The sequence below is a fragment of the Capsicum annuum genome, chromosome 12 (assembly GCF_002878395.1).
Source record: "Capsicum annuum cultivar UCD-10X-F1 chromosome 12, UCD10Xv1.1, whole genome shotgun sequence".
Taxonomy (NCBI): domain Eukaryota; kingdom Viridiplantae; phylum Streptophyta; class Magnoliopsida; order Solanales; family Solanaceae; genus Capsicum; species Capsicum annuum.
In genome coordinates this window covers 32,868,545-32,922,948 of record NC_061122.1, presented here as the reverse complement: position 1 = coordinate 32,922,948, position 54,404 = coordinate 32,868,545, and the positions used below count along the sequence as shown (strand labels likewise).

At 32.8% G+C, this 54,404-nt stretch overlaps 2 protein-coding genes and 1 long non-coding RNA gene across 9 annotated transcripts; 2 read left to right on the top strand and 1 right to left on the bottom strand.

Annotated features, from left to right (window-relative positions):
• The first annotated feature begins 497 nt into the window (after nucleotides 1–497).
• On the top strand, nucleotides 498–1,296 carry LOC107851666 (cell wall / vacuolar inhibitor of fructosidase 2). Its single transcript, XM_016696744.2, has one exon. It carries the CDS (start codon nucleotides 565–567, stop codon nucleotides 1,150–1,152), a length of 588 nt encoding a protein of 195 aa, XP_016552230.1. The 5' UTR covers nucleotides 498–564; the 3' UTR covers nucleotides 1,153–1,296.
• A 1,151-nt stretch (nucleotides 1,297–2,447) lies between these two features.
• On the top strand, nucleotides 2,448–3,144 carry LOC124889509. Its single transcript, XR_007048560.1, has 2 exons — nucleotides 2,448–2,517; nucleotides 2,634–3,144. It is a non-coding gene; the product is annotated as an uncharacterized LOC124889509 (long non-coding RNA).
• Nucleotides 3,145–28,774: 25,630 nt separating this feature from the next.
• LOC124889507 (actin-related protein 2-like) lies at nucleotides 28,775–33,650 on the bottom strand. Of its 7 annotated transcripts, XR_007048556.1 has the most exons (5): nucleotides 33,446–33,644; nucleotides 32,253–32,356; nucleotides 31,689–31,882; nucleotides 30,849–30,959; nucleotides 28,775–28,948 (listed from the first exon to the last, which is right to left on the bottom strand). XR_007048556.1 is itself a non-coding variant. In XM_047401437.1 (4 exons), exons 2-4 carry the CDS (start codon nucleotides 32,312–32,314, stop codon nucleotides 28,865–28,867), a joined length of 279 nt encoding a protein of 92 aa, XP_047257393.1. In that variant the 5' UTR covers nucleotides 32,315–32,356; nucleotides 33,446–33,650; the 3' UTR covers nucleotides 28,775–28,864. The 7 variants fall into 7 exon arrangements, 2 of the variants coding, with proteins under 2 accessions (XP_047257393.1, XP_047257394.1); XR_007048558.1 differs by having other exon boundaries at nucleotides 30,849–31,882; nucleotides 33,446–33,646; XR_007048555.1 differs by lacking the exon at nucleotides 31,689–31,882 and having other exon boundaries at nucleotides 32,170–32,356; nucleotides 33,446–33,640.
• Nucleotides 33,651–54,404: the final 20,754 nt, after the last annotated feature.

Here is a 54,404-nt window from a genome sequence, read left to right as displayed (position 1 = left end):
TTTTAGATTCACTCGTCACTTTACTAGTAATTTTTAAGTCAAAACAATTTATAAGTATTTTTATAGTATTTGGATAAATCAAAAAAGTGCTATTAAGCAAACATATGTTTAAGCAAAAATGATTTATTTTTAAAAATCTAAAAATAACAAAAATAAGCTAAAATATTTGTGCAACTACAAAATGTACAATATATATAGTAGCTACTTTAAGCTGAAAATGCATATAAGCCCCGAAATTTAATTAAATATAAAAACACAAAAAATATATATTTAATTATTTAATCTAAATATTTGCTGCAACTGTTAATAATTTTAAAAATTATCTAAATCATGAAATTTTGCCTAAATGTTTTCTACGTCACATAATTATTGCTTCAAGAAATCTTTATTCTCCTTTAGAAAATTTATAAAAGTAACTTCCCAAAAAGTGCATTCCTAGTTTATTTATTCCCCACTTAGAAATTCTCCTTAGTATAAAAGAGAAAGCAACCCTCTTTTCATACAACCATATTCTTCCTCTACTAGACCAAGAAATCTAACATCAAATTCCTTTAGAAAAAGAAAATGAAAACAAATCATCAAGAAATGTCCTCTAATTTCCACTTCTTATTGATTTTTGTTTTCTTGATTTCACTGCAACCAACAATTTCAACATCATCATCATCATCAATTGATCTCATCCAAAAAACATGTAAGAACACAAAATACTATGATCTTTGTATGTCCTCTCTCAAATCAGATTCCACAAGTCTCAAAGCAGACACAAAGGGGCTAGCAACTATCATGGTCAAAATTGGAATGGTCAATGCCACAGCCACAAACAAATACTTAAGTTCTTCAAAATTAGTATTTAACACTAGTAATTACTCAAATGATGATGTGGTATTAATGAAGAAACTCCTTAACGATTGTGCTGATAAGTATGCATTAGCTACTAATGCACTTCAAGATTCACTTCAAGATTTGAATAATGAAGTTTATGACTATGCTTACATGCATGTTATGGCTGCTGCTGATTACCCTAATGTCTGTCATAATGGGTTTAAGAGGAATCCAAGATTGAATTATCCACCTCAACTTGCTATTAGGGAAGATGGATTTAAGCATATTTGTGATGTTGTTTTAGGTATTCTTGATGCTCTTGGTTGGTGAGAAAAAATTGTTTAATTTCTTGCTTTTTATCATGTGATAAGATTAAACCTTTTCTATTATTATGTCTTTTGGAGTTTTGGTTGGTCTTTGTAGCTCTGTGTAAATTTAAAGAAATGAGGATTTGTATGTTGCCCTTGTTTAGTACTTTATCAATTTTTATTTAGAGTTTACCTTCTATAATTCCCTTTACTTTTTAGGTTTGAGGTAAATTATTCATACATATATTTAATAAATTTTTAAAACACAAATTCAAGATTTGAGTCAAAATTATCACCCAGCTCGCCAAACATACAACTTGAACGGTGGCTCCGTCCTTACTTCTCTATCTCGATAGTGTAAAAGCGCTTTTAAAACAATGACAATTACAAATAATTGTTTATAAAAAGTAAATTAGTAATAACTCATAAAACAAAATTCATTCTTTGCTATTAATATATTGAATTAAATTATATTAGCTATGTTTAAATTTCTTCGGTTTTACGTAATCGATGTATATAAATTATTTTTTTCCTAAGAAGGGCAATCAGTAGTCAATCATGATGATAGAATTCGTTCTTTTGACAATTCAATTTAATTTGGTCAAACCCATCGACAGCCCCTCAAACTTCTTCCTAAAATTCACTTAAATCTCTAACCTAAGGCATGTACCTATTAAACTCCTAAACCCCCCAATTTGGTTTCAATTAGGCATTTTTTGCCCAATCAGCTAAAAGCTCAAAGTATGTGTTGCACACATGCGCTGATGTGGCAAAAAGGGCTAATTGAAAGTTGCCACGTGGCATTGTGGGTTCGATAATTATTAAAAATTAATTATATAATTATTTACAAAATAAAAATAAAAAACTGATTATTAAAAAGAAATTATAAAATTAAAAAAAATATATTAAAAAATAATTATAAAAAAGATTTTAAAATATAAAAATAAAAAAACTGAGTATCGAAAAAAATTATAAAATTTTTAAAAAATAAAAAATTTCATTGAATATCCAAATTATTAAAAAATAATTATAAAATTATTTTAAAAATAAAAAAATAATTATTAAAAATAAATTATAAAATTTTAAACAAATAAAAATAAAGAATTATAAGTTATGATTCCAATTAAATAATGACACATGGGTCCAAAAATTATTTTAACTATATTTTAAAATTATAAAAAAAAAACTTAACTTACCCTTCCCACCATCCCACCCCCCACCCCTATCGTCTTCCTCCCCTCCACCCCCCCCCCCCCGTCTTCCTCCCCCCCCCCCAGTAAAAACTGGTTTCCCCCCGCCTCCCCCCCCCCCCCCCCCGCCCCCACCGCTTTCATTCTCTTTTCTAGCAAGAAGATAAACTCCCCCTCCCCTTCCATTCTTTTCTCTAGTAAGAAGATGCACTTTTTAAAAAAAAAATAAAAAATTGATCCATATTAGAGAAGGAAAATTGGAAATTGATGAATTAAAGAAGGAAAATTGATTTGCGTTTTCGCTGATTTGTAGTAGGATCAAGAAGACGGAGATGAAGAAGATAAGAAGACGACGATGACTTTATGGAGTGGAAGAAGAAAAGAAGACGAGGATGACTTTAAGGAATAATCAAAGAGAACAAGAAAGAAGAAGAGGATGATGATTCATATGCTGATAGAAATAGATCAGTCAGATCATCAACCAATCCTGATTCCGATTCAGACTGATGAGTAAGTAATTAGTCATATTGGTTTCTCTCCAATCAAACGAGTATATTGACATTTTCCTTGTGCTGAATCTTCCACATCTTGGGATACCTTTCTCTATTATCTAATACAAAGTCTTTTTATTGTAGAGATGATAATTGGTAAAGAGTGAATGTTGTGGCAGAAATAGTATTATATGCTGTAATAGTAGTTTTAAAAAAAAAAAAAGACTTTATGGAGTGAAACCAAGAAACGTATAGGACTCAACATTAATTGAATGAAGGATTCTTATTTCAATACAGAGTAAATGTAATTGTGGTCAATCTTGACATGCCAAATTATTGCATCACACCTGAATTGAAGTTCCATTATATCATATCACAAAACAACAGTGCACTTTTAGCTGCAGAGAGGGAGAGGGTTGTGAAAAAGACAATGAAAGGGGAGGGGGTAAAGAAGACGATAGGGGCGGGGTGGGTGTGAAGAAGACAACCAAGGGAGGGGGGGGGGGGTTCTTTTAAAAATAAAATAAAATAAACAAGTTATAATAATTAAAATTAATAAAATAATTTAAATATAAGTTTTTAATTAAAAAAATATTATTCATTCTATGATTAATAAAAATTTGGGCCCTCAGTGCCACTTGGCACATTTTCATTAGTTAATTATTAAAAAAAAACGTGTCTCACGTGCCTCTAGTGAGTGGACAACACGCGAAGAGCCACGTAGACAAAAAGGTCTGATTGGATCAAATTCGAGGGGTTTAGGAATCTGATAGGTACAGGCCTTAGTTAAGGGGTCTAAGTAAATTTTTATAACAAGTTTGAGGGGCTATTGATGGGTTTGACCTTTTAATTTCTTTCTTTTAACAAATCTAATATAATTTGACTATTAAGTTGGAAAAGGGAAGCAAGTGAGGAGATTTTTCCACTTCTGTTTTCCTCATAATTCCTTCTTATTTCAGTTTCCTTCGACTCTATAGCATGGGAAACTAATCTTGTTTCCTCTCGGTTCAGTTTATTTCGTTTTATTAATAATAGCTAGTTTAACCGCATGTACTTCGTATGCGTAATTTTTGATTAATTTAAAATTAAATTATTTTGTCTATTGTGAATTTTTTTCTATATTTAAAATCCTTCTTATTTTTAAAGTCATATCTTTATAAAATCTTTGATTACATTTTTGTTACGTATATAAAACTTATAAAAATTTGGTACTTGTTAATTTTTTTTAAAACAAACGTTTTTATATTTATCTCTAGATTTTGCAAATTTTTTTTAAAATCAAATTTTGTTGATTTAGAATTTTTAAACTAATGAAAAAAGTATTAGTTGTCACTAATTATGATGACTTCTAATAAGGAAAGGTTTTATCATAAATGTATTTAATTAATTTTTAATTCTTAAATTATAGAAAAATAGTGAAAAAAATGATTTTGTGTAAAGCAAAACTTTTAATGAATAGCATAAAGTTCAAACAACATTTTAAGGCCCTTCACACTATTAATATAGTATAAATATAGATATATTCAATATAATTTTATAAGTGGAGTTTAAAGAGAATAATGTGTATGCAATTTTACTTATATCTTATGAAGGGTTAATCCATTTTATTAAAATAATTATTTTCTAAATTTAATAAATAATTTAATTGAATTTTTTCTTTTATCCTACAAATAATTCCCATCTCCCATAGAATATCTGCCTCTAATTGAATTATGGCTATTGCTTTGTCATTCTTTCTTCTCCATCACTTTAATATATGTTAATAAATTTATATATATATATATATATATATATATATATATACACACACTAAAGGAGCATGACCCGTGTCAGCACGGGCCCAACATTAAGATATTTTAATTAGGCCAAACCCATTAATCGACCCTTAAACTTATCCCAAAAATTCACTTAGACCCCTCAACTAAGATATGTACCTATCAGACACCTCAACTGCTTAAATTGATACCTATCAGGCACAAAATGTTGATTTGGCGAGGAGAGTGGAAAAAATAATATTTTACTTTTTTTTAATTGAAAAACTTATACTTTATTATTTTATTAATATAATTTTTAATTATTATAATTTTAAAATAAAAAAGAAAAAGAAAAAGAACAAACCCCCCCTCCCCCTCCGTTCATCGTCTTCACAGTCCCCTCCCCCCCCCCCCCCCCATCCTCGCGAGCGTCATCATCTTCACTGCACCCTACCCCCACCCCAGTTCATCATCTTTAATTCCCCACCCCGTCATCGTCGTCTTCAGACACACACCTCGTTGTCTTCTTCGTAACAAAGAAAAGCAAGATCTAACAATATTTCCAACTAATCCCATCTCCGGAATATCAAGAAACATAGAATTGAGGAAACAACAACATTGCCAATCACACCAGCAATGACACGCGATGGTAACAACAAATTCTTCCTACTATCCGCAGATAGATTATTAACAAAATTTTGTGTCGAATATCTCAAATAACATCCCGCGATTAAAGCTCTAGCATCTCTGCTTGGAAAACACCCTTTGATATCCCTACTCTCTTTGTCCAAACACTCTCTGCAACCTTTAATACTCAAAGTTTTCCAACACTGTGCCAATCCATAAACTCCATTCAAATGCATCGATGCATAACCACCGTTCACCACCGCTGTCCCCGTCAATTTGTCAATCAAATTTCTAGCTGATCCATCAATAATCATCTAATTGATTGATTGTTTGTTGGAATTGGATTAAAATTTATCATCTCCATCTACTTCTCCATTGAAGGTGTCATCTCCATCATCTGACTCCATTGAAGAACAACAATTTTTTCTTCTTTAACCATATGAGGAAAGTAAACAAAATACCAATATTGGTTTAGCATTGTTTAAAACCAACATGAAAATATTTAATCCACATGAAAAATGTTGAATGGAATGACTTTCCACGTCAGCTGTGTTTGATATCACGCGGATGAGATTTGATGAGGCATGACAAAAAAAGGCCTAAATGGATCAAATTTCGGATAGGTTAAGTATCTAATAGGTACAGACTTTAGATGAGGGATCTAAGTGAATTTTCGGTACAAGTTTGAGGGTCTATCGATGGGTTTGACCTTTTAATTATGTATATAAGTTAAATTAATGTCAATTTGAATTATGAATTATAAAATATGAATACACAAAATTAACATATTAACTACTTGATGATATTTTTCAACGATCCAAGTCTCACAGGATAATTATATATATTTTATTTATATAAATGATAAAATTTGATGCATTTTAAGTTTTAAATCTTTAATCATATGACAAAGGGTTATCTAGTCATGCATATTACATCACATGTGGCTTGCAATTAATAATTCAAAATTACATTTTACTCCCCTACTAAGTTGATGTAAACATTTTTTTACTTTAATTTTCTCATTCTCTTTTATTTGTCAACTTGTTCTTTGAAGTTAAATCATATTAATACTTTGGATTAAAATTTTAAGTATTTCAACAATTATATAAAAAGAAAATTATATTTTACCTTTTTTCATATTAATTTAAGTTATTTAACTTTAAGAACACGATAAAGTATATTTATGTAGATGTTTTATTGAACTATGCTTTTATATATGTTTCTTCCATTGAAATATATGAGTCGTTTTGTTAGGGTGTATAATTTCGAATAGAATTTATTAGTAATGTCTGCATTAATAATGCTTGTATTAGTAATATTGATATTATTTAACATTATTTCTTATACATTGCTTGGTGTAATGTATTGAAACTTGCCTTCTCAATTTTGATAGATTTAAACAATTTTTTTTAAAAATGAATTGCACATGTATTCTAAGATTCATCCGAGATTTAGTATGGGCTCAATATATGTTATTTTTTTGTCTTAATTTATGTGATCCAAATAAAATTTAGATAATCAATTATATATTTAATATGTTTTCAGATATTTTAAGTTGTTAACTATTGTAATTTATAATATTTTTATGTAATTTTTAAATAATATACGTTACGCTCCTTGTCCAAATTTTTATGGCATTAATAGTCAATTATATTTTAAAATTAACTGGAGTTTTAAATTATTTTAATTTATAATATTTTTCTTCTATTCAATTTACGTAACACTAATTTAATTTTGAGAGTCAATTAAATATTTTATATCTTTTAAATTTTTTAAGTTGTTAATTATTGTGATTTATAGTATTTTTTACATATTTTTGAAACATATAACAGATTAAATTATTTTTAAATATTTTAAGTTGTTAACTATTGTAATTTATAATACTTTTTATATAATTTTCAAATAATATATGTTACTCTTCTTGTCCAAATTTTTGTGTCCAGATTTTGTAGAAAATCTTGATAGTGAGCAACTAGTAAGGGAGTATGAGTAAAAAATTTCTAAAATATACTATTTAAATTTCTAAAATATTTTTCTTGGAGAGGGTAAATGAGTAAAATTTATTAAATCGTGCGAAACATGCACTATTAGAAAAAACAGAAAACCTAACCATATTTGGTCGAATTTTCTGAATTTTCAACCACAAAATCGATCAAAATGTATGATTGGTAAAGTGGTAGCTTTTTAAAAACCGACCACGTGTGGCCGTTTTTTTTTTAAAATATATATATATTTTTAAAATTCATTATTATTTTATTAAAATAGAAAAAATAATTTTAAAAATAGAAAAAATCAAAATAAATCGACCACAAGTCGTCTGTTTTAGTTTAAAATTAATTACTTAATTTTAATAAAACTAACCACAAGTGATCGGTTTTATTTTAAAATTAATTAATTAATTTTATTAAAAACCACCACTTGTGGTCGATTTTCTTTTAAAATTAATTAATTTTATTAAAATCGACCACTTGTGGTCGGTTTTTTGTAAATTTTTCAGAAAACCGACCACATGTGATCGATTTTTCTGATTTTTTTTTAAACATAAAAAGCAACAAGCTGAACAAATGAAACAACAACATACAATACTACAACAACAACAACAAACCAAGTGTATTCCCACACAACTAACATACAACTCTAAAAACATAAAAAAATGTAAAAACTAAAAGTCATCTCGAAATCCAAACTACAACACATACAAAAGTAAAAAAAACTACCACTCATCATCATCGTCTTCGTCTTCGTCTTCTGCATCCTCAGCCGCACACGCAAGATCTGATTCCTCATCTGTGCTGATATCATTCAGTGGGCTAGACCTTTTGCAGCCCGAACTGCATCATCAGGACATGGAGGAATAATCCCTGCAGATTGAATAAAATAGCTGAACTACTCCTACAGCATCCTGATTTTTGATGATATTTCCTCCTCTTTCTTCTACGCCCTCTCTCTCTCTTTGCAGCAAGCTCCTCAGTGAGTTTAGAAACCGTATTTTTTAGTGATTCAACGGTTTCTCTATCAACTGATGAGGTATAGGATGTAGGGCCGAAGGAAGACCTAACATTATCGCCAAAATAATTTCTGTGGTATCTGTAGTAATGACCTCTAACTGCAGGACCCACAGTTTGTTCACAAAACTTCTCCTCTACATGTTCGGGTATTGGGAATCACTCTGACTTTCAAAAAGTTGAGTACTACGAAACCCACTAAGGAGTTGCATATATTTGTCCTATATTCAAAGTAAAGTTAAAATTAATAGTAAAAAAAATATTAAAGTACTTATACTTGAATAATATCAATTTTGAGAAAAAGATCCATAAATTCAAAATTTGATTATTACATGGGCAACTTTTGCATGAGGCTCAACCCAGACATCTTCATCAGTCGAGTTCTTTTTCTTATTCACATGTGTCTCCTCGAATAGCTCATCGAAGGGTATCTTCCTACTCTTTTCTTTTTCCTACATACGAAAAAATTATTAATCTTTAAATAATTAAAAATATAAATAGAAACAAATAATTAAAACTGTAAAAGTTACATACCATTTTTTCCTCCACAACAATAATACTAACTGCACCCGCAGTATGTAGAGAGCCACCCTTGGATGATGCCCGAGCTTTCTTTCCTTTGTCTCTCAACAATTGGTATTCTTCGTTATTCCAATAGCAAATATACTGTTATCAATTGGGTTCGAGTATAAACCCTGACGTACCATGTTGGTTCTGGCATAATCCAACAAACCGTTAAATCTGGATCTAGTTTTTTTGTAAAAATTCCTACTTATAGCACATTTATTCGCATCATTTCACCAGTAATATTTTTACAACAACAAAAAAAATATAATATTCAATCTTTTGTTCTAAAAATGTGTTAAGTAGTCGATAAGTTAAATCCTTACCTGAAATTCTTTAAACATTTTTTCTCTGTCATTTTTTGGAACCTTTTGCCAACTAGTCCAGTAGCCGTTGAAGTGCCGACAAATGCGTTTACTCATAATTTTTCCAACTCCAGCATCCGGCTTAAACCTACAACATAAGATCAAACAGTAATTTCATAGAGCATAATAATATCGTAATGAAAAATGAATAATGTTATTATATTTAGAAATCTTACCATGTTCTATATGAAATAAGATAACGCCTTCCATAATCATCTCTGTCTCCGATCCGCGAAACAAGTGCTGGTGGATGCACTGGCGTGGGCGGATCTGAAACACTGGATGGAATGCCTCTAAGATAAAGATCCGACAACCCAATAGATCCAGCAGAATCACTGTACGAATGTGGGTGACTGCTACAGGAGGGTACTGACGATGGTAGATGCCCGAATATGCCAGTGGTCATCCGATAGTACTGTGATGGCGGTGCCACGGTGATAAGAACAGAATGAGTCGGTGTAGACCTATGAAGTGGCCCTATATGCGTAGGAGCAGAAACCGAATGCTGAGATGACCTAGAATATAACGGTCGTGCTGGCATGTCAACAAATCGATCCTCAGATATATGAATACCTCTCGATCGTCTATAAGGCGGAGGTTTTTTTTTTGTAGGATCAACTATTTCCTTACCTTTGTCACCTCTGCCTGACATCTAAATTATGTAAAGTTAACAAGTAGTTAGTTCTTGCAAAATGAATATATAAGAAAACATTCCAAGTAACTAATTTCAAGTTACTAATTCACATTTCAAATCACTCCAACAACATGAGATAGACAAGAATATTTTTATTACTATATAAATTATGAAAAAGTGAAAACAACAATCTTACACAGTATATTACATATCAATCTTAAATAAGAAATATTAAGGTAAATATATAGTACAAAGCATAAAGACATCAATACATAATAAATACAACATACACAAACTAATCCTCCCCTCCTGAAGATTCTCCACTAAACCATTCACCCTCTTCGGAAGTTTCCTCATCTCCTGCCTACTTAGCCTCTTCTTCTGCAATATTAACTTCTTCAAATATATTTTTGAGGTGATTCAAATTATCCACTAAGTCAATGTTCACTAGTTGGTGATCAATCTACATTTCATTTTTGATACTCAGTCTCCAGCACATTCTCAACTTTCACCCGTCCTATAGGTTTTGTTTTGATTACAGCCCACCAATCAGACTTATCACTGCACAACGGATAAGAAACATAATACACTTATTTAGCATTTTGCGCTATAACAAATGGATTGTAAATAGGATACGACCTATTGTGCTTCACTTCAATGATGTTATGCTCCTTATGTACTCTTATGGCTCTTGTGCTTGGAACAAACCACTTACATTGAAAGAGGATAATTTTTTTATTGAAAAACCAACATACTCTAGTTCTAAGATCTCGTATATGATGCCAAAGTAATCAACATCATTATCACCCTTAACCCAAACACCACTATTATTTATTTTCCTTGTTCTGGAGTGTTCTTCGGTGGAAAATTTAAATCCATTTACTATGTAATGGGACATTGTATAAGATTCAACTGGTCCCAAAGAAATATCTCTCAAGAACTGATCGTATGCAGCTACATTTGGTGACTGGTGTACTTAAAAATATTATACATATATATGTGTGTGTGTGTTAGTTGAGAAATGTGTACAACAACAACAACATACCCAGTGTATTCCCACCTAGTGGGGTCTGGGGAGGGTAGAGTGTACGCATACCATACCACTACCTCAAGAGAAGTAGAAAGGCTATTTCCGATAGACCCTCGGCTTAGGACCAATAACAGTATAACAAATACAAAAAGTAAGCGCATATAAACTAGTATGGTACACAAAACAAACTAACCGTATAACAAACACAAAAGATAAGTGCATAATAAACTAGTAAGGGATGCAAAAAAGCTAACACCACTAGCCCCAAACTACAACCACAACACTACAAACCAGAAACTCCAGGCCCAAAGGAGCACTCCCCTATTACTACCTCCGCGCTCCCAGCCCTAATCCTCCATCCTAATCCGCGTCCTCCACACCTTTCTATCAAGGTTCATGTCCTTTATAAGCTGTAATTGCTCCATATCATGTCTAATCACCTCCCTTCAATATTGCTTCGGTCCACCTCTAGCTCGCCTAAAACCATCCCTAGCCAGAGTCTTACCTCTGCACTGGAGCATCAGGGCCCTTCCTCATCACATGCTCAAACCAACGTAGCGTCACTTCTCGCAACTTATCCTCCATCGAGGCAACTCCCACCTTCTCCCGAATAATCTCATTCCTCACCCTATCTTTTCTGGTATGTCTATACATCCATCGCAACAATAGTTAAGGAATATGTAAATGTTTAAAATTTGTAAAAATATTAGTACTCCGAATCTCATAGGTAAATCATGCTGTAAAGGATGCATACACTTGATTTTCGTAGAATTGAGTCTTAAATGAACTGAAGATCCAACATGCGGAACACAATTAGTTTCCTTAATAGAATGAGTAATAAATAAGATATGTTAAATTTTTAATCTCTTTACTTTAGAGAGGGCTCAACTTTCGGGCAATTCAGCAAGACATATAAAGTTTTTGATTTGCACTCCGTAGGACTGAGCCGGTGAAATATGATTTTTTTAGCCTTACAACTAGATTGATTGAAACTTGATATCGGTTGCAATGCGGATCATTCTCATCGTCTTGATGATGATTTGGTCTGTTTCTTGAAAATGCAACTTCATCACGAAAGTAGTATGAGCAAAATTGAGGCATTTTTCTTGCAAGATATGCCTTAACTATAGAGCCTTCCACCCTTTGTTTATTTTTGGGACCCCTTTTCAATTTTCCAGTTGCCCTGCACAATCTTAAGATTAGATGTTTACTATATTAAAAAAAAGATATGTATGAATTTATATATGTTGCAATTGCTTACCGTTCGAATGGATACATCCACCTAGTTTAAACCGGACCTCCTAGCCGAGCTTCGTGCACAAGGTGAATGGAAAGATGTTCCATCACATCAAAGAACACTGGCAGAAAAATCTTCTCCAACTTGTTGGTGATAACAACAATATTACTTACCATTCGCGCCTGATTTTCTTCTTTTAATGTTGTGGCACATAAGTCTTTAAAGAACAAACTAATCTCTGCTATTGGTTTCCATATGCTTTCAGGTAAACCAATAAAAGAAATTAGAAGTAATTATTCCATGAAAACATGAAAATCATGAATTTTTATTACATGCAAGATTCCTTGTGTCATATTAACCCTCTTTCCCAAATTTGAGGCATATCCATCGGGCATCTTCAAAGTTTGGACCCACTCACATATTTGATGCTTTTGGTCCAACTTGAATGTAAAACTAGCCTTGGGCTTAAGAACATTGCCATTAGGAACCTCTTGTACGTGTAATTCTCTGCGCTTGCAATATTCTGGTAAGTCAAGTCTGGCCTTAGGATTATTCTTTGTCTTGCCGGTGACATCCATAACTGTGTTGAACAAGTTGTCAAAATAGTTCTTCTCAGTATGTATAATATCAACATTATCTCCAAGTAAATTATCTGGCCAATATTCTAACTCCTAAAATATACTTTGCTTAGTTCAGTTATGCGAAACGCCATATCCATCAAGCCTATACAATGGTTTCTCGTTGACTTTAGGCAAATCCTGAACTATCTCCCAGATGTCATGACCAGATAACCTTGGAGGTGGACCATCATGTTCCCTTCTATTCCTTCTAAATGTATTCTTGAGTCTCCTAAATTCATGATCAGGTGGCAAGAAACAACAATGACAATCAAACCATAAATTTTTCCTGTCATGTCTCAATGTGTGAGATTTTATTTTTTCCATGCAGTATGGACAAACCAACTTTCCAGCTATCATCCACCCAGACAACATTCCATAAGAAGAAAAATCATTAACAGTCTACATTAGATATACACGCAGATTGAAATTTTGTTTAAGTGAGATGTCCCAAGTTTCAACCCCCTCATGCCATAAAATTTAAAGTTCATTGTCAAAGGTTACAAGTAGACATATATTTTGCTTTTTGAATCACGCGGGCCACAAACAACATAATTCAGAAATATGTAGGGACTAGTCATCAACATTTCATGAGAAATATTATACGGGGTGATAAATACAGGCCAACATGAATATGGTGCAGCACCAACTGAAAAAGATGAGAAGTCATCCGCACATAATCTCAAGTGAATATTTCGTGACTCAGCTGCAAAATCTGAATAAATTGTATCAAAATTCTTGCAAGCCTCTCCATCAGATAGAAGACACATAACACCAGTGGGCCTTCTATTTTTACTATGCCATCTCATATGAGGAGCGGAGCTATTTGAAGCATACAACCTCTTCAACCTTGGTATTAGAGGTAAATAATGCATCGCCCTAATAGCAATTTTATTTTCACTACAACCACGCTTAAATTGAGGGTGCTGACAAAACTTACAAAACTCTAGGTTAGCATCTTTCTCAAAGTATAACATGAAACCATTTTCATAATAATCAATTCTAACCGATGAGAAACCTAACTTTGACACCAATATTTTTGCCTTATAGAAAGAATCAGGAACCTCTAAGCCGGGGTAAACTAACTTTTTAATAAATTCCTCCTTCAACAATATTTCAGTCTGATTTAATACTTAATAATCTAACAGCAACAAACAAACGAGAGTACCAGCACCCGTCAAACAAAGGATGACTGGCAGCATGCAATTGTTCATAGAATTTGCCCACTTCTCTATTAGGAATATCTTTGAAATTTTCCCTAAAGTAGCCCCCGTGTTGAATCCCAAAAGCATCGTGCACCATTTCTGTCATCCTAGTATCTTGATATTCATTATGCCCTGCAGCCGTACTACTTTATCCAACAATAAAGTTATTTTTCTCAACATCACCATCAATAGTACGCAATTTTAAAAAGTCCTCGTGAACCCCCCTTCTATAAAGATATTCCTTCACAACTTCTTCTTTTAAAAAATTTATACCATCACATCTAACACAAGGACAATGAATAGCCCGAAATTGTGACCAAACATCACGTGTCTTAGCCTATTCAATAGATCGTCTGACACCTTCAACAAATTCCTCCCTAAGACCCATTCTATTATCACTATTCCATTGATATATCCAACTATAACCAGGTTCCATCTATACAATCAATCAGATTCAACTAATCAGATCAAGTCACAAAAAGTTGACATTTCAAGTACCTAAATTCAAAATGAAAAAGTATCTACATCATAATCAATTTCAAGTGACTAAGTCACCTCCTAAAACAACAAGCTAAACCACATTCAAAACAAAAATTCACATTTCAAGTACCTAAACTTAGTAAATTTCAAATCACTGAGTCACCACACAAATCACCAAACTAAACCACATTCAAAACAAAAATTCACCTTTAAAGTACCTACACTTTATCAATTTCAAGTGACTAAGTCACCTACCAAGTCACCAATCTTAACTATATTCAAAACAAAAAGTTCACCTTTAAAGTACCTACACTTAGTCAATTTCCACTCACTAAGTCACCACCCAAGTCACCAAACTAAACCACATTCAAAACAAAAATTTACCTTTAAAGTACCTACACTTTATCAATTTAAAGTGACTAAGTCACCTACCAAGTCACAAAACTTAACTACACTCAAAACAAAAAATTCACCTTTAAAGTACCTACACTTAGTAAATTTCCAGTGACTAAGTCACCTACCAAGTAACCAAACTTAATTACATTTAAAATAAAAATTCACCTTTAAAGTACCTACACTTAATCAATTTCAATTGACTAAGTCACCTACCAAGTCACCAAACTTAAAGAAGATTCAAAACAATAATTCACCTTTAAAGTACCTATACTTAATCAATTTCAAGTGACAAAGTCACCTACCAAGTCACCAAACTTAACTACATTCTAAACAAAAAATTCACCTTTAAAGTACCTACACTTAATCAATTTCAAGTGACTAAGTCACCTACAAAGTCACCAAACTCAAAGAAGATTCAAAACAAAAATTCACCTTTAAAGTACCCACACTTAAATCAATTTCAAGTGACTAAGTCACCTACCAAGTCACCAAACTTAAAGAAGATCCAAAACAAAAATTCACCTTTAAAGTACCTACACTTAGTAAATTTCAGTGACTAAGTCACCTACCAAGTCACCAAACTTAAATAAGATTCAAAACAAAAATTCCACCATCAAAGTACCTAAACTTCAATTTTTTTAAGTCACTAAGTCACCTCCTAAAACAACAAACTAAACTACCTTCAAAAGATAAATCCACATTTCAAGTACCTACACATAATTGATTTCAAGTGACTAAGTCACCACCCAAGTTACCAAACTAAACCACATTCAAAATTAACAAGCATAGCAAAATTCACAATAAAAACTTTACATTTCAAGTACCTACGCTTCAACAAAAATTCAAAATAAAAGTTCACCTTCAAGATAAGTAACTATACTTATTCACTTTCAAGTAACATATCCATTAATAGTATAATAAGTCAAACAATTGAACAAGTGTAACAAAGCAAATAAGTAGAGGCGTCACATGTCTCTCTCACACCATATAATCATCACAAAATTCCTATGGCTTTCAAAACCTTTTACAACGAACAATCCCAAACTAAACTACATTTAAAGACTTCATTATAAGAAAATAGAGAGAAATCAACTTACCTCTGCTTGGCCTAAATTAAAGAGAAAGAGAAAATCGGTCACCAAAAAATAACAAAACAATTCTTTTTCCGAATTCGAATTCTGTCAAACAGTAACATCAAATTTCAAGCAACCCATTAGGCAACTAGATGAAAAAAATCTTGACCATTAGGCAAAATAAGAAATCACAAAAATAGGGAAAATATGTTTGAATATTTTAGCTTCATCAAAACTTTGCAAGAACTTTAATTTTTCTACACTATGAGGCAACAAATATAATTATAGCCAAAATACAATGAAATTTTTGTCAATGGTCAAAATTACATATGTTAAGGCTTAGCTAAAGTTTATACATTATCATTGTCTCCTCTTTTCTTAATTCAAAATTCTAAATTAGAGATTGTTGTATCTTCGGTTGTTCTTTTTGGGAACATTTAGCTAATTGATGGAGCTTTATTATAAAGTTCATGAGGGATGGAATAATATTTTCTAATCCTCAAATCAACACATTACATGGAAATAATAACATCAATTACTTGAGAGTGTAGCATGTATATATACCTTTAAATAGTCCATAGTTTTCACTCTCAATGCCAACTCAAAATCACAAGAAAATATTACATCTCCTATCTTTTTTTTTCTTCATACAACTAATTTGATCAACAATGGCAAAGAAACCTAGCATGGGTCGTCAAAAGATCAAAATGGCAACTAATTTAAATAACAATGTCAAAGAAATCAATGGAAACTAATTTGGTCAACAATGGCAAGCAAATCGATGTTAAACTATTTTTATATCACATATGAGTGGAAAAGAAAAGAATGGAAAAGGATTTGGGTGTTGGTACCTGGGCGGCGACGATGGCAGTCGGCAGCGAGATGGATTTGAAAAGGGTTTGGGTGTATTTTTGGTGTGTTTGTCGGGTTTTTGTGTGTGTAGGTCGATTTGTGTGTGTGTATTTCAATTAGAGATTTTTGTATGTGTTGTGTTAAAGCCGATCGAGTCGGGTCGGGTCATCTGGGGGTGGGATCGGATAGGAGTTATTTTATGAAATACTTTTTTATTATTTTCTTGAAAACCGACCACATGTGGTTGGTTTTCAAGAAAATAATAAAAAAATATTTTAATTACTACAATTAATAAATTAATAAATTAAAATTAATTTTTAATAAATTGTTTTTTTAATAAATTCTATAATATTTATAGCAATAACATGAGTAGTATATTTTCTCAATCGTAATTTGCAAAATTCATATATATACCTCTTAATACAACATGTTAATCAAATAAATTATCGATTACTTGTGTTACGTTGTTACAACTTCAACAATATACGCGTATCTACATTGACACAAAATAGTATATCTATTTCCTCAATAGTATGATATCAATATATTATTCAAAATATTTTGATATATGGATTCAGTTATCGACCTTTCGATTACTGCATACGTCACTACACGAGATATACGCATATATACATATATTCAATTGGCTATCAGCTTTCAAATACGTACTATAAATATCACATACACGATTTTACTATCCCATAATAATGTACAATGTATTTCACATATACTCAGATACAAAATTTTTAAACGAAAAAACTCAAATTCACCGCCAAAATTTGGCGGTCGTTCAAAATTCAAAATTCAAAGCAAATGGTAAGTATATGCCAGTTTCAGGATTCATTTTTTTTCCCCCCCCCCCCCCTCCCTTCACTCCCCCCCCCCCCCCCAAATACATCGAAATACTTGTCTTACGTTATTACAACTTCAATAACATACGTGTGTGTACATTGACACAAAATAGTATATCTATTTCCTTAATAGTATGATATCAATGTATCATTCAAAATATTTTGATATATAGATTCAGTTACCTAGCTTTCGATTACTGCATACGTCACTACACGAGATATACGTATATATATATATATATATATATATATATATATATATATCAGCTTTCAAATACGTACTATAAACATCACATACATGATTTTACTACCCCATAATATACAACGTATTTCACATATACTGATCAGATGAATTATCGGTTAGTTTATCTTATGTCATTAATATACCTTCACTATATAATATTATATACTATATATATACCTATACATACACACACATATATACACTATCGACTATATCAAGTTCTAAATACGTACTATATATATCAAATACATTCACGAGTATATTATTCAATAATATAATGCGACGTATATCATATACATACTCTGATGAGTGATAGATTAATTTGATTAACTTACATTAATATAACTTCAACATACAATATATATTATTACTTCTATCGTTTCAAATCAAGGTATTCAATATGTTTGGATAGATTCTACTAGGTTTTGACTACATCGTTCATCAATCGATCACTACATCATATATATATATATATATATATATATATATAAAGAAATTTATATATATGAACTCTTGAATGCGGACTATACACATCACATCCACAAGTATATTACCTTACAATAAAACACATTTATTATATTCTGATGAATTATCGGTTATATATTAGGTTATTATGACTGCAATAGTAGCATAATATCATTATCCCAACGGTATGATATATATATACACATATTCATTATACAAAGATTATGCATGTTTAACGTCATTTAACGTATATACAAAGGAAAATATTTATTTTATATATTAAAAAATAAGTAAAAGATAAAGACCATGTTTAACGTAATTTATTTATTTTATTTGATATATTTTTAGTGTAATTTTTTCACAAAATCTAAGGTTGATTGATTTTTATTATTATTATATTGGTTATTGACTACATGTGATCAATGTAATTTCAAAAATAATATATTAGACTATATATATAATTATTTTTTAATAAAAACTGTCCACAAGTGGTCGGTTTCCTAAAAATTATTTTCTTTTTTTATTTTAATTAAAAACCGACCACTTTATAATTATTTTCTATTCTTGTTTTAATTAAAAATCGACCACAAGTGGTCGGTTTTTAAAAATTAATTTCTTTTTATTTTAATTAAATACCGAACAGAAGTGGTCGGTTTTTTAAAATTATTTTATTTTTTTATTTTAATTAAAAAGTGGTCCTTTCTTTAAAATTATTTTTTTATTTTAATTAAAAACCAGCCACTATTGGTTGGTTTTTTAAATTATTTTCTTTTCTTATTTTAATAAAAAATCAACCACAAGTGGTCGGTTTTTAAAAAATAATTTCTTTTTATTTTAACTAAAAGTCGACCACAAGTGGTCGATTTTTTAATTTTTTATTTGTAAAAAAAATAATAATTAATTTAAAAATTATTGTAATGATTATTTTGAAATTTTAAAATATAAAAGCGACCATTGTGGTCGATTTTTTTTAATTAAATACCGATCACAAGTGGTCGATTTTTTAATTTTTTATTTATAAAAAAATAATAATTAATATAAAAATTATTGAAATGATTATTTTAAAATTTTAAAATATAAAAGCGACCACCAATGGTCGCTTTTTAAGAAAATATTTTAAAAATAAAAAATTGACCACATATGATCGGTTTTATTTCCGACCACAATCTGTGGTCGATTTTTTGTGGTTGAAAATCAGTCTTTTTTTTGTAGTGACGGATAAATTCTCTAGTGATTTATTTAAGAAATGATAGTAACTCAATAGGCGTCTGTCTGTCGTGACTAGCAAAAATGGATCGTCACACTTACTCTGTCACTAAATATACATAGTAATTTTTTTTTTGTAAAAGTTACATAAACCCACAATTTAAGTTTCATTTATTACAAAAAATCTCATCTCTCCTAACATATTATAAAATCCAATTTTTCTCTAAAAATACATATACATAACTTTTTATGTATATGTCGACCCTGTTATGTATATGAATCGACTTCGTTATGTATATGTCGATCTTATTATATATATGTCGGCTTTGTCATACTTGTTATGTATATGAATCGGCCTTGTCATCTACAAAAGTTTCTATGTATATGTCAGTTTCGTTATGTTTATGAATCGGGAGAGAGTAAAGTAATTAAGAAAATGGAAGAGAGTGTAAATAATTCTAATAAGGTTGAGATTTATGTTATTTTTACAAAAAAATTTCTTAAAAAAAAAAAAAGAATAAAGAAGATACTACACCTCTGTCCAAGCAAATTGTTACGATCCGAGTCTCTGTCTTGGATGCAATCGACACTTGAAACTACAATTGGCCCGAGCAAATCAATTGTCCTGCCGTAAAACTTGAACATGTACTATAAGATAATCCAGAAGCTTTGAGAATTGCATATTAAGCTGAACATTGTAATATAAATATATCAGAATAAACTTTTTAATAGCTGAAACATGACATGAATTCATTTAAAAGTGATTACACTAAATTCATTAACTGTTTATAATGCCTCTACTAGCATATTGAATATTGTTCATTGGGACAAGGCCCCTCGCTACCTTCATACCAAAATAGCTAAAGACTGAACTACAAACTAAGGGGTCATATCTAAAACCTCTAGATGCAAAGAGGGCTCATCGGAAGCTGAATGTACGAGCTAATGGAATGACTGACTGTGAGCCTGAGTTTGAACGCTGAAATCTATATCATAAAATAATGTAACACAAAAGTAGTATCAATACAATTGAATATATTGATACACGATATATTAAAAAATTGAATATATAGGTATAACATAACAAAAATACTTTAAAATTAAACATGATGAATAGATAAGCAGAATCTCAATAAAAAGGATCAAAACTGGGATATGAGAAAAAATCATTAAAAATCCTTCATAAACTAAAAACATAAGGAAAAAAAATCTTTATTGATAAAGCTAGGACAAGTACTAAAGCTGTTTAGCTGAAATATAGCAATTGAGTAACTAAAACTAAGAAAATAAAATGGTACGCGGATAATTGCACTATACCTTGCGAGGATATAGGACTATGTAACTGGAGAAAATGGAAGGAAAGATATCTTTTAAGTTTTGAGTGAAAGATTTGTGATATTGACCAACTTAAAGGGTTAAACATAATTAAGAAACTTGATTAAGTTAATTGTGTACTTGATTAATATTTTCAAAACTTTCTAATCTTTTCAAAAATATAAATCAGCCCACACCTCTCTCCTTTCCAAATCAACTGCCTCTCTCCTCTCTCTCTCAATAGTACTCTCTCTCAACTCTCTCACAACCAACAGTTTTGCAAAATTTCTCCCTTCAGTCCCCGGCAACTTCAAGCTCCGGCGACAAATAGCTGGGCGAATTTCTTTTCGACTTTCAACCGTCAATCGACGTAACAAGCAGTGTTCTCCAGCGATAACAACTCCGAGTTCTTCGTCGTCCCATTTCTTCTTTCATAGGTAAAAATTTATGTCTTTTTAGTTATGAAGAAACAGAGGAACTTGAACCAATTTCTCTTCTAGTATTGGTTAACAATTTCAATATTTCATGCTTAAATTTGAAACGTGGACTAAATAAAACCCTAATTTCTAGCATTTCTTTTCTTTTCTTTCTGGTGTGAAATATAATTTTTTGTTGTTATTGTATTTCTTATTGTCGAACTGTAGATTTGTGTGTATGTGTGTTGTGTTGGTGTTGTTGGGTTGATTTGTTATTTTTCTTGGTAAAAATGGTGTTGCGCTAGATGAACCATCTGGCGCAACAGATGAACCATCTGGCGCAACAGATGAACCATCTAGTACAATAGATGAACCATCTGATGCAACAGATGAAAATCTGATGCAATAATAAAAATCTGATGTAACAGATGAACAATCTAACAAATCATTCATCTGTTGCGAAGACGACTCTTCTGTTTGGAATAAATCTAAATAATATTGATCCCACAGATAACTGATATTGCAACAAATGAGTGATATGTTTCAACAAATGAGTCATCTATTTTTATTATTTCCAACGAATTAATTATCCGCTGCAACAGGTTGGTTATAGGTTGTAACAGATAACCTACCTAGTGCAATAGATGAGTGATCTATTTTTATTGTTTTCAATGGATTATTGATTATCGGCTTCAGTAGGTTGGTTATAAGCTGCAACAAATGAGTGATCTAGTTCAACATATGAGTGATCTATTTTTATTATTTCCAATGAATTACTCATTCGCTGTAACAGGTTGGTTATATACTGCAACAGATAACCTACCTAGTGCAATAAATGTATGGTCTATTTTTATTATTTCCAACGGATTACTCATCCATTGCAACAGGTTGGTTATATACTGCAACAGATAACCTACCTGGTGCAATAGATGGGTGATATATTTTTATTGTTTCCAATGGATTACTCATCCGCTGCAATAGGTTGGTTATATGTTGCAACAGATATCCTACCTGGTGCAACAGATATGTGGCCTATTTTTATTATTTTCAACGGATTACTCATCCACTGCAATAGGTTGGTTATATGCTGCAACAGATAACCTACCTGGTGCAACAGATGTGTGATCTGTTGGAACTTTTATTTTAGTATTGTACATATTTGATTTACTGTTATCCTTTTTTAATGATGCATTAATCAATTATAATTTATTTTATGTTCCTGTTAATTTTAGATAATATGGCTCCCAAAAGAAAAGAAACCGAATCAAGTTCAAGTAAAGGAACAAGTGAAATAGCTAGGCTATATTCACCACTCTATGAGCTTGCTTTATAAGCGTTATCTCAATCAGGAGCAGAAGATGATGAAAATGGGGAGAAGGAATGTTTTAAAAGAGAAGATAAGAATGCTAATATCCCTTCCACCGAAGAGTTGGTCAAAACTTTCAGCATTAATCGTTATCCTATAAGAATTCAGTGCGATGGTACCACAGATTTAACGGGTGATTTCGTGGTTAAGTAAGCCATGGAAAAATCTTTCGATGCCTTCAGAAAAATACTTCAAAAATAAAAATTGGATGCTTATTTCAGGGACATCCACTTTGGGCAATATCTTAATTTGCCGGAGGAAAATAATGCTCATTTTCAAATAAAAATGGTATATGATCTTCTCAAACGTAGACTTATGTATGAAAACAAAGATAAGATGGATGAGGTGTGGATAAATTACTGTGGCATACTATTTGTTTTGGTTAGAAGGAGTTTGCCATAGTTACTGGATTAAAATGTTATCCTCCTTCTCCTTCTCAAGTTGTACCTATTCTAACCCATAAAAAAACATCCCGCACACCCCAAAAAGGCAAAGGCAAGTCGAGTGATCGTAATGACCTAGTGTCCTTTGTTGTCCAAGCTTCAAAAACATTAATTTGATAGAAATGTTGAAAGGTAAAAGACTTTCAAAGAAGCACATGAAATCATTGTGCTTGGTTTGGTTTGTAGATAATGATCTTTGGGCGAGAGACGTTAACAACAACATACCACTTGATTTGATAAAGCTCTCCGAGGATCTTGAGACATTTAACAGCTATCCTTGAGGTTATGAAAGCTTCAAAATGACTGTCAAACATTTGTTGACTCCTTTAATGCCAATGACAGTCAACTTATATGGCTTTCCATGGGCTTTCATGGTAAATGTTTCTTTAATTATGTCATGATTCATTTTTTTATTCAATAATGCCTTTAATTTATTGTTATTATTTTATAGGTTTGGGCATTTGAAGCCATTCCTTCTTTGAGACAAGAAGTGAACTACTAGGAAGAAGTTTTTTGATGGTTGTCGGTCAAAACTGATAAAAATGTAAAATTTCTTGATCTCTTCAACCCCGCGAAGGAAGCAGTAAGTCTAATTCTAATTAAGTTTTTATTTTAATTAATGATTTTTTAAATGATTTCATCATCATTCTAATATATGTGCTGATTTATTTTAGATTGTTTATCTGTGGCTTGTTCCAACCAATCGAGTTGAAGATACAATTTTTTCTTACTTTACGGTCTGCGCAAACTTTATTGGACCCTAAGGTCATTGATAAAATAAAGAAGAAATTGTTTGGAGTAACAACCATCACAAGAAAAATAATTTTGGAGGGTGAAATTATTGTTATTGATGATGGTAGTGGTAGTGGTTCTCCTCTTACAGTTTTTGAAACAACAAACCATTATGATTATGATCATACTGGTTATACATATTTTTTCACTTTTAGCGAATGTTCTGCATGCAAATGTCAAGAATGTAAGACAAAATATGATGGAGTTATTAATACCATTAATGTATTAACTGCTTCTGTAAAGAAGATAATATCTAAGGGAGGCCTCATTCCATCAAAGAGGATTTCATATCCATACACTCTACTAGAGATCAAGGTGGCTAAGAGGAGAAGAAAAGAAATTTCTAAGGCATCATCAATCATTGAAAAAAGCAAAATTACAACTCCATCTGTCTTTGTCTTGCACCTTTAATCAATGTACAAGGGCCATAGAAGAGCAGCATGAGCTGAAGAAGGTGAATGTATATCATCTTTTCTAACAAATAAATAGATACGTCTGTTTCAACAGATTATACATATGCTAAAAATTATCAAACAGATATGTACATCTGTTGCAACTGTCATATAACCTGTTGCATCAGATGTGTTATCTGTTGCAACATATGTTCGTCTGTTTCAGCAAAATCAAACAGGTCTTAGTACTATTTTAATTTGTACCAATAGATAAGTCATATGTTGTAACATATGAGTCATTTATTTAAAATTATCATACATCTCTGTTTTACCTGTTCGAGTTTGTCCCAATAGATGATCCATCTGATACAATAGATAATCTGTTGTATATCTGTGATTAGCATTGATAATTCTGCTTTCCAGATGGATATCATAGTAGAAGCTATTATTGAACAGCATAATATCACAATTGATAATCCATCAACTGCTTCCATGGAAGAAGAAAAAGTGGAGCCTATCAGTTCAGGAGAATGGAAGCATTACCCGTTTGAAGAGTTTAACATCGCGGATAAGGCTCCAAAAAAAACTAACAAAGTTAATCAACGACTATTCAGGATGTATTGCCGATGGGCTGTTAAAGCATCTCGCCGGCAGGTACATAAATCTTTTTTTAAAGATATCGATTTATACAATTCTTGTTGTAAAAATATGACATTAACACATATAAATTATGTGGAAAACAAAATGACGAACACTACAAAGTGAAAAAATAGTCTTGGTTTTGATATGTTCGACTTTGCTGTTGTACATCCAGGAATAAAGGATTGGTTCTATTTGATGTCACAGCCCCAAACTTGTTGGAATAATGAGGTTTACATATCATACATATTACTATTAATTAATACTTTATTTAATTGCATTTGTGTATTAATTTTACTGTCACGTAATCTGAAATGTTTGATAATATGTGCAGCACATCAATGTTATTTTTTACTGCCTTTGAAAGAAGGCCAAGTTGAAAATACAAGAATAATACAGATACACGACAGACAATTATTTGTACAAAGTTTACATCAATAATGCCTATGATAGATTTTGTCAACAATAACCGAAAGTTTCCCGAAATGAGGAATGTTTAATCAATATCGTCAAAGGTTTTATCATTCCAACTGACTTACCTTGGCATTTGATCAACGAAGTATAGATCCCAATCAATTGTGGTGATGAATTCTATTGGGTGTTGGCTGTCATCGTTCTAAAAGAGAGGCGCATTCGAGTTTATGACTCAATATCATGAAAGAGACGTTCTGGGCCGTCGTTTGAGATACAAAAGCTGGCTAAAATATTGCCTACTTACCTTGATACGAGTGACTCTTCGAACCAAAAGGTTCGTACTTATTGATCGACGATTGAAACATACCGAGATAAAATGGGTAATCCATTTGATGTAGAATATGCTGAAGGAATTGCTCAACAACCCCTTGGTAGCCTGTAACTATCATGATTTAGTTTTATTTCATAAATTTCACAACGCTTACATGAACTACAAGATATGTATTATCTTTTTTTTTTAAACATAGGGATTGTGGTTTTTTGTTGCAGCTTACATCGAGTATTCGAGTGATGGATTACAATTACTAAATGATGGACTTGATGCTGGATTACTCCACAAAATATATGCTAATTTTTTATGGAATAAGGAGAATCAAAAACTCAGAAACCGTATGCAAGCGACATTAAAGATCCACGACGATCAAAGCCGAATTCCATGGCACCGGATGAAGAACAACTTGTCTATATTGAGTAGATATTTATAGCTTAAGCCTGTCAAAGTAATAACCTCTCCTTGATAATTGTTGGCACCAAAGGTTAAATTGTTGATTTATTTGTAGAGATCATTTGTATCCATAATGATTTTTTTTACATTTCATTTATTTATTGAGTTATTTCATGTAATTTCTGAAGTCTTCGATTTATTTTATGTTGTCTATGAATATAATTTAATCCTTAGTTTTGAACTTATTAATTGAAATGGAATACTAGATTCAAATATCACAACAGATAATACATCTGTTACAACTTACGACATATCTGTTGAAAATTATCAAACAAATTTAGACATATGTTGCAACGTGTAGGTTATCTGTTGGAAATTATCAAACAAGTCTTCCTAGTTTTTTTATTTGTTCGAATAGATTACCTACCAGTTGCAACAGATAGACTATATATTGCAATAGATTGTATATCTGTTGCGACAGAGACTGAGAGACATTTGCATAATGCAACAGATGACCAACCTATGACAACAAATTATCAATCTGTCACAACAGATATACTATCTGTTGCATTATAAAAATATCAACTTTCGTCAAACATAAAAAATTGTTATGGTGTTTGTCTTTGTACATCTTCTTCTTTATACACAAGTTCCAAGCATTTAGTTAGTAGCCCATAAGCCCAGACCTCTTACATCTTTTCCATAGTGGCATCGCACAGATCAGACATTTCTGTGCGGGTCAGCAAACATTCGGCACGCGACATTGCTTTTATTTTTTTGAAGGTCCATGTCCTTGTTTCGACATTCAAAATCCCATGCTTTCTTCATCAAAACTTCCACTAGCAAATGATCTATCAGTTTACTCTGCCTCAATAAGCTGGGGAGCAACTCCAATAGTGGCTGCATGTGGATACAAAAAGCAACATCGTCGAAGACAGGTAAGTTGCAGTCATAAACCTTAATCTTTCCCTCCTCGAGAAGTATCTCAATAGCGAAAAAATGTTTGACTTCCTTGTTCATGAATGCAAGAATACTCTTTGCCTTGTTCTAGCTCTTGCCATATGGATATATCCGCTTCCCTCTAACATAGTTAATTATATCTTTCTCCCATTCGTACGTAGAAACTAACCAATCGAATCTCGGGCCACCGAGAGTTTTAGCTAGATCCCTGAGCCCATTGTACATATTCTTGAAATTATTGTAGAAGTTGAGGTCCATTATCCTATCGGCAACATCATAAGCATCTAGGTATGATAATTGCCTGCCCCTCATGAGGCAAAGAATTTCATCAATATATTGTGATATAAGAAGATAATTTTTAAATAAGTTAGTAATTGTAAAGAAGAAAAAACATAATGGAAAGATGCAACAGATGATCCATCTATTGCAGAGGGTTCACTGAATTTGTTCACAGATTACCCAGCTAACGCAACTTATACAATAGATGTTTAATATGTTGCAACAAAACAACCACCAGTTACACCAGAATACCAGTTGTTGCAACATATGACACATCTGTTGCGTAGCTTCTTCTTCATAGAGTAGATTAGAGGGCTAGGTTAGGAAAAGTAAACTTACCTTATCCACCTACCACTTACGCATAACTGTCATACTCCTAAAGTCTTGGTAGTCAATCATATGCATGGTGTATTCTTCTGTAGGCTTCTTCTTCTTGGGATACTTGGCATTTCGCAGTTCCGTCATCTCTTGGTTGCCAAGTGTTGCTTATATGTCTACCTTCTTTAGTGGCCTCGGAATTTCAACAACTTTTGGAGAGGGGTGAGTTGCAATCTTTTTATTTTCAGACTGGAAAGTATTTGAGCACTTTTTCTTTTCTTCCTTCTAATCGTCACTGTAGAAGTGTATGGCTCTCTCACCTTCTTGAATGGTATGACACCCCTTTTGGATTTCAATTCCTCAACAGCTTTAGATATAGCCTCTAATTTTTCAAGGAGTTTATCCTACCTGTCCTTGCACACTTTGTATTTGCAATGAGAACATGAGGGTGAGGAGGGGTGAGAGGGACCACTGTAAGGGTGGGAGGGACCGATGTAAGGGTGAGAGAGACCTGTGTAAGGGGTGTTTTCAAACGTATTTATTTTTTCTTGAGCATCAACATGCTCATCATCACGACTAGCATCAGCATAAGGATGACTTCCACCAACATCAATAACTCCACCAACAACACCCTCAGAAGAAGCACCTGGATCTGTTGAAGTAGGTTGATCATGAAGATTTTCAACATTAGGTTGACCTTGGCTAACTACTCTTCTTATGGTTGTTGCTCAAGCCAATTCCTTCTTTATTCACTACAAAAAAAGGGTCAAATTACGGGTGTTAATTTTGGGTGTTAATTTTAAGGTTTGCTGGGGTTTGAAACCCCCGCAAAATGTAATTTCGACAATTCCCAAAATCCCTCACAATATGAGCTGTCACAAGCAAGTTGCGACAGTTTTTTCTCGACCCCCATAATTAATTTGCGAGGGTTATTTTGCGACGATTGGCCCCCCGTAATTCTAAATTTAATTATTTTTATAATAAATTTTTATTTAAAAATTGCGGGGGTTTAAAACCTCCGCAATTTATTTTTTTAAAAAAATTTAGTAGGGCCCATCAATTTCCAATAACTAATTATAAATTCTAAATTTAGCTCAAATTTAATTATTCCTTTAGGCATAACCTATAATCCAATGTTCAATTCATATATCATTAATACAACACGAGTAATTAAACATTGTAATTTACAAGCATATCAAAAATACATTGAACATTAAACTTCAAAATTAAAGTTTCAACATTAACATCTTCAAACTCCAAATTTTCAACACTAACTAGTATCTTCAAACTCCAAAATCAAATTTAAACACAAAACCTTCAATATTCTAAGATTCACTCCAACCATACAATTACATCATCATAATTGAATATCCAAGACAAATGCAACAAAATCAAAGAATGTCATTAGGATCATTATCATCACGTGATCTCTTTGTATCCATGGGCGAAATGGGTCCGCTAGCCGCATCACTTGGCTACATAAAAATGCAAAGTATAAAAATCAATCGATAAACTTTCAATCCTTATTATAAAGGACAAGTTATAGTGAACATCATTCTTTAACACCTTGTTGGAAAATTTTCCAAAGTTTCAGAGAAAATCAAGCCTCTATAGTGAAATGTCGTTATAACGAGGTGACATTATAGAGATTTATTACTAGATTACTTACTTTCTATTCAATTATGTGTGACACATTAATTTTTTTATTTGTTCTTAAAGAATTTATCATGACCAATCAAACATCACCACATAAATTGAAACGGATAGAGTATGCATGTGTAATTGTGTATGTACGTAGAGTCATGGAATCCAATACTTGAGTAGTAACGAAACAATACTTGACACTGCTAAGAATCCAATCAAAGCAGGTGTTAAATACTATGTTTTACCAGCTAAAAGAGGCAAAGGAGGTGGTCTTATTTTGTCTAAAGTTTTTAGTAGAGTTGGTTGTCCCAAGACATTATCCAAGCCACTAATGAACTTAACAATGGCCTTGCTGTGGAATTCTTTCCTGCATATCCAAATAAAACTGGTAAAATCATTCTTAGTAACAACCCCATAAATGTCAAGTTCTATTTTCCTAGTAATGTGATATCACCTAATTGTGCCAATTTTACTGTGTGGAAGTTGGATAAAAAGTATAGATATGTTGTTGGTCGAGGAACCTTAGGGGATTTGAAGAATATAGAGAACTGGTTCATGATTTTGCCACGTCGATATGGCAAACTCTCCAAAGTTTATAATAACTCTCTATAATGCTCGAACTCTTATGTTCACTATTAACTATTCGTGGCATCATGTCTCTGTTTCCATATGCTGAGTAATGACACAAATATACTAATGCTGTCTTTTGGATAACCTAACAATGTCCCTATCTGTCCTAAGTCATCTATTGTTGTTAGTGTCCCTCCAACACTAATGGAGGTTTGTGATCGAGTTCATTACAAGTGGTATAGGAGCAGCCTCACATCAGATTTTGGTGTTCAAGCGTGGGTATCTATCGTTCATGGAAATTTTGGATAGAGATCAATTTTGGCCCCTCCATATATTGTTATCCTGCACCTCAATAATTTTATCTCCTTGCACACTACTCAAACTTTAAACATACACCCCACTTCACTTCCATAGAATTCAACAAACCATAACATTATCACATCAGTTCCTTAAGTTTAGCATATAACAATGTGATGAATTCATTCTTAAACCAGATGCCAATATTATTAATAAGGTTCAGATTTATAAGCACGTCAAATGATCACACTCAAGAATACTGTGCAAACAACACCAACATGTAAAGCTCCGGCATACTTTCTTAACATCATCATCCTACACCTTTAATTCAATCCTCAATGCTACTTCAACATTCAAACAATTCTATCAAAACTAAGAGAAAACGACAGTGCATCACATGTACATGGCGTGTCACTTTCCTAATTTGAAGAATAATTTGGTTTTGCAAAACTAATTTGGTTTTGGGAGTTGCATTACTTATGAAGCTCAACAGTTAGATACCAAAGTATATAAGAGAAGGATATAAGGCGAAAAGAGAGAGATAATTAAGGGGATACTACTACAAAAGAGATGGCAGGAAGGTTCCCTATGTCCTAGTTGCAACCTAGAAGTATATACAAAGAATCTAGGAATATACAGTGTAAGCAGAACTCTAACAATCCTGAGGTGAATTGGAACTCAAAAAAGGCAAGACTTCATTTCACAAGAAGTAGCTATAACATCTGGTTTAGCAAGCAACTGTTGAACTAGTGAAGTTACAACCCAGATTTTCTTTTTCCTGGAAGAGCTCCCTAGTTGTTTATAAATGCAAGAGAAGTATCCCATCTTTCATTGAAGGGTAAGAATAAAGAGAGAGATGATTACCTTCAAGTCTTGTTCGATGAAGGATTCTTCATATCTTAGCATTGGCCTCCCTACAACACAAGGGAATACAGATGTGGGAAAATTCTCACCCACAAAGCCACACTTGACATACTGCATTAGTTCATTAAAACATTGAGAATTGACACACAACATTATACTGTCCATTTATATATCAAAATAGATTAGAAAAATGTATTAGGACTACCATGACTGGCCCCAAAAGAAAAGTCTAAAAGAGAGAAACAAACATAAGAAAGAAAATAGCTAGAATCATTAGTTACGTTAAGCAAATGCTTGGTACAAAAACTCTTTCACTTGATACTGAATAGCAGGTTCCACTAGGAAAGGAAGAGCATCATGCTTGAGTTGGTGGATGATGATCTCCATAACGAGAAATTAAAGTTAAAGCTTATATCTTGTGAAGGAGAAGTGATTGTTAAGGATTTAATTTTCAAGAATAGGTAAACATTTGATCATGGCATACTAAAAACCAAAGTTTTTCTTTCTTTTTTTATATAAGTCAAAACTGTACTTTATTGTGTAGGGATGAAATGTATCTAAACAAAATAAACTAAATTTTAGGAGAAAATCAGAAAACTTTGATATCACACAGTGTAGTGTAATAATGTAAAGGAAAAAAGAGGGCATGGAGTCAAGTTAGCTGATCCGGGAGTAATTAAGAAATAAGTAATATATTGACACATTCAAAGTCACCAACCTGTAATCTGCTATTAAAGATCAGTTTGGTTTTACAGTTGGGGAATACAACAGATTAAAAGCAATTGTGTTAAAAAATGGATTCCAAATGAAATTCAAGAAGAGAAAGAGAATTAATAATACCCTGGTGTCGTTGCAAACAATGACATTTTTACTGTCCATATTGTAGTTACTGACAGAAGAAGCTTTTTGTTGTTGTTAAGGTAATGGCCGTGGATTGGACTAGCTCCGATTACCAAAAGTTAAACAAATATATTTCGTTTTGCACTTAGGATAGGACGCGGGATCGACAGAACTCAGTCGTTTTGGCTCAAACCCTGTATTTGTTTTAAGAAATTCATTTAACATGTGCACAAATTATTAATTTCAAACTCAATAAGATTAAACTCTCGAACTTATAAGCTTCAAATCCTAGCTCCGTCCCTTGAGGGAGCAAACTATTCTCCCAAGACATAACTAATGCATATTAGATGTTACTGCTCTTAAAAGTTATTGTGGAAATATGAGGAATACTAAGCTAAGAGAAGACTATTTGAACTCACAGAATAATAAAACAGACAAGAGATATGGTGAATCTATGCCCAAAATAGCAAACTAAAAGCACCTGATGTCCTTTTTCTATTAGTATTCTGCTTGGGAATTTGAGTGTAAAAGAGTGAAAATTGGACTAGTAGTGAGTGCTTATACCAATCTGGTAAAGCAATAAAAGCATCAGAGTGCCTATCCATTTCTGCTTTCCTTTGATGCATATTTGCAACTGCTTTCACTTCTCCTACTATTTCACCAGTTAACTGTGGAAAAAAAAGTACAAAATATTCAATTTTTTTCAACTTCTTGAAATATGTGCCCCCTTTCTTGGGTGAAATTAAGACAAAAAGAGGTGGTGGGGGTTAAAGGGTCAGAGAAGAAACAAGTTCTTGATGGAGTGTAGTGGCATTAATCCAGTGAAGTAATGATGAGCATTTCAGAAAAATGGAGTTAAATTGACCCAAAAATTTAGATTTTCAAATAGTATAGTCACCAAAAACATATACACAAACCACATACATGTATCGTGTGTTGCTCAGACTCTCCAAAATGTTATTGCACCCGTGTCGGATCCTCCACAAACGCACAACTTTCAAAGGACCCGATACGTACCTATCGACATTTTTGAAGACTCCGAGCAACATAGCATGTACCAACTCTCACTAACAACCAAGAAAGAAAAATACAAGAGCTAAAATAGCAGCAACAAAGTGAATAAAGCATGCTATTCAGGAAAAATCAAAGAAAAGCCAAATGCCAAAGTACTATGAGGATGATATATGGATAAGGCCAATAAGGACCAAGAATGAACCAGTTCCTTTACAACCCAAAAAAAAAAAGAAAAAGAAAGCACAGATATTAATATTTATGACAAGAACCATAGTTAATAACTAGTGTTAACAAGAAACTAACTCAAAGTCTCAACTCATAAACCATGGGAATATACTATTGAAACTTATTTTTTATCAAGAAAGGCCTAATAGATGGGCATGCACCATGTTAATAGCCAAGTAAACTTGTAAACAAATGCTTTTGGCAGCACAATAAACTGGTAATAAGCAAGCAATGACAGAAATTGTATTCAAAATAAAATCTTCAAGTGAAGTTCCAGTCAAATTCCACTTCTGCAGTTCACAGAGTGTATTCCTAAGGTGTATTCAGAAGAAAATCTTCAAATTTCAGTCACAAAGTTCCAACATCCATAAACAACTTTTGCCAAGTAAAGTTCCAAACAACTTCGACTACTACAGTTCAACTTAAAATACTCTTCTTTCTACTTCAACTCAAATATCATCCATTTGACCTAATTAAATCCAAGCACAGAAGTCAATTAAATGCAATACAGGACTTACATTAATCTGTCAATACAGGAAAGTGCACCAATCTCGGAGTCCAGCTCAAGTGCATGCAATGGTCGGCCGATCGGATTCAATTTGGTGGAAAATGTTAGAGAGGGTCATTTGGGGAAAATGAGAGGGTGATTTGGGGGAAAATGAGAGTGTCAATTAAACGAGAGGGAAAATTGTGGCCAATTAAAAAAAAAAGAGAGGGAAAATATATTTTTATGGGATAAGTGCTATATTTTCAATTGATAGCGGGGTTTAAAACCCTTGCAAATTTATAAATTTTAGAAACATATTTTTAACCTCCGCATTTCATATAATTTTACGGAGGTTAAAATAACCCTACAAATAAACCCCGCAATTTTATTCATTTTTTGTAGTGATTAACTCTACCATTAGGTCTGTTATTATATCGACAAGACCTAGAGTAATAAAAAAAGTCATCCCCAACTCCTGCTCGGTAGACATGATCCAAGGATGCACAATCTATAAAAAAATAGACAGATACATTTAAATCATATAATAATAATTTGCAGTCAGTTAGGTTACATGTTTACACAGTCAACTTATGCAATAGATGATCTATCTGTCGCAACAGTTAATATGTATATCGCAATAGATGGGTAATATATTGCATCAGATTACCCATCTATTGCATAATTTGCAGTAGATGGGTAATCTGTTGAGTCGAGTTCAGAGAACCAGAGCAACAGATGGTTAATCTATTGTAAAATATGGATCGTCTGTCGCAACAGATTACTCATCTGTTGCACTAATTGCAGTAGATCGATAATCTGATGCAACAGATGACCCATCTGTTGCAACAGATGACCCATCTGTTGCAACAGATGGCACATCTATTTTAAATCTTTCTTTGAGTCAAATTATTTTACTTGAAAGAAGACGTACTGCATCATCTGGAGGGTTAAAGAGATCAGCCTCCTTAACTCTTATGTTGTTCTTTGCAGCCAACCACCTAAGGATCCTTGGACGATAAACCTCATTTGGGTGATCCTTGGCCTGCTTTCAAAGGTGAGGAATGGCTTCAAATGCTCAAGCCTAAAAAATACAAATAGGAGGCAAGCAAATAATTATTCAATATAAATTAAAGGACGATTAAACAAATAGTGATTAAAATTATCATGAAAACCCAAGGAAAGTCATATAATATGATCGTCTTTGGGGATAGCTTTATTAGTAAATATTTAACAGTCAAGTTTTAGTTTTCATATCCCCAGGGATAATCATTGAATTTCTTAAAATCATCAGCAAGCGCTAAAAAATCATCTTCTATGACTTTCTTGATGTTTCTTGCCAATATATTACTCCTTGTACTGCTTTGGTATGGTTTTATCCTTGAGATCTTCTTTCAAATCCACCGCTTTGCAGCTAAGTCCAACAATGTCCAATAACCCATCTATTTTTTCCTTGCGTTTGTTGGTTTTTGTGGGTGGTTGCTTAGACAATGCCTTCCTTCTATTTGATGGTGGTGGTGATTTGTCTATCCTGCTTGCCTTGGACCTTATACGAGTGGTTTTCTTGGTGAGAGGTTCTTATGGACGATCGTATCCCAAGGCCGTCACTATGGCAAACTTTTTCAAGCCAAAACAAACTAGCATGCTATAGTTGATCCAGATTTTATCCTTCTTTTTTCCCTTTCCTTCGAATCTTTATCATTACCTACGCACTTTATCTTGCGCTTGAGAAGATCATATACCATTCTCATTTGGAAACGGGCAGTGTGGTCCTCAGGCAACCCAAGAAAGTATCCAAAGCAGCTCTTCTTAAAAATTCTATCTATGTTTTCATTCGTCATAGTTTTCCTAAATTCATCAAAAGGTTTCCCTAATTGACATTTAAGTACAATATCACCAGTTAGTTCTGCAGGGTCATCTATTATCATCGCAACTTGAAACCTATCAATGCTAATAGTTTTGACCGCCTCATGCTGGGATTTCGATCTTAATTCACTCCCCATTGGTGATGCATTATCATCATGTTGATCATCGTCCTCTTTCTCACTTTATACTTCTTCCTCTTCTTGTTTATCATCATGTTGATCAACATCATCTTTATCACTTTCTACTTCTGCCTCACTTTTATTTTCCTCACCAGCCTCTATATACCCTTCTCCACCTTCCTTTTCATAACTTTCCTCAGCTTTATTTTTTCCTGACTGAGATTGTTCAGGAAGTTTCTCTAAATCCATCTGTACTTTAGCTTTTGTTGTTGGGTGGTAAGAAGTTGATACACTTTCAATTTCTGTTCTTTTGGGAGACAACTTTTAACTACAAACAACTGAAAAATAAAAAATACATTACATGTGATGTCTGCATAATTTTTTTAAAAAAAGGTAAGAGAAATTTCAATAAATTATTATATGCCACATTACAAAAAAAAAATACTCTAATGGATATAACCCATTAGTTGGAACAGATAGGGAGTCTGTTTAAAGACCTATTTAATATCTCCCAACAGATGTTCCACCTGTTGCAACAGATGGACCACCAAAATCACCACCAATGCCACCAAGAGCACCACCAATGCCACCAGGACCACCAACAATGCCACCAAGACCACTAGTATTACTACCAAGACCACCAATGCCACTAATACCCGCATCAAGACCACCAATACCACCACCAATACCACCAATGCCACCAATACCAACACCAAGACCACCGACACCACCACCAAGACCACTAATACTGACACTACCACCAACAACCACCAACAATACCATAAATACCATCCAATAATATCACGACAATCAACGAAATACTTCGATCAAAACTAGGGTTTTATCAGATTCTTTCTATGTTTTTTAGCATCAAAACTCAAAATTCTTAACTCATTCTGGAAGGTAATACAACTAAAAGTCTTCTTTTTTCATCATTATCTAAAAAGCCCTAATTTTCAGAACAATGAACAAATGTAGAACTCTTCTCGAACTCTGTTACCTGCGAAGATAGAGAAAACGATGGATACAAGCGAGAATGAAGTCAAAAATAACATCTATGTGGTAAAAAATGGAAAGAAAATCGATTTATTTTGAAGGGTTGAGCAATATGTTGAGTAGTTGTTGTCTCTATTGTAGAGATAGAAATAAAAAAACGAGAAATCGAGATTTGAAATGATGAAATATTTTTCCCACAAATGGATGATTTTGTATTGGGTTGATTTGTATTTTTTGGAAATGACAAGTTTTGAAATAGTTAATTTGGTCCGAATTGACCTTAATTATTTTTTTAAAATCAATTGCAAAGAAATTTGTTGCGATAGACTAAGCTGTTGGAAATTTTCAAACAGATATTGATATTCGTTGCAACAGATGACATATCTATTTGAAAATCTTTATTTTATTTTAAATCAATCTTCTGTCCAAAAGAATAAAGGTAAAATACTACTAAGACGGTAAAAAATATTTCTTGGATAACTCCATTTTCAAGATAGACACATTGAAACTTTTTTAGTTTTTTTGACACAAGTCTTGAAAAATTAAGTAGTTAGACACTAGGTTGATATCATCACTTCTTATATACAACCCTAGCACACACAGAGTTTATTGGGATATATTGTGTGTTAAGTCTATTAGGATTATTCTTTATATACCACATAGTTTATTATCAATTCTATTTTAAGTCTATTAAAAAATTTAATTATTCAAATGAACAGATGAGCAGTCGAGCATTTATAACACATCAAAAAAGCGGCTGCACATCTACTTACACCCTATGTCGATTGGGTATACACTATCTCCTTGAATTTCACCGATGCACGTGTCTACCTACAACTGATCGGGAAGACCAAAGGCTTCTATTTTGGTCTATATAAACAACCATCAACTATACACAATATTCATCTTCTTCAACCCAAAGAAAATTGATAAATATGACCAGATGCCGAGCATTTCGCTCATACCTCGAAGGAGAGTTCATTTCCAGCATAGCTACGACATTCTCCTCCTCTGTAATGACCTGGTCCGTCTCTTCTATGACCTGGTTCAGGACAGAGCGCACCTCCACCATGAACTTCGGTGTATCACTTTTTTTTTATGGGTGATAATGGAGAGCCTGAACATGCAGCCCGAAGAGTTCATCACTCCCAACTATCCCCTTAGTTTAGGTTTTAATTTCTACCGTAGTTGTAGTTATAAGTTCATTACAAAGAAGCTTTCATGGATAGGGAATTTATTAGAAGAAAATTTCTTTTTTTTGCCCTTTTTGCTCATATTTTGTTGTAAATATTGTGTTAAACCATTGCTTCAATGAACTTATGAAATAAGTGTTTGAAATTTTGTTGTAATGCTCTTTCTGTTTGTCTCTACATTAATCATATAATTTTTTTCTTGTTTGAAATTTTGCAATTCCCCCTGTTAGAAGATGAATGAAATAGTTGTTAGTGTCAAAAATAATTATATATATATATATATATATATATATATATACGAATTCATATATGCTAATGGATAATGAATCAGGTTTATCGACGATTATGTAGGTTTCTACAAAATTAGTTGCACGGTCGATATAGTATATGATTGATTGAGATCAGTAACTATGAGACTGTCTACGTAATCGATGGATTCCATTATGCAGGTTCATGAAATATAAATAATTAAATTAATGTAATTGTGTCGACTGTAAATCATAGACTTCAAGCTTTGTCACTAATATACCATACTACTGGACCTCTTGTATAGACCATAAATATAATCGATGCCTTCTCATGCATTGGGTAGATGCTAAATCGTATAGATCCACACTCAATCAATGCTAAGGTATATACGGGTTGGGGAAACGGTCCAAAAAAATATTAGTACATAGTCAAAGATATAAATAATTAAATAAGTGAAAGTGATTTGAGGGCCTTATGTTGTGGCCATTATAAATCCTAGACTTAATGCCTTGTCAATAATATATCGCATTGGTTTATTGCTCTTAGTAGCATATTAAAAAAAAGAAATAATGAATAAATAAAATAATAAATAATTGAATTTTATGCAATTAAAGGAGCTTGAACAAGTCATGTGATTGTATAAGAGTCCAAGTAAATTGGAGAAGTTGATCAAAGATGTGTGCGGATGGGTAGTGGATGAACAAATGAATTCTTAACAACATACTTATGCTTTGGTAAACATTGCCCTAAGGATGTTGGTTGTTCAACGAAAAGTCATCACCTCATACACCTTTGATCACCACTTTCAATTTACGTGGACTCTCATATGATCACATGACTTATTTAGGCTCATTTAATTGCATAAAATCTAATTATATATTATTTTGTTAATTAAAAAATCCTTTTCAAAATATATTCTAGTCATGGTCTATGAACATGTATCCTCGTCTAGTGCATTTATTAATGAAGTAGTCTGTAGTTTATGCTAGTCTATGCTTAGTCATTTACTCGACCTGATATAATCTAGAATAGATTGAGAACTACTTTCACAATTAAATAACTAGACGAGGATATTTATTTATAGACCATGACTAGCACATATTTTGAAAAAGATAATTTAATTAATAAAATAATATAAAATTAGATTTTATGCAGTAAAATGAGCCTAAACAAGTCAGGTGATCATATGAGAGTCCACGTAATTGAAGGTGGTGATCAAAGATGTGTGAGGTGATGACTTGTGTTTGAACAAATGTTGAGTTGTGATTGAACAAATGAATTCCCCACAAAATACTTGTGCTTTAGGTAAACATTACCCCGAGGATGTTGGTTGTACAACCATTATCCATCCCCACACATCTTTGATCACTTTCTACAATTTACGTGGACTCTTATACGATCACATGACTTGTTCAATCTCATTTGTCTGCATAAAATTCAATTATTCATTATTTTATTAATTAATTATTTCTTTTTTTCCTAATATGCTACTAAGGGCAATCAATTAATACAGTATATTATTGACAAGGCTTTGCGTCTATGATTTACACTGGACACAATAGATGGACCTCTACAACCCATGGTAGTTATTGAATTGGTGACACAGTGCAACATTTAACAGTAAACTTGTTGGTCGTCATTGTAAATATATGATTTATTCAATTGATCATACGTGAAGTCTAAAAATTATAGAGAACAACTTCTATAATATTTGTCATCGACCTTCATAAATTAGTACGATAGCTGAACTTGTAACACAATGCAATTAACTATTTAATCTAACAAGACAACGTAACAACTGAGCACAATTTCATCAGTAAATGTCATCATTGACATGCCAAATATATGTAATTCAATTATCCATAAAAATAACATTAAAAAAAATAAATCATTAAGAAAATTATTTGTTCCAAACCACCGAACTACATGTTATCATCATTGAGTTACTTAACAATGCCCATCATATCCATCTTATTTTCTTCATGTTTTTTTCTCCTTTTCTTCTACTTCTTTCTTCTCATTTTCTTTCTTTTCTTCTTCTTCTAATTTGTCCTCTTCTTCAATATTTTCGTCCTCCTGTTTAGCTACTCCTTCTTCATCAACTACTTTCTCTTTTTTCTGTTTTCTCCTCATTTTCTGCTTATTCTTCAGTTGTCCTCTCCTTATTTTCTGCTTATTCTTTCTCATCTTGCTCATTTGCTGCCTTCTCTTCTTCTATTTCTTCTTCTTCTTTCTTCTCTTCTTCAGCCTTTTCATCTGCTGCAGCAATGTCAGTCACTATGACTGCAAGTTTTTTAAGGTTTACTTGATGCCGGCTACTAGGGGGACTGTCGAGATGCACTGCATTATTTTGAAAGGATCACAAAAATTATACAGGAAAATTAAATTGGAAGAACTAAAATAAATTAGTTTACCTTCATCTTGTTGCTTGTTCTTATTGTTCTTATTCTTCTCGATTCTCCTCAACCTCTCATCTCTAACAAAATAGGAAATATCCAAAACATTTTTCTCGAGCATAGCAACATGCTCATGCAGGTCATCATCATTAGAAGTTTCTGGTGTAGTTTTGAGTCCAGTTGAACCAGCATGATCACAAGCACGTATTGGACTTGGAACATAATTGTGACCACCCAAATCTTTGTCTTCGTCCGCGACCTCCGTTGATAAAGTTAGGATAGTCATGCCTTTTATCTGTGCCTTTAAGGCATCGATGGACGTATCCTTAAATTCATCCGTGTATGGCTTAAATGTTTTCATGTATCTCTGCTCCATCTAATGGACAGTAGGGGTAAGGTACGGGTGCACAATCTATAAAAAAATAAATATAAATTATACGACATTCACTAATATATAATATTATTATGATATTATAATAAGTATATTTTACCTTTATATTGTATCCTTTGTACTTAAATGGGTCGCCTTCCATTATGTTATCACACTTCGACGTGTGATATCTAAGAAGACGGGGAACGGGCAAAGGACAATCCAATGACTTACCGGTGTACCTTTTCAGATGAGGAAAGGCAACGTATATCCAAACGTACAATCAATAGAAACATAAGTAAATCTATAGGGTCTATGTATTATTACATAAATAGGTAAGAGTCTAGAATAAATCAATAAGATGGTAGATTATAAGTACCAGAAACACCCATGGAAATCCATATAGCACGTACGATGCATTATTCCTCTTTACAAATGCTTCTTTTTGCTTGGTCAAATCAATCATCTTTTTCAAATAGCTCAGTATCAGCCCAAACGACTCTTTTCTCTATGGATACTCCTCGAAGAAATCTAAATCAGCCGCCATATTGATGTGGTCTGAATCCACCTTCTTTGACAGATCCTTTGCCAGCAGCATCGAGTGCACGAACCAAATGAAAGCGCACTTCAAATTTTGTTGATTAGTCAACCTATTACCCTTGATCAGGCTAACCAACCTTGAGGCAGTAATGCTCTTATTCTTCGTCACCTTAAAATGAAAGATTTCACCATTTTAGAGGACTTTGTTCATTTTTGATTTATGGGGATATACTGAATAATTCAGCTCCATAATCAGAGCAAATTCTTTTTAGCTGAAACAAGCAGGCTTACCGTTCACATAGAACCAAATTCCATGCCATTTTTTATTAATTTTGATACATCGCAGCAACACATAATAGACCCTCTATCCATTAAACTTAAAATGTTCTGGCATATGCCTCAAGTGTCTGAAATAAGTCTTCTTAAAACCAATATACTACTTTTTCTCAACAAGAATCCTTCTAAATTCTTGATAGACTGCCATTCTTGCTCTTACAAAAATCTTTGTAGGAAGAGAACCTAACTCATCTATCCAAGGTTTTAGGCCATACGACTCAACAGAGATATCTCTCGCACAAATTGGCAAGGATAGGGGATCATCATCCTCCCCATCTCCACTGTCTCTCCTGTCCTCTTCTTTACCGCTATAAGTTTTACTTTCTTCTTTGCTTTCCCCTTTGCTTTTTACTTTAGTAGCCTCAACATCGTCACTCTCATGTGCACTACTCCGTCATATTCAAAAATATCGGCAAGAAATTTTTATTCAGTTTCCGACTCAGATTCATTGACTACAACTTTTTTGCTCTTTGAAGTTTTGGAAACTTCTTCGACTTTCGCTTCCTACTGCTAGAAGCAGTGGAATCTGGCCTTTTAACTACTCTATGAACTCTCACCATTTATGATCTACAACCATAAACGAATATATAATGGTTGAATTATCGACCACTAGTCAATTAATAAAAATAGAAAAATGCAGCAAAAATAAATTTGTAGTGATTGATCTATCAACCACTGGTCTATTAAGAAAAATAACAAAAACGCCTTGGATGAAACATGCAAATCAAGCTCCAACTTCTCCTGATATTGGTAGTGCAATACACAACAACAAAAACACTATTTAAATGCGTCCAATTCAATACAACAAATTCAAAATCAATACACAATATAAATACAAAAATTTTCTAGTCATTATCCAAAGAAAAACACAATTAAACATGCAGAATCGATAATGTTAACTAAAAAGACTCAAATTTTGATTAAAAGTACCTCAACACAAAGAGAAGACAAAATAAATATACTAAAATGGATCTAAACTGATCGGGGTAGAAGATTAAACTTACCTGAGCAGGAGAAACTGAAAAATTTTGACTTGGGAAGCAAGAGTCTATACAAACTTTTTTCTTTCAAAAATTATGAAAAAAAATCCGGTAAAGAAGAGGATTTGAGGAGAGGGAATAGTTTTTGAATTTATTAAATAATTTTAATAAATATTTGAAAAATTAATAAATATAAAAAGGGACCGTATTGTGTTTTTGATAAAGTTGTATTATCCAAATTAAGTTTTCAAAGTGAGCTATTGGAAATTTTCAACAGACATTTGCATTTGTTGCGACAGATGACTGAGCTATTGGAAATTTTCAAATAGATATTAAGATCTGTTGCAACAGATTACTTACTTGATTTAATTATCAAATAGACATTTGCATCTGTTGCGACAAATGACTGAGCTGTTGAAAAATTTCAAACAGATATTGATATCTGTTGCAACAAATAACATATCTGTTTGAATTTTTTTTAATTTTAATACTACTAAGGCGGTAAAAAATATTTCCTTGATAACTCAAAAATCTCCTCATTGAGTATTCTTATCTTGTCTTTTCAATATTACCCATCTTCCTCAATCCCCTCAAGTTATTAATGAATATTAATGAATATTTAAACCCATGTCTAGAATTATCTCTCCTTCAGCCCTAAATTAATTCATCTCTCTTCTTTTTCTTTCACTCCTCTTTAGAGTTATCACAGCTATTTATTTTTTTCCCTTTTTTCTCACCTCTTTCTCATAAGGATCCTTTTTAATGTCAACCGATCTATATCTTTTCTCAACTAAAATTGTTGTTTGGATCTTCTTGCTTTTGACATTATAGATATGGTTCATTGTTGCTCTTTCATTCTCATCTTTTTCTTTGTAAGTTATTTAAATCAGTTATTTACATTTGTTTTTTAATTTAATTACCCTTTACCCATATCATATTTATTAAAATAATTTGAAGGAAAGGTTACTTTTAAGTCATGAATGAACGAACCATTGTTATTATTAAAATATGCGAAAAAAGTTATCTGTTTGGAGAAGTTTAAAAGCCTTGTTGGCATTTTTTTTACAAGTATTCTATTTGTTTCTTTGTTGTTGATGTTGTTATTGATGTTGGTTGTGGGGTTGGTGTTTTTAGAACTTGTGGTGTGTTGTTGTTGATAGTGTTGGAACAAATCAAACAACTACCAAGGCTGGTTTGATATATTTCAACAATTTACACATCTGTTGTAACAGACTCCACTTCTGTTGCAACAGTGTAACGACCCAAAATTGCCTCTCGGGATGTCATATGGTGCTTAAGGCTACAAGTAGCCCCAAGCTAACCCTTTGAGTGTATTTCTACTAATAACACTCATTTCAAGATGAAATAATTTAAACACTAGCATAGTCATATCATATGAAGGGGAAATACGGAGAAACTACTCGATCCAAAGAAACACAATACTGGAATTTTCGACACAATCACAATCTGACATCTAGTCTGACAAAGCCTCTACTAATCCATGAACTAGAGAGCCGTTGGGATAGGTCTCCAACTGACTCGAAATGAACTGAAAGTAATAACATAGTCTCTCAAATACTGAAATGTCTGAAGATAGGTCCTCGAACCATGAGGACTCACCCCTGTAGGAATGTAGATAGAGGTACTCGAAAGTCACTGACGAGGTTGGGACTGAGCACCTGAACCTACATTATAAGACAATGTAGCACATAGACGTATATATGGATCAACACTTGGGAATGTACTGAGTATTTGGGGGTGCATGCATCAATACTCTTCAATCAAATCATGCATGCAATAAGTAATGACTCACATGGCTTGAATAAGTATAAAATGCGAAGCTCATGAATCATGTAAAATGGAACATGTAACACAATCTCCTGAGTCATTATACTTTCAGCTTTGAAATTTGTACTCTTCTCTTATTCTCATTACTCAAGGCTAAAGGAAAATTTAAGCAATACTTTCAATTCATGCATATGTCTCATGGAGAGTAAAGATTCTTCAATGCTCAAGAACTCATAACTCTTTTAAACTCAAATACTTGATATTCGAAATTATATAACTTTGGAACATACTTGAAGGCATTTCATTCACGTTAGGAAAATATCTCATTTCAAGCTTTAGGGAAAAATACTCATATCAAGGGAAACTATTTTAGTTTTAAAGGAAAATATCTTATTTCAATGGAAAATACTTTAGTTTAGGGAGTTTCTCTTAACCGACATAAACCATGCGAGCTACATGGATTCCAACATTTTGTCCTCCTATGGAAGAGACCTCACATTAGGGAGAGGCGTCATACTCTTGCCAAGGAGTATAACCTAGTTCTAGTGATCACTAAACAAACTCGGCCTCAAGCCAAATATCAACTTGGCCTTAGGCCTAATGATAATCATAAACTCGGCCTTAGGCCCAACCTACGGTGGCACGTAGTTTTGGGATAAGAAATCATAGTAACTTACCCGCTCAATGCTAAATACTACTCCCTTTAGTTTATCTCGCCCATCTCATGAAAATCCACTTTAGAATAATCTCATGGTTCAATAAGAACCCAATAATCAAATCTGTAATCTCATGTAGTAGAGTGGATTTCAAAACTCAATGACCATGAGGTCAAAATATTTCTCAACAATCTCAAAATAATCAAATCATGGGTGCTTATAGCATAAAAGTTCATAAAATTGCAAATCTCAAGTAGGGCTCAATAACCCATAATTCATTCTCAAGTTAAAACTTATCAAAAGCATAATAGATAGCATATAGATTCATAACTCATGTAGAAATCTGGTAATTTCAGAAATTTGTCTCAAAATCTCAACATACTCATATACTTTAATATCTCAAACATTTCAACTATTAACTTCTCAAGGATTAAAATCATGAGGTATAGACCTAGCTGCAATTGCTCAAGAAAACATGTGAAAATCATGCCATTAGACTCTCAACTAATGGAAAACATCAAAATATTGCAGTCAATAATAATGGGTGAAAAACCCTAATTCGAATTCATGTAAAAACTCATAGATTGTAGAAAATCATAGTTTAAATAAGCCTTTAGGCACAAGGATGAAAGGATTACCCTTGTTCAAAACCCCACATACCTTGGATTATGAAATTGGATGAACAAGCTTGCTCTAAAATCCTCTTCTCACTCTTTACAGAGGGTTCTTGCAACCTTTGAACTTGGGGAACTGAAATGTCAACTCAATTTTTAGAATCCATGGTGAGTTTCTGGATTTCTTAGAGAAGGATTTTAGATTTGCTCTTAAGGGAGAAACCCTAGCCTTTGGATGCTTTGGGAGATAATGAGGCTATCAAGTTTGTTTGGAATATATCTGAGGGTTAAAAGGGGAAAGACCCAAAAGCCCCTTTTAAAAAGGACTTAAAAATACTAAATGAGGTCTGCGACGGTCGGAGCGATGGTCCGTCGCAAGTCCGACGATCCGTCGAGTCGTCCGTCACAAGTCCGACGATCTGTCGAGTCATCCGTCGCATGATAACTAGAAAAGGAACATACTGCCTCGATGTGATAGTTGGATCGATGGTTCGTCATTGGTCCGATGGTCCATCGGATCATCCGTTGCTCGATGGCCAAGATGAGACCACACTGCCTTAGTGGCGACGGTCTCAACGACGGTCCATCGCATCCTTGACAGTCCGTCATCCTGGCCATCACACTTGGGCCAGGAAAGGGAGTTTCTACCTTGGTCGCGACGGTCTGTCGCAGACTCGATATTTTGTCGGATCGTCCGTCACGCTTGGGCAGTTCTGACAACTCTCAGTAAAACAACCATAACTTCTCACCCCGATGCCAGATTTGGACGAAATTGGTGTTGTTGGAAAGCTAATTCAATTCTGTTCATGACAAAAAGTAAAATTTTAGAAAATTCTATATGGTTTAAATACTAATCACTTAGGAAGTCTCTTCTCAATCTTTTAGGGCCGAAATCATGCCTCACTTGACACACCCTAAGGTTCATTCTATGAGAGAATTTTGCGGGGTCTTACAAATAGCCTTCACATCTATTACAACAGATTTACAATCTAGTAAGCAGATGTGAAACTGGTGCAACAGATGTAGAGCCTGTTGCAATCGATTGGTAATCTGTTGTAAGAGATGGATAATGTTCTTTCTGTTCTTCTCTTATTTAACAAGAATTGTTTTTCTCTTATTTGAAGATATAAGGAAATGAATGTTGATCAAATTTTATCCGACCAACACAAGAGGCTATAGTAAAGATAGGTTTGGAGGAATAATCTGCTTGCAAATTCAACCACTTCATATATAGGAGATATGTATTACTGATAAAATTATCGTGAAAACACACATAGCGTACACTAATTTTTGAGTGTTGTTTTTTATGAATAGGCATTGCTCATTCAAACAAGATATCTATAATTTTACAGTTAAGTTTTATAAGTCCAAACTGATAAGGCTAAGGGACCATGAATATGGTTCTGATACCCTATTAAAATTTAATGATGATTGTTGCTCGTGTCTATGTGCCAAGCTTTGTGAAGTGATCAAGTTTTTCTGGCATTATAAAAAGATTCGATAGCGATTGGACTAACTTTCAGGGTGCATTGGACTATGACATGGACTTCAAAGCCTTCCACTACTTCAACCAAGAACGAAAATCAATATATTTATTGCCTTAGCCCAAATTTATATGGTTGGGTTGTTCAGAGTGATGATTATATGCCAGAAGGAGCCGTAAGAGAATACTTGTGAAGGAAAGGGAGAGTTGATGAAAGCCTTTATTATCTAAGAGCTAATTAAAGAGAAAAACTTGGGGTAGCAAGGAACTTCTAGCGAATCTGGCCGATGAAGCTAAATTAGAACATGAGAAATATGAATCAAGTGCAAATATGAAAGTGTTTCAGTACTGAAAATCCGTCTATTGTCTCTCTGAAAGAAAATTAGTACAGCTGGGCACTTTGCTAGGGAGCTGCAACTAGGTAGCGTGGTTGGGATGATCACCTACATAGAAAATAGAATAACATAAAAAAATAGCTTTGTTGGTACCGAGGGTTGAAATGATGTATCCTAAGTAAAGAAAACTTGGCCCAACAACAACTGCATTTAAAATAAGAAATCTAAGCAAAGACGGCAATTTTTGAATTTTAAATTACATCCCATGCCTTCTTGTTTGTGGTTCCGATTTGGTCCATTGCTATTGACCTGATCAAAACCACAAATAAGATTGAGTATCATTACTTCCTTAGACATATGGATATAATTGATTGTATTTTCTTTCCTTGGAATGCTTTTAACATACATTGGAGAAGATCAGATGCTTGGTGTAGTATGTGAATCCCGACAATTTTCAAGCTTGCCTCCAGCTTGCTGATTCGGTATTCAAGCATGTCATTGTCGTTTTTGAGGTCAGTATAGAGTTCTTTGTCTTTTCTGAGCTGGTCAATGAGGGAGGAACACTTTCTTTGAAGTTGTGGCATTGTAAAAGGCCTTCAGAAGGCTTCCAGAACACTTTCTTTAGAAGGTTTTAATGATACGTGGAGGGTCTGTATGTTTGTTTTAGGTCAATGTATTGATGCACACTCAAGAAATGGTCCCAATAATTGAACAACTAACTTTTTCGAGCATTGTTCAATGCAGCTTATTCTACCAACCTTCAAAGAATAGCCCAAAGTATAGCCTAAAGGATAGCCTATCAAATCCTTTGAAGGTTGGTTGAACAAGCTACATTGAACAACATTTGAGAAAGTTAGTTGTTCAATTATTGGGACCACTTCTTGAGTGCACATCAAGACATTGACCTAAAACAAACATAGAGACACTCCATGTATTATTAAAACCTTCTGAAGAACGTGTACTGGAAGCCTTCTGAAGGCCTTTTACAATGTTACAACTTCAAAGAAAGTGTTCCTACCTCATTGACCATCTCACAAAAGACAAAGAACTCTACACTAACCTTAAAGACAACAATGACAAGACCGAATCAGCAAGCTGAAGGCAAACTTGAAAATTATCGGAATTCACATACTACAACAAGCATCTGATCTTCTCCAAGATATGTTAAAAGCATGCCAAGGCAATAAAACACAATCAATTCTATCCATATTTCTACGAAAGTAATGATACTCAATCTTATGTGTGGTTTCGATCAGGCCAATAGCAGTGGATCGAATCGGAACCACAAACAATAAGGCATGGGATGTAATTTAAAATTCAAAAATTTGTTGTTTTCTCTTAGACTGCTTATTTTAAATGCATCTGTTCTTGGGCCAAGTTTTCTTTACTTACGGTACATTATTTCAACCCTTGGTGCTCTCAAATCTGCTTTTCGTGTTGTGCTATTTTCTATGTTGGTGATTATCCTGACCACGCTACCTAGTCGCAGCTCCCCAGCGGCACTAATTTTCTTTCAGAGAGACAACAGACAGATTTTCAGTACTGGAACACTTTATATTTGCACTTGATTCAGATTTTTTGTGTTCTAATTCATCTTCATCAGCCAGATTCGCTAGAAGTTCCTTGCTACCCTATGTTTTTCTCTTCAATTAGCTCTTAGATGATATAGGTTTTCATCAACACCCTCTTTTCCTTGTAATTATTCCTCTACAACTCTTTCTGGCATATAATCATCTTCTCAAACAACCTTTTCGTATAAATTTGGACGAGGGGAATTTCTATTGGTATTCCGTTCTTGTTTGATGCAATGCGATGCTTCGAAGTCTTTTTCAAATTCCAATGCACACTTAAATTTAAGTTCAATCGCTATTGGATCTCTATAATAACGCCAAATATTGATCCCTTTTCAAAATTTGACACATAAATATGAGCAACAACCGTCATTAATTCGTAATAGGGTATCGACACCATCTTATGGGCCCCTCAACCTTATCAAGTCAAACCTATCAAACTAAACTGTACAATGCAGGATCTTGTTTGAATGATTAATGTCTAATTGGTTAAAAACTGCATTCACAAAATCATTGTACTTTATGTGTGTTGTCTCGAGAACCTTATCAGTAATACATTACTCCCACACATGAAAGTGGATCTATCCATCTGTATGCACCTTATTATTCCTAGCCCATCTATAGCTTGATTTGAATAAACAGATGACTAACCTATTGCAACAGATGACACATCTGTTAAAATTATCAAACAATTATAGACATCTATTGTGATAGATGATCAATCTGTTGCAATATATGACTTATCTGTTAGAAAATCCAAATATATATATCCATCTGTTGCAACCGATTGTCAATATGTTGTTAATTTTCAAAAAAATATAATATATTTTGTAACAGATTAACCATCTATTAGATTTATTTTAAAGAAATTTTTTTTCTTTCCAAAATGCAATAAAAGATAAAATATTGTATTTAGATCATTTTTTTTTAATTTACATATTCGAAAAGTCACTAATTTTATTTAATTAAGTGATGTATTTATACATAACTCCACTTCTAGATATGGTTGATCCGAATTTGGACAAAGTGATTTTGTGTGACTCCTTGCGGGAACTTGAAAGACAGATTCATGAACTCTGGTGGGAATTGGGTGACATGAGAGCAAGGTTAAGGAGGGTCCTGCTGCTGCCGGATGTCGATGGACCGGTTGACAATAATGATAATAATAATAATAGTAATAATAATAATTAGGTTATGTTTTTTCTTTTATTATATTGATCTATCCAAGGGTATGTTTTTTTTATTGTATATATTTGTATTTAATGGATTCAAAAATCTATGTTTGGTCGATTTTGGATTTATAATTCTTATTTAATATTTACTTTTCATTTTGTCTATTCCTTATTCTCAGCATGTCAACGATTGGAGGTAGGGATTGAGCATTTGTAGCAATGGATGAACTATCTATTGCAACAGATAGATCATATGTTGCAACAGGCGGTTATTAATAAAAAAAGGGTTATTGTTGTTATTGAGGGAGAAAGTCATGACTTTTCGATTATTTAATATGAAAAACAGTTCGTAAATAAATAAGAAGAAAATAAATGATAAATATAATTTATAATCGTAAAAGAACGGTTATTTAATTTTAATAACTGATTGTGACTTTCATCATTTTTATTTTTAAATTATTTATTTATTATATAATAAAAAAGTCACAACATTGGATTAAGGTATATGATAATTGTTCAAAAAGGTGAACAGTCGTGACTTTTTGTAAAAGTTCACCAACTTGATTTAGTTAAGTCATTTCTTTTCACAGTAAACAATAAGAAAATAAATGATAAACACAATTTATAACCGTAAAAAATAGTTATTTAAATTGAATAATTGATGTTAATATAAAATGGGCTACAAGTAGTGACTTTTCGACATTTTTGTTTTTAAATCTCTTTTTTAAATTTATGTAATAAAAATTTTGAATTAATGATATGAGGATTATTAAAAAAGATAGATTATATATTGCAACAGATAGATTATCTGATGCAATAAGTTGTCGATTTGTTGAAATAGATGATATATCTGTTGTCGCAAATGGGTTATTTGATGCAACAGATAGTATATCTGTTGACGCAGATGTGTTATCTGATGCAACAGATATATAATCTATTTCCACAACTTAATAAAAATGGTTACTGAAATGAACTAATTAATAATAATAAGCTGAAAAAGTCATGACTTATCACAATAATTAAAATATTAGTTAGCAACTTCATTTAATTAAGTCGTAACTTTTCAAATTAATCAAAAAGTCAATAGTTTGTATGTAATTAATAAATGGAGGTGAACAGTCATGCCTTTTTGCCTAACTCATTCAAATTCAACCCTCTATCAATAGGTCTCTCCTTACTCGTTCATCCTATTAAATTTATTTCTTGCATCTTATCTTTTATATTACACCTTCAACCACTTTCTCTTTCCTGACTCAGGTAAGTTTTTTTCTTGCTTTTTGTGTAAATATACCTAATTGGTAGTGTATGTTGTATTACATTTAGATTCTTTTCTTTACTTTTGTTTTAATGTTTACTTTTGTTTTAACGTTTTTGTCAATTCATTCGTGTTCTAGATATGACTGATCAGTGTAGGACGTTGCTATTTTAACAGGCACCATGCGGGAACTTCAAACGCAGGTTCATGACCTTCAATGGGAGTTGTCTGCAATGAGATCCAGGATGCTCTGAGAGATCTAGAGGCTGAGGAGGGCACTGCTAATGCCGATTGAAGATTGATCGGCTGACAATAATGATGATAACAATAATTAGATTATTTTTTTCTTTTATGTATTTTTATTTGTTTTTGTTTAATAAAAAAAATTATATTTGATCGACTTTGAAGTTTTAATTTTTATTCTATCTATTTCTTCTTCTCAACTAACATGTCGACGATTAAGGAATAATTTGAATCCAGTAGCAATGGCAAGAGTTGAAACTTAAAACTTGACCCAATGCATACATTAATACTCAAGTAGAGACCTCTATTAGATCTTATTAATTAAGCACTTAGTAAATTATTAAAGTAGATCAAATAAAAATATGAAAATAAAAACTACAACATACCTAGTATAATACCACAAATTGGATCTAGGGAGGGTGGTGTATCCCCAGACCTTAACCCCTACCTCGTGAAGGCAAATTATTTTTTCTTTTAGCCTATGTATTTTTATTTGTTTTTATTTACTAAAAAATTTATGTTTGATTGACTTTGACGTTTTAATTCTTATTTAATTTTTATTTTGTCTATTTCTTCTTCTCAAAGGATTTATATCACTTTTTACGATTGATTTGTTGTTTTAAAAGGATTTACCATAGTACTACTAATTTTGATTTTTAAAAAAGATTTGTAACATCGTATCATAGTTTTATAAGCTAGAAAAACTGTACTTTATTAAATTTGGCCGAGGGACCTTTTTAGACCATTTCTTTATATACTTTTTTTTATGTTGGGAGACAAGTGAGTCCGATGGGCTCTTTCGAGCGGCCCGAGTATATCTTTTGGGTTTTATCTTATATTCTACATTAGTCACATATTGCATTGCATATACTGAGAGAGAGAGAGGGAGGGAGATATAATCAAGGTATTTCCGAGCATGTTTACTTTTCTACATTGTATTTTAATAGAGAGATTGACTATTTTAGTCCCAGTTCAAGTTTGAGCACCTAATATTACTTATTATTACTTGAAAGGCCTGATTCGAGTACAAAAAGATATATAGATATCACGATTCCCCTATGAGTCCTTCCTTTGAAAAACACAACTAACTGCATGACATTCATCTCTAATTGCATTACATATTATTCATTTGCACTTACTTGTTTATATACACTTCTTGTAGGTGGTATTAATGTAATACCGCAAAATTTCTTTAAGTCTAATTTAATCTCCAGAATATTTAGGGATGAATTCATAAGTCAATAATATCTAAATCAGATAGAATATTCCCAATTTTAACTTTTTATCATATGAAAAATTGAATTAGCTTTCCAACGATACCAATTTCGCCAAAATTGGGTATCAGGGTAAAAAGTTATGGATGTTTTATAGAGAACTGTCCAAACTGCCCAGGAGCGATGGGCAGGATGACAGACCGTCGCGCTTGCGATGGACCATCACTCCGGCCATCGCAACTGAGGCAAAAAACCCATTCACTGGCCAAGTGCGATGGTCAGGCCAAAGGACCGTTGAGCTAGTGAAGGACCATCGCCCAAGCCATCACAACTGAGGTAGTAACCTTACTTTCTGGGCAACGTACAACAACAGGTCGACGGACCATCGAGCATGTGATGGACCGTCGCTTAAGCCATCACACACTTCCATTCAGCAAATTAAAACCGTTTTAAAAAGAATATTTAGGTCTTTTTCTACCTTTTTTAATTCCTATTTATATCAGATCAAGGATCATAACTCCATATTCATCTATAACATCAAAATCTAGTGTTTCTTTCAAGATAAAAAAAACCCAAGAACTAGATACAAACCCTCTCCAAGAAAATTCAAGAATCAAAAGTCACCATTCAAGGACCTTCAAGAAAAGTTAATCTCCTTCAAGATCCAAGCTTTTGAGGTATGTTGGATGTTGATTCTTGGGTTCCTTCCACCCAAGAAGTTCAAGAACCCTTTTCAAATTATAAAGATTGAGTACTTATGATTTTCATGATTTATGTGAGTTGAAGTTCATATTTATGTGATTGTTGAGTTGTGATTCATGTTCTAGATTACAAGTTCCAAGTTTTGATTCTAGTATGAGATGAATTTTATGACATTCATGATAAACCCCTTCAAGTTGCAAGTTTATTGATATAGCCATGATGATGTAGATGTTGTAATCGTCGTATAACCCAAAGTATAATTCCCATATGTTCGAGAAAATGCTTATTTGAATGAGATAGTGCCATTTTAGCATGTTAGCATGAAATCCCCAATTATGTATAAGTCAATGCATGCCAAGTGTTTGTTAAAAGACTTTAGTGAATGAATTAGGATATGTTGCATGCATCCCTATACATGTGTAAGATCAAGACTTCCAAGTACTTGAAGAGATGCTTTGTTGATTGTATTGTGAATGATAGTCCATTGTCATGATATTCAAGAGTTTTCATGTCTTGTATTATTTATGTTATCGAGTCCTTGGGGTATTTAATACCCGACAATTTAGCTGTGTACCTAGAGCCAGTGTCAGTTTTAGTACCCTCAGTCATGTCAAAATCAGTAGCATTCTTAGCTAGTTATAAAATTTAGTAGAACTCAGTCAGTTACATGACTTGGAAAAATTCAGTAAGCTCAGTATCATTCCAAGTCTAGTCTAGTACTCAGTTCAGACCTTAGTAATGTTCAAGTATTCAGTTCAGAAAGTAATAGAATTTAGTCAGTTAGCAGAATTTAACAGTATTCCGTCAGTCAATAGAACCCAATAAACTCAGTCTAGTTTAGTTAATCAGTATGATCAGTAACAGATTCAACTTAATCTAGTACAGTCTAAGAATCAGTTCAGCGTCTATTCAGTT

Coding starts and splice junctions, on each gene's coding strand:
- LOC107851666 (XM_016696744.2), top strand. CDS start 565: ATGAAAACAAATCATCAAGAAATGTCCTCTAATTTCCACTTCTTATTG.
- LOC124889507 (XM_047401437.1), bottom strand. CDS start 32,314: ATGCATCAAAGGAAAGCAGAAATGGATAGGCACTCTGATGCTTTTATT. Junction 30,899..32,169: donor TAATAGAAAAAGGACATCAG/GTGCTTTTAGTT, acceptor CTTGTGTTGTAG/GGAGGCCAATGCTAAGATAT. Junction 28,949..30,848: donor TCATCGAACAAGACTTGAAG/GTAATCATCTCT, acceptor ATTTTTATGTAG/CCAAGTGATGCGGCTAGCGG.